The 72,089-nt window shown below is 36.7% G+C and overlaps 1 pseudogene; it reads right to left on the reverse strand.

Moving 5' to 3' along the window:
* Window positions 1–9,671: 9,671 nt before the first annotated feature.
* LOC123462348 lies at window positions 9,672–49,142 on the reverse strand (annotated as a pseudogene).
* Between the last annotated feature and the right edge of the window lie 22,947 nt (window positions 49,143–72,089).

A 72,089-nucleotide genomic window follows, 5' to 3' on the forward strand; every position in this document is an offset into this window, starting at 1 on the left:
CTGTAGAAAATTGTGAACAGGAACCCTAAGGCTCATTATGGCATGTTGTTTCTGAGTTCAGAACATTAAAAATGTTGAGCTATTTAATCCAGAATAAAGACAATTTGACCTCCAACTTTTATTGCCATCTTTGTTACAGCTGCTCAAAATATCCACAGCAGTCTCACAAAAAAAATGTCCCTCTGTTTGTGGCAAAGCTGGAATGGAACACATCCCTTCTCAGCCAGCACAGTTCATGTTTTGTGAATCATCTCCAAATGCATTCAGATCCAGTGCCTCAAATCAAGGAGTTGGAACAGGAATTGGATAGAGAATAGAAATGGCATCGTCTCCCTCTTAGTTCTCTGAAATGACACAGTTCAATTTAATGTGATAAAAAAAATCTTATTTTGATGAAAACCACAAAACAATGCAGAAACATTTAAATATATCATCTATTGAATTTGAAATTTTTTTCAAAGAAAATGTTAAAAGCAATCCTTATGAATTGGATGATGGTGTTGGGAGCAATTATACAACAGGTTTTATTTACTTAAGAAATATTTCTTCATCTTGAGATGTTTTATATGTCATGGGGTCTTTATTGATCCCTTACTATTATCTGAAAAATATCTAAAACTAGTCAACTTTCTGTTACCCAATTATTTTCTATGTAATATTTCATTAAGTATCTACTGAATACAGAGTTTGCAATAAGAACATGAAAGAAATTTAGAAATGTGGATTATCTAATACACATTCTGGTTTCCTAGTGACTTTCAGTTTCTGTGGATTATTTTTCAAAAGTTTTCAGGTTTAGAATTGGGGACATTTATAGATTTTTTTTTCTGCTCAGAGAATATAAGTAATAAGGAATTAGCATATTCTTTTACTCCACAAAGGAAAAAAAAAAGTAAAATGAAGGTTCTTTCTTTTCTTATAGATCTAAAATTATAGTTTTAAAGTATATTATGCCTCATTTAATTTCTTGGTAAATTTCACTTAGGCAATGCTAGTAAAGTATTATTTTCCTATAAATTATTCTCATGGAATTTTCTAATGTAGTTTTACCTTTTATAAACCATAACTAATTAAAAGTTGAATTGTATTTCTTTTGGAAATTAATTTAAAAATCCTTTTGTAAAAATCAGGAAGATGTTTTTCCTATATTCCCATATAATTTAACATGAAATTTGCCATACTAGTATTATTCACCTCTATAATTATAAATCTTTGTTTTTTTATTTTTACTGAATGCTATTCGAAATCTCAGAAAAGCCTGACAGGTGTTGTTTTTGATTACACATAAAACATACAATGAAGGAACATATGGACTGTAATTTTTCATAGATCAGAGTTTTTTATAAAATCTATCTTAACATATGTGTTGGCACAGAGATAATGAGAAGTTTGAGTTCTACACAGGATTTTTGCAACTGAAGTTGATGCACATTCATGGTAGATATTCTTTCCTCAGTTTGAACTCTCTCTATATATGACCTCACAGATATGTCCTTAGGTAGGGTTGCTAGGTTACTCTCCATCCCACCAACTTGAAAAGCAAGATTAACCCTCTCAGAAACACTGCATATTCTTATGAGTATATATACATTAACTTAAAATTAATATTATCATGATTCCCTTTATTGATTTATTTTACAAATATGATATAATATCATATTCAACCACTGTGGATCACTGTCCTGTGGGCTCAGTAACCATGACCACTACACTGGCAGTGAGCACTTGCTGAGACATTCAAGTATGGGGCTGTTGACTGTGTTGTAAGGAGACAGTGGATCAGGCCATTGATGAGATTTTGACCACTTCCTCTTGCCCCCCATATGGTCTCAGGAGGTTCTATAGTGTATTGTCTGTGGAAGGTTAACTGAAGGGACCACTCTATCTATGCAGCTATGGTGAGGTTGTGATTCTTGCTTGGGTGAGAAATTTCGGTGATCTGAATGCTTCAAGATTGCCTATGCTCCCATAAGTAACCTTTCACACCAACTGTTAGGTCCATGGTATTAGTTGGGGTTCTTGAAAGGAACAGAACTCAATAAATATGTATTACATAAAGGAGATTTATTGAATTAGATTATAAGATACGAGCTGTGCAGTTCAACAGTCTTTCCAATATTCAGTCTGGAAAGCCATAGAACCTGGTAGCTGCTGAGTTCAGCAATGTGGCTTCCTCAATAGTCCCCATCTGGCACAGAAGCGTGGAGGGGTGAGAGACACTAGTTTTTCATCTATGTTTGAAGGCTGATGAATCTGGGTTTCCATGTTCATGAATGATAGCTGAAACAGGGTAGAGGCATGCATGAGCAAGGAACATGGGCAGCCAGGTAAGAAGCTCTGTGCTGTCCGGGAGCTTCATTATCTATAGTATATGACCAGAAGGGCTGTCCACTATCAGGGAAGACTCCCTATCTCCATCAATCCTTCATGAAAACAAGCTTGCTTAAAAGACATGTCTGACCCAATTCCTAATATGATTAAGTTGATAACAGAACTTAACTCTTAGTCACACTCACAAAACACATTGGTTCCCCAATTGGGACACATTGGATTCATTGTTTGGTCTGCTACTGGTGCCCTTTATGGGGGAAGCAAGTGTTTGCTTTTGTTTCTCCAGGAAAGGCTCACACCACAGTGAAGAATGCAAGGACATACATTTATGTATCTCTATCCCTTCTAAGATGTCTGTTAAGTCACACTACATCTTTGTTATCACCATACTAACAAATACTGAGTCTGGTGACACAGATATGAAGGCTAAAAGGTATCTAGCAGACTGCACATAACACACTCTAAAGAAATAGTAGAAGTTCATGTGTACTGTGTTTCCAGAAATGGAACCTTTGTAATGTTTTATCAACTTCAAGTTGAGGAAGGGACAGTGATAATGAGCAAAACAAGCATGACAAGGATCATCACCAGAGCATGGCGATGTTATACAGAAATGCAATCCCTCACATTCTTCATTCATTTGGAGAAAAGCTACCAAGACACACACTTGCCTTTCCCATAGAAAGTAGCCTTCGCTGTTTTATTTCCCAAATTAAATGTAGTATTTCTTGTGAGAGGGATTTATAGGAATGTAAATATTATTGGGCAGGAGTAATAGTCTGGAAGTCAAGAAGTGTGATCACTAAAGGTTCCAGACCGCTCCTGGCAATCCCAGGAGATTCCTAGCTAGCAATGCTTTCTTTTTCTGTTTTCCTTTGTTTTCTTTTCTTTCCTCATCTCTTCTTTTTTGTTCTTTTCTCTTCTTTTCCCCCAAAAGACTCTGTTTGAGAAAGATGCAGTAATAGCCAGTTACAAAATTATATCACACTGATTCACATATTCATACAATAGTGGCAAAGTTCCTGTTTACATGCTGATATGGGTAAAGATATAACAATGGAAGATAGAAATGTTGATTTTCCCCTCATGAGTTTTACAGTACAGAGAACAACAGTACAGGACAATAGAGGTAAGCATGGGCTGATAGGAAGCAGTGTGTTTTGTCCTGTGATCACAGGCCCATCTTCCTTCACAGCTGGGAAGAAAGCACAGCACCAAATTCTAAAGCATGTGACGTCTCAGAAAATGTCAACTCATGGAGGCAAGCACACCTCACTGGCAGAATAGCACTCTGAAGAAATATTTAGAAAATTTCAAGAATTTGCCACGATAAGAGCACATGCTCCAGCATGACACTGATGAAAGATGTGTCTAAGAGTGGCCCAGGGACGAGGCGACGTAAGGCTACAGAGATATGGGTAGACATCTGCAAGTGATCTGGGGAGAAATAGCTGCACAGGGAAAGATTTGCTACACATGAAACAATTGCTCCAATTACTGCAGAATCAAGGAAATATTATAAGTGGGAGTGCTTTATTCTCCAAGTGTGTGTGTGTGTGTGTTTGTGTGTGTGTGTGTGTGCCTCTAACAAGAATATTTAGATATAAAAATACTTTTTTGTCCCAAACCACACAAGTGTATTAGCCGTATACGGTACAGTAAAAAATCAATACATTGATGCTAGTATATCTTTATCAGTGATCTATTTGCCTCATAGAAACTTTAAGATGTGATATTTGATAGCATTGAAATAATTAAAAAATCCTCACAGGGCTAGAGAGATATATTAGCTAAAAAGCTGCCTACCTGTGAAGCCTATGGATCTAGGTTTGATTCCCCAGTACCCATGAAAGCTAAGCACACAAGGTGATACATGCATCTGAAGTTCATTTGCAGTGGCCGGAAACCCTGGCATGCCCATTCTCTCTCTCTCTCTCATATATATTTAAATTTAAATTAAAAGAAAAAAACTCCTCACTTTGCCATGTAAATGTCTTTTATTACAAAAAAAGAGATTTCAAAAAATATAGGTTTAATAAAAAAGTTATCTTGCATTGATTTATAGCTATATGTATATTTGTTTTGTTCTCACTTATTTAAAGTCAAAGCATTTTTTATCTGTGGCCTCTGGTGAAACTTGAAAGACAAGAAATCTAAATAATGGATGCCAAAATGTTTCCTGCAGACCAATACCATCAGCATCAACATCGGCATCAGAGAGCTACTTACCAATGCACATGTTCCCACCCAAACCAAAATCTATTCATCATATAGTCCCATAGACACAGGAAGTTAGCCTTTCATGAAATGCTTGTGGTACACACTGATATCTGGTAGGTTTAGGTCTAAAAACTTTGAATAGTTACAAAGAATTAAAATTACTTAGACTAGGTACCAAAAAATACAGTAGGAAGTTACTCATCAAATTACTAAAAATGAATAAGAATATGTGAACAGGACAAAAAGTTAAACTACAGAATATGAGAAAGTGTCAAATGCCAGGTATATAGAATTGATAATGAAATTTAAAACTCAATGCTGCAGTAAGTCATTTTGAAAATGGGCAAATGACAGAAAAGACTTTTCACCAAGAAATATAATACCATCATGGGAATGTGTTCAACATCACCACCATCAGGTCAATGGAAACACTGCTATGTCTCATCACTATACATCTTCATAATGGCTAAAATGTAAAAAGAAATTGGATTGGAGGCCTGCTCCATGGGAGGGAATACATGCCTGATACTGAAAACCTACAACAGAGGTAGTCATGATCCCTAGGGTTGTAAAGTCTGCTACTGTCTGGCAAAATGTACATACTATGCTCACCAAACTACCCAGTAAGTGTTTCTCTTAATGTTCATACCCATATATTAATGCTACTCTCACTTTTGTTTAGAGAAGCTTCTCTATTCAGATGGCAGTGACCTTAGGAAGACACAGAAAGCACAATGGTGCTGAGAAGAAGTGACAGAGGAGTGCTCAGCACTACAATATCTTGTCACACCTTCCTAGGCTCAGGTTCTATTGCGGAAGAGGTGGTGGCAAGAATGTAAGAGCTGAAGGAAGAGTAGGACTCCTTACAACGTGCTCCTGCAGACATCAAATGGTCTGGATATTCATGACCTCATAGTGCCTGACACCACCCACACAAGACCATCATAATAGTAAGAAAAGATCATAACATCAAACTAAAGAGAGACTGGTCGAGGGTTCAGGGGCTATAATGGAGAGTGGAGTTTCAAAGGGGAAAGGCGGGAGGAGGGAATTACCATGGGATATTGTTTTCAACATGGAAGTTGTCAATAAAACAACAACAACAACAGCAATAATAGTAACTACAGACGTCATTTACAGGTGCAGATAAGGAGAAACCTGTTCACTTATAGCTTCCTGAGAGCAATACAGAATTGTACAGCCACTTTGGAAGGTTAGCAATTCACAATGTTGCACAACAAATCATGAACAAAAACAAATCAAAACATACACACCAAAGAAACCTTTCACCAGGTGTGGTGGCAGACATCTTTAATCTCAGCACTTGAGATGCAGGGATCACTGTGAGTTTGAGGATGTCCTGGGATTGCAGCCTGTGAGAGACTACCTTGAACTCCTCAACACACAAAAACATGTACCTTTGCTCATTGAACTTTTGTATTAAGCAAAAACTGAAAAAAAAAAACCTCATGTGCTTGAACATATAAATTATGAATCAAACTGTATAAAAATCCATATTAAAAAACTCAACAATACATAGGGAGGAAGATGGCTATGTCACTATGTGACATTCTTCAGAGTTCTACTGAGTGAAAAAAGCCATTCTCATGAAGTACGGTGTATGTGACTCTATTTTTTTAAAGTAATATTCTTAAATTAGATATTTTTCAGATGAGGAACATATTAGCTGCTGCCAGAGTGAGGAATAGTGCAGGGGTATGTTGAGAAGAGGTGAAGCTGGTTAGAAAGGAGAAACATGATTGACCTTTGAGGAGATTCCTTTGTACTGTGACTTGGTAATAGGCACAAGGACACACACACACACACACACACACACACACACACATGAATATAAGTAAAACTGCAGAAAGTTGAGAAATGTTGCTCAGTGGACAGGAAGCTGGCCTAGTATTTGAAAGGACCAGAGTTGGGATATCCAGAACCTACTTAAGTGATGGGTAGGTGTGTTGGCCACTCTGGAATTCCAGTGCATGGGAGTCATGGAGACAGAGAACCTCGGGGGCAAACAGGCTAGCTCCACTAGCCGGAGTAGATAAATTCTGGGCACAAACTAGAGATCTGGCCTCAGTAAACAAAGAGGAGAGTAGTGGAGGAAGTTTCCTTATGTCAACTTATATCCTCCACAGGCACACATACATGTATATACACATGCATATATATGCACACATCGTACACTTACAACTGTGAAAAAGTAACATAAAAAATTTAAAAGTAAAAACAAATATTTACATCTTAACTGTAGCAAACATAACTTGAAGCTACCAATGTTAGTTCATCTAATTACTTGTACTTATACAATTATCTTTATAATCAATTGACAGTACCTATTACACTCATATATTCTTCACATATTACAATTCCACAGTCTTATGTTTTCTATAAAAATATGTCAATACCGCAATACCATAAAGAAGCGAACACTTGTCACATCCTGTTATATAAGCCAAATGTTGAGATGCATCATAAATGTTTCCAATAATATAGCCACACAATGAGTAAGGGAAGCTTACCTTGAATCTGGGTGATGGTGAAGGAAGATGACCTAGGAATCTTTGCATTTGACAGACACCGCCAATTAGATAAATGGTGTATGTGGCTTGATCTTACAAGATACAGATACAAATTGAATATTATGGAGAGAAAATAATGATACATTATTAACTTACTTTTTCCTTGGATCCTGTAAACCTTCAGTCTCTTTGGTACTGAATTTTAGAATTATTGCAGCTAAAATGTGAATAATGGTTATGAGATGTAAAAAAAAAAATGTTATTTAAGAAAAAGAAACATCTTGCAACAGCACTAGTAAAAGCAGTCAACAAGTAATCTGTAATACCCTGCGAGTCAAGTTTTATACAGAAGCAATGGGACATAGTTCACTTTAATCAATTCTAATGGATTCCTATTATTTCTGACTAATCTTAACTATAATTTCAATATCATATTTCATTCTTAAAGTATTTTTTTCTAACCAACAGCTATATAAATTTCACAGGTCCCAAACCACGGACACAGAGTGCGACAAAAGGAAGAACAGGGAAGCTATGCTTCCAGCTAAAATCGTGTCTGCTGATTGTCAAAGTGGTCACTCCCTGGGAATTTTTTTTCAAAGAATAATTTTATCACATGTTTTCCTAAACATCACGATTACTTCATCTGTCTTTCACACAGACCATTCCAGAAGTTGTAAGATTAGAGACTAATTGACTACCCAATTAATTGACAAGTTATCCCATGGTTAGTTTACTGACCAGACAGATAACACATGAGTTAACAGACAAACCAGAGGTGTTACAAATGTCAAAACACCTTATCAAAGTTTATATATCAAATTCAGCCTATGATAAAATATTTGTCAGGATCTTTCATCAATATTGTAAAACCAGTCTTTAGGATAGAATCCTCTTAGCAAAGTGATGTATACAAAGAAATGTTTTCAATGATGATCTATGAAGGGAAAATATTCTTGACATCTATACTACCTTCAGTGATCCTTCCTTCAGTATATGGTGAGTGTATTCCCACTGAGAGATAGAGGCTGAGTTCAGTTTATATTTTACTTAAACTTATGACGAATGTGAGTACAATCTATCAATGAAGTTCAATGAAAGAATAAACTAGAAGGAGACATAACATCTAATGTACTCCATGTGATGGCTCCTTACCTTAAAAAAATCCTTTACTTTAATTCTCATATATTTTATATTTTACCATCAAACTTAAGTCTTAATTGAATGTTCAGTATAATCTTTATCATTAAGCAATTGTGGAAAGAAAAAAATTTTCATAGTTCTAGGGTGGATGTTTTATGGCTAAAATATGTGCAAGAAACATTGGATTCCTTTTATTCATGTGGAATCAGAAAGACATGAGTTAACAGATGTAGCTGAAATATGATGATTGTAGAAGAAGTTATGAAGTGGAATTTGTCATATTGAGTATAATGTCTCATACATTCTGAGTTTGTGCCAATGTTCTCCCTCAAGAAAACAATATGTGCATATGTAACTAGTTCTATCCTCAGATTCATGGCATCATTCAAGCACACAAATATGATAATTAAAAAAAAAAAAAAACCTGCCTTCTGGGGCTGGAAAAATGGCTTGCTGGTTAAGATCCTTGCATGCAAAACGAAAGGAGCCAAGTTCAACTCACAAGGGCCCAAATAAACCAGTTGCACATGGTATATTCATGTGGATTCTTTTTTTTTTTTTTTATTTGAAGTGCCTGGAGGCCTTGGCATATTCATTCTCTCTCTCTTTCTCTCTCTTTCATCTGCCTCTTTTTCTCTGTGTCTTTTTTTTCCTTTTTATTTTATTTTATTTTTTAAATTTTTTAAAAATTTTTATTAGCATTTTCCATGATTATAAAAAAAAAATCCCATGGTAACCCCCCCCCCCCACTTTTCCCTTTGAAATTCCATTCTCCATCATATTACCTCACCATCACAATCATTGTACTTACATATATACAATATCAACCTATTAAGTACCCTGCTCCCTTCCTTTCTCTTCCCTTTATGTCTCCTTTTTAACTTATTGGCCTCTGCTACTAAGTATTTTCATTTTCACGCAGAAGCCCAATCATCTGTAGCTAGTATCCACATATGAGAGAGAACATGTGGCGCTTGGCTTTTTGGGCCTGGGTTACCTCACTTAGTATAATCCTTTCCAGGTCCATCCTCTCTCTGTCTTAAAATAATAAATAAAATATTTAAAAATTATTGCCTTCAACCAATCTAACGTTGCACATTTTACTTAGAATTGAATTACCTTCTCTTCCTAACAACTTCATTTCTATCCATTTGACATTGGTCTCATTATAGCATAGGTTTACAGTTGATGGCCGTCGATTGCTTCATGGATGAATCTCAGGGATAAATTCTGCATTTTAGGGCCCAGGGTTACAGCTAATGTGCTGCAATATAACACAAGTAAGAGAAAAATTATAAAGCTTTGCTCTGTTCCAAGACATGATTGAAAGTTTCCTGGGGTTTCTAAATTCCAATGCATGCGAGATGCTATATTATGGGATCACCAATTTTGATCTGCTCACTGTTTTATCATGGTGTCCTTTCTTCAATAAGTTTTCCTCTTTTGCTATCTAGTCATCCTCATCGTCTTCTGCTTCTTGGTATCAACATCATCATCCTCATCATCTTTAGCTGCCTGCTTGCCTGTAGCTGCCTCCGCCTCCTCATCTTCATCTCCATCCTCTTCCTCACCATCACCTTCTTCCTCCTCCCCATCTTCTTCTTCTTCATCTACCTCATTGTCAACCTCCTGTTCCCCATTTTCTTCATTAGCATCCCCATTGGCAGGGGCTTCTCGTCCATTCTCTGCCTCCTCCACAATATTCCTTCAAATCTTTGGTGGTGATCTCGGAGCTGGTGTCCACAGCCGCGTCTGACGTGGTGGGGCCCGTGAGCCGGTGCAGCGGGTGAAAGAGAAAGTGAGAGTTCGAAGACTCCGGGAAAAGGCTGCCGGAGTCTGCGGCGGGAGAGAGGGAGGGAAGGCAGGCCACGGGGGTGTCTGCGGTGAGCAGAGAGACGGGCACTAGGAACAATGCAAAGATGGCTTTTCCAAGCAGCCTGCCCTGCTCACTGTTTTAAAAAGATTTCAGTCCCAGGATTTTGTTAGGATTACTTGAACTAATTAAGGAAACAACACAGGCTTAAATAGAAGATAAGAGAACATCAGGAAAAAAAAAAAAAAAAAAGAAGAAGAAGAAGACAGCCGTTCTATTATGTAAATGTTGAATTTTTTGTTGTTTCTGGGTTTTGCATTATAAAAATAGCCCCTTTTTAGGTAAAAGATTTTGAGTTTGGTTGATGTTACTGTATCTAAAATCATTCAAATATAGAGGTCTGATTGTAGATTTTCAACATTCAGCTGGAATTCCTAATATCAATAGTCACATTCAATTGTGCAACTACAATGTAAAAATTTAAAAATCCAGAATAGGAAAGTCACTTATACAAGGTCATGTGCCACATAATGAAGATTCAGTCAATGATGTAGAATTTAAATAATGATGGTTTCAAGTATTAAATCATGTAATACTATTTTAGCTCTGGAAGTTTGAATAAATGCATGATCTTATATTTGAGCAATTACCTAATAATGAATCTCTTAAGGCTTACCTCCATTGTTGAGTGATGTATGAGTGTAGCAAAGAGAACAAGTAATAGCCAAGGAGTATGCCTCCAAGAGAATCATTCTCCACTGTTACACATCGTTTCATGAAGGATGAATGAATGCTGTGTTTAGTACTATGAAAACACTGTTTTCTGGGTTATTTATCATTGATATCTCAAATACTTAGTATTAACATTAAAATGTTTGTAGTTTGTCATCTGTATTTTTTAAAAATATTTTATTTATTTGACAGAGAAATAGGGAGAGGAAGAGAGAGGGAATATGAATATGGGCACACCAGAGCTCCAGCTACTGCAAACAAACTCCAGATGTGTGTGCTCCCTTGTGCATCTGGCTAATGTGGGTCCTGGGGAATTTATCTTGGGTCCTTTGGCTTTTCAGGCAAACGCCTTAATTGCTAAGCCATCCCTCCAGCCCTATCATCTGTATTTCTTATCATTTCTTTCTGTCCAGAACATTTGGAATGGTCTTTGTTCCACAGTACTTAATTATTCTATAATTTAAAGTAACTATGTAATTTCCATTTGACAATAATACATAGCACATAGTAACATATTTGAAACATCTGAAATATCCAGAAAAATAACAATCCCATTACCTATTTGCTCTGTTTCTGAACACTATCTCTCTTTTTTTTTTTTCCTTATACATAACCTGGGGTCATGATAATAATTCCTGCAGTAATCTTATTTCACATCTCTTTCTTCTAAACTCCAACAGCCATGCCTATATTCTCTATATCCATTCTATGTAATGAGAATTCTTTTTTCCATTGATCTTCCCCCATTTCTTTTTGGATATGATATGATCTAACTTTAAGGTTTTTTTTTCTTATTATTTTTATTTCTTATATATTCAAATTCTTTCTTTATAAATTCCTTCTTTAAATAAAGTATTAAAATTCTACTGAGGGAAAAGGTAAAGAAACAATTTATTCTGTAACATCAGCTCCTCATAATACATCATTTCTGTTCAGCGTCAACTTCTGTAAAGTGTTTTAGTTCTCATTTTCTGTTAATAATTTTTCTCCCTCAAACTTAAGAAAAACAACAACAATAACAGGATCCTTTTAAATTAAATTCTGCTTCATTGTTTCCATTAATTATTCCCCTTGGACTCTCTACCCCTTGTCAGCCTCCTCTTTTCTTATTTATTGACTTCTTTTCCCTTGATAGTAGAACTTTTGTTTTCTATGTTTAATATGTTTTTACTAACTAGAAAATTTGTAAGGACACATCCTGTGCTGGTACCATCATTTCCCTCCCCTTGCACACATTCCACTTAGAGCACTCATCAGTGGGATTGCTTGTATGCACCATGGGGTTGTGGGTTACAGACTGTGAGGGCAGCAGTCAGTCATTGGCAGGGTTGGGGGCAATGTCTCTGGATATTCTCTCCCACTCTGTGATGCTTATCTTTCTGTTCCCTCTTCCACAAAATTCCTTGAGCCATGGTGAGTGTGTTTTAAGTCTACTTTAATATGGTGCTAGCAGCTTTTGGATTTCTGCTTTGGTGAGTTTTGAATGTCTGTGTCCAGCACCCTGCCACAGGTTGTCAAGTGCACCATGGTAACAGGACTCTTGATCATCTTGCCAGTTCCTCTGTGTGTTCACACGGGCCCTAGCTGATGTGATGTGGTTCATGCCCTGCCGGACAGTAAGTATCTTTTCTTGTCTTGGTGATAGATTTTGGTTGTCCTCATATCATGCTGCCTTATAAAAAAGAAAAACAGATTCTGCCACTTTCCTGAAGAAATTTATTACATTTAGAAGTTCTATGGTAGAGTTTTTTCAGATCACTTCTGTATAGGATCATGCCATCTGCAAATAGGGCTAGTTTGACTTCTTCCTTTCCAATTGGTTTCCCATTTATATCTTTCTCCTGCCTTATTGGTTGGGCTAGGACTTCTAGGACTAAACTGAAGACCAATGATGGGGGTTGGCCTACCTGTCTTGTTCCTGATCTTAATGAGACCTACTTGAGTCTTTTCCCTTTAAGCATTGTTTGGGCTTTAGGTACTTTGTATATAGTGTTTACTGTGTTGATATGTAGCCCCTCCATGCTTACTCTCCAGCACTTTGATGACGAAATGATGTTGTATTTTGTCAAAGGCCTTGTCTTCTACATCTACTGAAACGATCATGAGATTCTTATGTTGCTTTAGTGCATTATTCTTAGGTACAATGCATGAAGCTACAGAATTGTTCCTGAATTTGTGGAGGGATATTTTATGTTCTAATATGGGGGCTGTTTTGGAGAAGGTTCAATGGGCTGCTAAGAAAAATGTGTATTATGTGTAACTGGGGTGGAACATTCTGTAGACATCTTATAGGTCTAGTTGATCTGTGGTGTTGTTAAGATCTATTATTTCCCTGTTGATTTTTGCTTAGATGGTCTAATGATGAAAGTGGGGTATTGAAGTCCCCTACTAGCATGATGTTGGGGTCTATTTCTGACTTTTTGTCAAGTAAGTTTTGTTTTACAAAAAGTGGTGCACTTCTGTTTGATGCATGTAGCTTTATGATTGTGATGTCCTTTTGTTGTGCTGTTCCCTTGATGAATAACATGTTGCCTTCTTTGTCCTTTTTGATTAATTTTAGTTTGAAGTCTATTTTGTTGCTTGTTTTGTATTTCCATTTTCATGGAAAATCATTTCCCATCCTTTCACGCTGGAAGAGTGTCATCTATTCTTACTCCTATGGTGTTTTTATTTTATTTATTTATTTATTTTTTTTTGGAGGGGGGTTCAAGGTAATTTCTCACTCTAACCCAGGCTGACCTGGAATCAGTATGTATTCTCAGGTTGAGTGCTAGGATTAAAGGCATGTGCCACCACACCTGACAAGGTGGGTTTCATGATGATAGCAGATAAAAGCATATGGAAGCCTTATCTGATTCACTCTGTTAACTTGGGCCTTTTGACAGGTGAGTTTTGTATTCCAAACGTTAGCTTCTGTTATCCATATGATCATTGTTAGTGAGGGTTTCTAGAGAGGCTTTTAGAAGCTCTATTTTATTTTTGTTTTCTGTTGCATTTTTTATACATATTATAGTCATTTTGGGGGGGGGTTCCAATTTCAGGTTGCTTAATTTTCTTGATGCTTCTTGGAATTCATTCTCACATTTAATTATGTTATCATTAACCTTAATCAGATGGTTATTGAATCCCTCTATTTATTGACTCATCTTCAATTCATTTAACTCTCCTTTGAGGACTCTCTGAATTTCTTCAATCAAATTAAGCCTAGTGATGAAGGCTGTGTGCTGTAAGACATGAATCCATTGCATTTCATTTATGTGATTGTTGTTTTTAGGATGATTTCCTGCAGTTTAGCATTTTGCTTAATTAGGGTCACATAGCTGGTTGCTCTTTCATTTAGGGACTCATGTTGTCTCCTCTGTTTTCATTGGAGACATCCACTGTGGGACTAGACAATCTTAGTAGAGGTCTCTCTCCAGCTAAAAGAAAGTAACTACACTAGTTCTTATTGTTCAATCATGTTATAACATACAATATATTGTGGTTTGGGGCTTTTAAATTAATTTTGTCCATAATGTATAAAAAGTTAAAATGGGAAAAAAAACAACAAGAAAATGGAAATAATAAAGAAATAGAGAGTGGAAAGAACAAAGAAGAAAATGAGTCAAATGGAGGAATGGGATGAAGAAAGAAGAAAAAAAAGACAGAGAGAAACTAGTAATAGGAAAGGAAAGAAGGAAGAAAAAAAGAAGGTATGGAAAAAGGGGAAAGGAGGATAGTGAAGGATGGAAAAGTACAACAGAAAAGGACCAATGGGAGAGTACAAGGAAAAATGAAAAGTATGTATTCATGTAATTACCATTTTCATTTCAACTTCCTTCAAGGTGTTAAATTTAAAATCTTTAAAAGATAAAGATAGAAGAAAAACAAGAAATTTCACTGGCTCTTAGGTATTAACTGACATTATTTTAAAGTAAATGTTGCTGTATTATTTATTATACAAAGGGAGTCTAAATTACCTTAAAGCCTAGACTTTCCCATGGCCTATATTGTTTAACCTTGCACTATATTTAATTGAGTTTGATAGACTACACGGCAAATAAGGATTCCATGCAGTATTAACTCTCATTCTTTTATTCCCTGGAGAGAGATACGGTGAAGAGGCAAACACGAGAGTGTGAGGCATGAAGCCTTACAGCACAGTGCACTGACCTCCAGAGCGTACTCATTCCATGTAAAAGTGTTCATGACAATAAAAAAGGTTAGCATCATTAATTTCACAGCCTTGTTTTGACAGCCAAGATGAATCTGTCTGTTTGCTTAAACATTTTATCCACTTTCCTGAATAGAGATCATTTTCATAATCATGGCAACGGGTCAATTCATACAATTTTTGAAAGGAATTATGTCATGATGGCCATCAGACAAATTGAGATGGTTATTCATTGGATTAATAATAACATCAATCTGTATAATCATTTCACAAATGTCTTTAAAATTTCTTCTGAGTCTTACTTATAAATGTATTGCCTTGGGAAGTCCCTATGAAATGAACTGATAAAGCCATTGCATAATATTCAATAAGGACACTATAGTGGAAGAGCTGTAAAAACATGGTCTTCATAGCCAGGAGTAAGTATGAGAATTTCTCTTCAATTATTCATAACGATAAATTGGGAGGTTTCTTTCTGATTCCCTCTGCCACTCCATCAGATGTTCAGAGCAGATTTGCTTTACATTATTTATGTCATCTATTAATCTCTAAAAAATATGAGCCCCACCATAAGAACCACATGATCATAACAACTGATGAAGAGGAGGACTTTGACAACACTGCTTCATGATTGAAACACTGTAAAGAATAAGCATGGGGAGCTTATATCTCAACACACCTAAAACACTCCTAAAGTCCAAATAATACTTAATGGGGAAAGACTCAAGGAGTTCTCACTGAGATAGGGAACAAGACATGGGTGCCCATCCTCACCACTGCTCTTCACCATGGTACTAGAAGTACTAGCCCACAAAATAAGACAGGAGGAAGAAGCAAAAGTGATTCAAATTGGAAAAGGAAGAAGTCAAGTTAGCCCTATTTACAGATGACATGATCCTATATATGACATGAAAGTCTCCATTCCAAAACTTATAAAAGTGATAAATTCCTTCAGCAAAGTGGCAGAATACAAAAGTAAAGCACACAATATAGTAGACTTTTTTTTTTCTACATGCAAAGGACAAAAATGCAGAGAAAGAAATCAGTGAGGCTGTCCCATTTTCTTTTTTTAATTATTATTTTTTTTTAATTTTTTAAATTAGTTTTCTATTCTGCAAGTACAGGCAGTTTGGTACCACTATTAGGCTCATCCGTGACCTACCCCCCCACATTGGCCCCTCCTTGTTGAGGTATATGGGACGTGCATTATGGAGTTAGCCCACAGTTATTGGTACAATAAATGCCTCTGTATAGCATGACCCAACATGTAGCTCTGACATTCTTTCCACCCTCTCTTTCACAAAATTCCCTGAGCCTTATTGGGTTCATTTTTGGTCTGCTTCAGTGATGAGGTGTTGGAGGCCTCTGGGGCTCTGGCTCTCTGATTTGGTAGGTGTTGATTTTTCTCTGTGTTGGTCTCCTTCCCCCTTGTGCTGGTAGCCGGTTCATCAGGAAAACAGCACCCTTGCTTGTTTCACCAATTTTCCTTAGTTTCAACCGGGACCTTTTTGAGGTATCATGCAGTGGCTCTCTCCTTAGGATCTGCATCTATCTAAAAAAGAGAAGCAGATTCTCCAATGGAGACTAAGTTAGCACCAGGACAAATGAGATTGCCCTTACTTTTTTTATAGAGAGTTTAATAGGTGTAGGCCCACTTGTAGCCCATGATTGATGGTGGTAGCTTGATATTGGAGAGTGGTCTTATGTTTGGATATGGTTAACTTGTTTCCCAGCTCCAGCTATGGGTCTCGTACCACTGAGGGGATCAGTTAGCCTAATCAAGAGCAGTTGCTTCCCCACCATGGTTGTGTGCCATGATTGCACTTGTGTGGGCATCACACCAGTTTATTTGCTGCTAAGTATGTTGGACCATGAATTGCTTGGACAGATATTGGTTGTTTCCCCCAGTTGCCCATGTAGCACCTTCTGTCACTAGACACGCTGACTGTCTGGGGACAGACTCTCTCCTAGCTTCCAGCCATGCCGTTCCATTTTACGTGTCAGCTGCATATGGTGTCTTCAGCAATAGGGTCTTACCACTAGCCTTTGGTGGGTCATCAAGTACTCTGACAGAAATCTGTCATTCTTTCTACACAATGGAGCTCTATACAGCAGTAAGAAAAAATGACACAAAGAAATTTGAGGAAAAAAGCTTGATCCTGGAACAGATCATTCTCAGTGAAGTTACCTAATCACAGAAAAAAAAAAAAAAAATCGCCACATAGTCTCACTCAGCTACAGCACCTAACCTGTATCTACCCAAGATACCTTACACACACAGCAAGCATATCATGGACTAGACACTAGGATGGACGGGGAGGGAGGGGAGAGCATCAAAGGGGTGGGAAACACTAATCTAGACCCAAACGGCAATGTTACTATAAAATTCTACTTCCTAAAAGGCAGACCAAATGGCTGAACCTTTACCAGCCCCTTACAGGAAACACCTGAATCACAAGACACTGGAGAGGGTAGGATCAAGTCTAACCTAAATCCTCTACATCTTCCCTTCCTCCCTCTCCCTCTCCCCATCTCTCTCTCTCTCTCCTCTCTAACTCCTATATATTAGTTAACTTTTTTCCTCATTTTCTTAGGGGGCACTGACCTGTCACTCCCAATACCAGCATGGGGCTATCACCCACAATGAGCTTTTGATCAGAGAAACCTACAAGGTTTTCTAAAAAGCTGTCCCATTTTCAATAGCAACCAAAAAAAAAAAAAAAAAAAAAAAGATAGATACCTTGGAAAAACACTAACCAAGGATGTGGAAGACCTATATAATTAAAACTTAAAAAAAAAAATCAAGAAAGAAATCTAGAAGGACTTTAGAAGATGGAAAGACTTCCAATGCTACTGGATAGGTGGAATTAATATTGTGAAAATGGCAGTTCTACCAAAATCAATATACAGACTTAATGCAATACCAATTACTACCATCATTCTTCACAGAGATTGAAAAAATATTCTCAAAATTCATATTGCTTGGCAGAAGACCTCAGATGTCTAAACATATGCTAATCAAAAAACAAACAAACAACAAATAAAACACCTCTGGCAATATCACTATAGGTCATCTAAAGCTATAATGCAAAGCTATAGTGACAAAAACAGCATGGTACTGGAATAGAAACAGAAACATAGACCAATATAGACCAATGCAACAGAATTTAAGCCCCACACCTTAGGTCCAGCAACTACAGCTGTTTGATCTTTGACCAAGGTGCCAAAAATGCAGACTGGAGAAAAAAAACACACCTTCAACAAATGTTGTTGGACAAACTGGATGATAATATATAGAAAAATGAAATTAGACCCACTCATTTCACCATTCACAAGAATCAAGACCTCAATATAAGATGTGAAACTCTTCAGATACTGGAAGAACAAATAGGTGGCACTCTGCACTATACGGGGACTGAGAAAAGACTTTGTGAACAAAAACTCCAGTAGTCCAATAAATCAAACAAGCACTCAACTAACGGTATCACATGAAGCTAATTTTTTAAAAACTTTTTATCACAGATAAGCATACCATAAACAGAGCCAATAGATTACCCACTGGATAGGAGAAAAATCTTTGGCAGCTATATCACTGACAGAAGACTCTAATATCTAGAGTCTCCAGAGAACTTAAAAAAATCAATCAATAAAAGGCAAACAATCCACTCCAAAAGTAGGGCAAAGAACTGAATAGGGAGTTCTCAGAAGAAGAATTATAAATGGCAAACACACACTAAGAAAATGTCTAATATCCCTAACCATTATGGAAATGCAAATTAAAACAACTATGGGATTCTACCTTGCCCCAGTAAGGATAGCAAACATTAAAAAATCAAATGAAAATAAATGTTGGCAAAGCTGGTGAGAAATAGGAACACTCATTCCCTTTTGGTGGGAATATCAGCTGGTACTACCATTATTGAAATCAATATGGAGACTACTGAAAAGGATAAATATAGAGTTACCAACATATCCTGTGATTCCCTTACTGGGTATTTACCTTAAAAGCTCCACATCTCAGTTCAGAGGCAGTTGCTCAACCATGTTTTAGCTGTTCAATTCATAATAGTAAACCTGGAATCAGCCCAGGTGCCCATCATTGGATGAATTAATAACCAAGATATGGTATATCTACATGCTAGAATTCTATTCAGCAGTAAGAAAGCATGACACAATAGCATTTGTAGAAAAATGGTCGAACTTGGAACAGACTATTCTAAGTGAACTCACACAGTCACAGCAACACAATCTTTGCATGGTCTCACTCATATGTGGTTCCTAGCCTGGATCAGCCCAAGTTGCTGACATACCTCAATGATATCTTGAGGCTTGGACAATAGGGAGGGTAGGGCATGGGGGAAGGGAAAGAGTGGAGGGGGAACACAAAAATTTTCTAAATGATTTCTTAGGTCCACAAAATTAAAGGAATCAGTTCCTAAGGTGCAGTAATAGATAATAAGAAGTGTTGGATTGATAATGAACTCTTCCTTTTAGTTGAGTGTCCATATCTGAGCCAGAAACTAAGGGTTAAAAAAGCAAAAGTACTTACAAAAATGTGTGGATTACAGGTTACCTGATCCATGAATATTGATACATAATACAGGAAGAAAGGTGTAGTGCCTAAACTAAAATGGTATGCATTTTTTAATTTATCATAAGGTCAATTCTTGTGCACAGCATATTTCCAGTCAATGACGTATGCATACATTTTCCTTCCAACCTTTGGTTTAGTGGGAAAAAATTTTGCTTTTCTCCTATGTTTTTGTCACACACTCAAAATTTACTGAATGAATGTTATTTCCAACACCTCTTTACCATGTAAGTAGCAAAGGGGCTTGTTATGGGATATCTCCTGAAGAGGTGTGAACAAATATCTATCCATATATAGTACCACTGGCAGAACAAATATAGGATTACATCTTCTCACAGCATGGTGAACCAGTAACTGCAGTCGGGTTACTTAAAGGAGCTAGGGTGACTCAACAGTAGTTATTTCACATAAAAGTTTACACCACTTGAGTGCCAATTCTCAACAATTACACTCCTGAATCTTCCTGGCTAACTTACAGGCATTCCCACTGGCCAACTCCTACCCCTAGAAATTATTACTATTACCTCTCGAACAACCTTGGAGAGAGGCCTCCTGAGTCTTTTTTTTTTTTTCTTTCTGAGATTCTTGAGGTTTATATATTTCCTTAGATTCCTAAGTCTCCCTCTATTAGGAGGAATTATGTTTTCTATGGAAATAGCTAAACAAAATGGTTGGAAAGCCAGATTCTAGTTACTTTCCAAGGATATTTTTAGTTCTAGTAATCATTTAACACAGTTCCAGCCTCTGAGATGTGATCAGAAATCTACTGATGGAGAGGAAATGATTTATGAAAATGTATCCACAATAAGAAGGGACATGGCTATTTTAGATCTGCACATTCTTTGTTTCTCCAGGATGTGTGATATATCCTTAGGTCACATGCCCATGTCCTTAGATACACAGGCAAATGGGCAGGTAGCAAAAGGCCAGCAAGCTTAGAGTGTTAAGTAAGAAGGTGGATAATGGTGTCCAGTGAACAATATGCTAGTTATGGAGAAAACTTATCAATTTTTGTTACTACTCTTGTAATTTTTTGAAGCTCACTGTGTCTATGTGATTCAAATTAATATTTTCACGTTTTAGAAATTATGAACACATTAGTTTTTATCAGCCTAAAACCTTGGAAATCTGATATTCTTTTTTTGACAAGCTTGTCAAAGTTATCACATAAAAAATGTAGCTGAGGATATCTAAAAACATCTATAAATTTCTCTTGTTATAAAACATTTCATTCATTGGCACTATGTCAAAAACATTAGTGGAGGTTCAGTTTTCATCTTTATTGTCACATATATCACTAGTTTTTATCAATGTTTTACTTTACTGTGTGTCTGTTTGCCCTCCTGTGATTCTTCATAGTGATAACAGAAAAGACATTTTGTTCCATGCATTGTCCTACTTGAAAAGCCATGTAGAATGAGGATCGTGTATTTCTATCTTTTCATGCAATAAATCAGTTTAATACTCATGCATATGCTGGCTCAGCATTTGATAACCATCTATAATTATATAGTGTTAGCACCCATGGCCAACGTAACCAGATAAAGCATGTCCTCATGCAATAAAAACAACCCAAGTGTGTGAAATTGGAATTTCAAAGATGTCCTGTCTATGAACTGTGTGACTCAATCATTTACACTTCTCTCTCCTTAAGTTCGCTCCTTTATACCATTCTGTCATTTTACAATTCAACAGGAATCACAGAAAGAACAGCAGAACTTGGTGCACAGAAGGGGTTCAGGATAACACATTAACTTTCTTTGCTTCTCCAACAAACACATTGTTCTTAATTTTTTTTATGAATTGATTTATATTTATCTCCATTAAGTGGTTACCTAAGATAAAATATGTAAGTCAGTTGGCATTGGCAGATAAAAATGCATATGGGTTTCCTTTTTTATATAATATCAATAAAATGCATATTGTATCATAAATTTTGTGTCATTTCCCTCATTATATAGTGATGACTAACAAGTGAGTGATGGGTGTGTACTTGACATTCTGTTAGGGCTGCCCATCAGTTATAATATTTAAACCTCCCCAATGCAGTCTGAGTTAGCTACCACTTTGGTCTTATTCATTCTCTATGTGAAGAAGTAGAGGTTCAGTTTTAAACACACAACACCTAATAGGTCATCAGATGTGCAGTTTGGTGGGATGGGATTGGAATGAATTCATTTTAATTCTGAAGACCGTTTATAATCCTATAAATCTTGCCCAGAGATGATTTGATAGCACAAAATTTGTCCAATTCACCAAAATATAGAAAACTGTCATTATGCCTAATCATTTTTTTTATTTTTTAATGGAAAGTACCTATTATGATAATCTTTATTTCTCACAAGTTTCTTACAACTTCTTCAAAGTTTGATCATCTATTTATAATCTACACTGTACATGGTCCAATTCTTTTCTTGCAAAAGACAAGTTGCACTATTTTAATAAATAACTTCTCTCTGTGTATTTGTCTCTTTCTCTTTCAAATAAATAAGTATAAATATATTTTTTACATTTGTTTTATTTTATTTTTTACACTTTTTTATTAGTTTTTTATTCACCAAATACAGGCAGTTTGGTACCATTATTAGGCTCATCCAAATATAAATATTTAAAACAGCAAAAACTAAAAACTAAAAACTTTATTAACTGCTGACTTTGAATGACTACTTTTTATATTACACTTGTGTGCTTTTAGGTGAAATCTTAAAAAAAAATGTAAATTTCTGATGGGCCATATAAATCACCTGTTCTATTGTGCTACTGGCTTAACTTGTAGCCGTTACATATAATTGGTTAATGACATATGCATTCTCCCATTACTGGATCAGCTTCAGGGGTAATCACTGATGAGTTTCAAAACTCCAGGAGGATTTCTATGCAGGGGTAAATGAATTAACTCAAAAGATAAAACTAATTACTTTGATTTAAATTCAATTTTGGGGCAATCTTTCTGTCTTGAGGGTCTTAAGCAGTTTACAGAAGTGATACACTTGCTTTACTTTCCTAACTTGCATTTCCCTGGAGCTAAGGAATTAAGTCTTTGGAATAAAAATTGGAAGCCACTCAAACTCAATTTTTATTGTTATCCAATCCCCTACCTTAGTTCTTGATGTTTTCTTCTTTTTGATCATTTTTTATACTTACTTGGCCCATTAAAACCTGGTAATTAGAAAAAGAACTATTTTCAGAGTCAAAGTCAAAGTGTACATTAATTAAAGGTGTTAGAATTTAGAAAAAATAAGCGCCACAGTGGAAAATGATTCTCATACACATTGAAATGGGGTACTTCTAAATACTTTGAGATTGGGGATCATATAGGCACATTCTTTTCACACAAATCCAACTATAGATAAAACTAAGTGGTAAAAATTAAGTGTATTTTTTCCATATACTTGAGGCATCATATTTTGCTGAATATCTGATATGATACCATTAAATCCCAGTTCCTGTGACAAAAGGTTGGGTTTACTATGGAAGTATGTATATCCCTAAAACATATTCATAAATTATTAAAATTAAAGTATATTTCAGAGGATAAATAGAATATGTCTTTGGGTAAGGGAATAGATATAGCCAAAGTGAATTATATGACAATATTGGAGGACGTTGCTTAAAATTAGACTCAGTTACATACAAAGGAGGACCTTAGTGAAACTGACTGAACAAAAACAGGGTTTTTCAATAGAAGAACATTAAATCAAGATATTGCTGAATTTTGATCACTCCACAAGGATTCTGATGTTCTCCTCCACCATATCCACTTTCACTTCACCTCACTGCCCAAGCAATGAACACAAAGATTGGAGTGAGGGTAGAGACAAAGGAAAGGAAGAGATGGTATTGGGGATACTGCCCTTATTTAATTATTTGTCCATAATGCAAGGCAGTAAAAGCCAAGTCACATTTCAAAAGGTTAGCCACAGGTGAGAGGAACATTTCCCTGAGGAGCTGAAGAGCAATTTTCAGGCCCTCCATGAGCAGGGCTTGCTGGAGGACTTTGGAACTCAGCAGAAGCCTCATCAGTTCATTCTTATGTGAGGAAGACTTGGCTATGATTTCCACCTTGTTCACGAGCTACTTGCTCGTTGTGCACATTGAGCTGTACAGCGATTTGACTCTGTGACAGAAACTACAAATAACCTGCAACTGCTTTTCAAATACTTTCCCTGCTAGACACATGCCACTTGCTGAATAATAAAGGTCATTTCTATTTGTCTTCTTTCCTGTCAAAAAAAGTATCAAAGTCAAGGAAATAAAATTCTTAAAATGTGTGCACCACATGACAATATCATATCACCATGCCCTCTTTAAAAAGCCTAAATATGTTGGTCTTTTGGCAAACCCCACAAGGCATGACCCACATTCCCCAGTGAGAAGGGTTCCTCCGGGGGGGGGGGGTGGGTAGGGCAAGGAGGAGGCAAACAATGGTACCACCATGGCTGTATACACACTGTGTACATTATAAAAACACCCAAATATGTGACGTTCGGATGTACCACAAAGATATGAATGCAAGAATGAAACAGCCCTTTGAAATCCAATGTTAATTTTTCTCGTCTCTTTATTATTACAATTTAGAACAATAAAAGAGGAAATTTTGATGAGTTGCCACATCTCAGATATTTTATTTTGTTTTGTTCATGTGTTGACTATGGGCGCTCATAGGCCTTGAGTGTTGTATACCATCCCTGCTGTCACAAAGCTTATATTGGGTAGTGACTAAGAAGTAAGTCACAGTGGCTGTGCCAAAATGGGCAGGAGTGAACAGGCCAAGACCACACCCTACTCAGATATATGATGTTTATCATTTACTGAAATCACCCCTGGCATTCATATCAGAAAAAAAGCATAGATATGGATGGATTTATTAAAATACTATGTCTAATTTTGCCTATAGACCATATATGTATACTTTTTTCCCCTAAATTCATGTGGGAAAAATTGTCTCAACAACATTAGAGAATATATTTTATTCACATAAAAAATCTTTTTAGAAGGATATATACATTTTCATTCAAGTAAGTTTGATTTGACAAACCTTAGATAAAGCTTAAAAGAATATGCTGGAGAGATGGCTTAGTGGTTCAGGTGCTTACCTGTGAAGACTAAGGACGCAGGCTTTATGTAAGTCAGATGCACAAGGTGGTACTTGCATCGGAAGGTTGTTTGCAGTGGGTAGAGGCCTTGGCATGCCCATTCTCTTTCTCTATCTGGGTCTTTCTCTCTCATATATATATATACATAAATACTTTTAAGAAAGATTATGCTTGAAGCTGGGCATGGTAGAACACGCCTTTAATCCTAGCACTCAGGAGGCAAAGGTTAGAGGATAGCTGTGAGTTTGAGGTCACCCTGAGACTACATAGTAAATTCCAGGTCAGACTGAGCTAGGGTGAAACCCTACCTTAAAAAAAAAAAAATAAATTAACATTATGCTTGCAATACCTCAGGTGATTTTGATGTAGATAATTATGGAATACATTGAAAAATAAAGTATAATGTATGGGGAATGAAAGTAAGTGCCTTTATTTGTATATTAGAGTTAATTTTGTTTGCATTTTGATAAATCTTTTTCGCTTTTCATTCATTAGCATAGTTTTAGGCATCATGGTGACATTTTCAGATGTAATTTGTTTTAGTTGATCATCCACCTCCCTGCTTCTTCTTCCTGATCCACTTCTGTCACTGTATCTGCACTCCACTTTGGGTTTCATGTCACATGTGTTCATTAGTCTCTCCTTCCCTCATTTCATCATTGTCTCCCTTTGCTTTCTCTTTGCCAGCATTCTAGGTTTTTATACTTGCTCACCCACTTTTATTTTTTATTTTTTTTTTAAATTTTTTTGGAACAAAAAGGATTTCACCTATGTATATTGCTTCTGTAGTCACAGTTTGTAGGATGAGTAGATAATAAAAATGTGGTGCATATCCAAAATAGCATCTTATTTAGCTTTAAAAATGAATTTATAAAATTTTCAAGAAAATAGTTGGAGGTGGAAAAAATTATATTGATTAAAACCTAGCTTATAATCCAGGCTTTAGCTGCAGTCCTATGGATCACTAGAGTAGAGTTTTGGCCATTCTGGAGTAACGTTTCTTACCAGGAGGAAGACCATTCTCCTTCTCAGATTCCCAAACTCTCCATCAGCTGATATGCACAAGATCCTCCCATTTTACTTGTACCTCCTCCTGTTGTGTGGTCTCCTGGCTATGTGCCTATCCACATCATTATCACATCTAGTATGATTTCCAGTCTAGCCTCTGGTCTACAGTCTCATACTTTCCAGTTGACAAAATATTCTTATGTCTATTAGGAAACAAACAGAAGGAATAAGTATTTTGTCTGACTTGTTAAATACCTTAAGGAAAGTGTTTGGGACAAAGGGATAAAAAACATATAAAATAACAGAATACTGAAATATTCTTCTAGTTTAAGAAGATAAAGTAGCCAAGGAACATTCTGAGAGTCTAAACTCCCCATAATCTGGAATACCTTATCTAATGAACCCAGGTTTTTATCATAGCTCTTCCATGTACAAGCAGGGTCACAGTTACCTCATTTGTAGAAATATAGCCACAATATTTAATTTAATATATTATGATAACTATTAAATTAGGCTACACATGGAAGATAATAATCATTTTTATTTCTACATTTGTAATTTGGCTATATACATATAATATTTCCATTAAACTGGAAACAAGTTGAATAAATTTATTGTCGTATATAAGCATATGTGTGTGTGATGGTAGTAGTGGTTTGATATAGGAGTCCGTGATAAATTTAGGTGTTTCTAATGCTAAATTTCCAGCTGATGGAGGTTTGGGAGTTGACACCTCCTGGAGGGAGTCTATTGGTGGGGGCGGACTTATGGGTGTTACAGTCAGTTTTCCTGTGTTTGGCATAATCTCCTGTTGCACTGCATAGAAATGGACTGGTGTGAACAGAATGATATGGTACAGAAAAAATGAAAATCTTTGGATGAACTGCTTCCTGCACAGCTGCAATTGAGAGATTACAACATTTGAGATTGGGCCAGCTGACCTGCACTGGGGCAATAGGAATAAGGGGTGTCCATGAGTGTCCTATTCTTCAAATCTGATGTATTTCCTCCCTGGATTAACAGATTGTCACCCTACCTGGTATTATGGAGCATAAGAAATGCAGGAAAGAGAGAGCCATTGAATTTTCAGCGTGGTCTTGTGTTTTGGAAATGCACGTAGACAGTGTGAAGCAGGCTTGTTGGATGTCTGTCTGAAGACCCAATGGAGCTGTGAGGATGAATTGTGGATTGCAGTGGAGACCCAGTGGGGATGATGGGATCACGAGACTAAGGAAAGCTTCCAGGACTGTGAGTAGCCTATCTGGAGAGGCAGAATTGGAACTCCAGGGACTTGCTCATTCGAATTATCAGCCTTGGAGACCTTTCACTGACTAGAGTTGCTGGACTTGGAACTAGAGTTTGATGTTTGCCCTATTTTAAATCTTGTATTTGTTGGATATTCCGTTGCTATGCTCAATGCCTTCTTTTGCAGTGTGAATGTTTATTCTGTGCCATTATGGATTTGGAGGGAAATTTTTGGTACTATCGCTCAGTGAAGAGATCTTGGACTATGTGGATATTTAAACATCATTGGAATTGATACAAACTACGGAGTTTTTTCTGCATTAAGTAGCACCTGTCTTTAATGATTTTTTTTTAAATGAAACAAAAATGCATTTTGCTCCAATTTTTAAGAAATTTCTGTCATATATTAAATATTCATCTTTAAAAGTAATACTTTTAGAGTCAGTAGAGAAGTTTAAGCAATAAGAAAATGAAATTAAGAGGCAGAGTTGTGCTTATAAATCACCAGATATATTCCCGTTCAATAAGCAAACAAACAAAGCATTTGCTATGAGAATATTCTAGTTTCTATCAAAATTTGCCATACCTCCACTTCCCTCTCACTGCACACACACACACACACACACACACACACACACACACACACACACACTTGTAAGCACCAGCCCTGAGAAAATCATTTTAGAAGATGTCCACCACTGTTCTACTTACCAGGAAGCTTCCATGATAAATAGCAGCTATGTGCAGATAGATTCCTCAGAGTACCTGATGGATACCCTGAGGACTTTTCTTATGTGCTCCCGAGAATCATTAAGTAGGAAAAACAATTCTGGGAACACGTGTTTTGAAATGTTTATAGTCCATTTAAAATTAGAAGCCATTAGGGTGATTTACAGCTCTTTGAATTCCTTGTGTGTCAAAGGCTTTAAATCAAACATGTTATCACGTGTCTGCCATGTCTATTCACAGGAGCCGAGGTTTATGCCCCACAGAAGCTGAGGTTTATTCCCTAGTTGATTGACTTTCCTTGGCTTACTACAATAGAAAGTATATGGGAGGGTACACAATAAAACAGCTTGTGTCAGAAGAATAAATTATGTCATCAAGACCCAGTCATTATTTTCTATTCACATAATTATATGTGGCCTTGTTATGTGTTAGTCCTAAAACTGGTTAGTGAGCCCAGCAGGGTGGACCAATTTGCAAATTCACAAATCACTAATTTACACTTTTGTTTCAATAGATGTTAATTTGTTGGTTTAAATGAAACCTCTAATTTTAAGTATAGATGTCAGCATCTGAGAGTATTATGGTTACCAGCCATTGACAATAAAACACAGATTCTGAACTAATATCTATTCACATTTTTTGCATGAAAAATATACAGACTTACTTATACATGTAATTCTAAGCAGCTATCATGTATTCCTTCATGTAAACCCTGTTATGTCAATATTTATTGGAATGGTTTATCAGTGTTTACAGTATCAGTTATCTCATGCTTGCATGGCATGCTTATCTGTGATTGATATCATTTTTCATCATGATTACAGATAAAATTTTAAGAAAACTTTTCATGACTGCAATAATAACTTGCATAGGCATGATTTTACTAGGAAAAGGATACAGTGCTTAAAGTATGGGGCTTGAGTTTCTTTACTATGTTGCTATTTTCTTACAGATATTAACTCACAGTAGCTCTGAGATTTACATGAAAAAATATATAAATTACAAAAGCTGGGCATAGTCACCCCCGCCCACACACCACTTTAATCCCAGCACTCAGGAGGCAGAGGTAGGAGAATCACTGTAAATTCAAGGCAGCCTGAGAGTACATAGTGAATTCCAGGTTAGCCTGAGCTAGAGCAACACTCTATTTCAGAAACATATATACAGTCACCAATACATCTGAAAATCAGAAAGATTTTATATACTTAGGTCTCTGTCTAGTTTTAAAATAATTCCAGGTATTTATCTTCTTTAACTTTGTCATTAAAAGTGACATATAGCTAAAACCACGCTAAGACAGGGGATGCACAAGAAGACGGACATGGACAAGTGAATTTGGCAGGGTGTATGCACTCGAAGAAGTGGAAATGATGTTTGCTATGAGCACCTGAGAGCACACAATGAACTTAAAAACCATAAAGTAACTACATTCCCACATAGAGAGATGATGAATGAGTGGAAGGAATGAATGGGTAAATAGAAAAAAAAAATGCACCAGGTCTAGTTTCAAAATTGAAAATCCACTGAAGCAAAGTTGTAAGAGACACACCACCTTCTAAAAGGACCAGAGAGTACATACGGCTTGAGGCCTCATTTCCTGACCTAACTCAGCCAGTTATTGACTATCATTCTGCAGAAGGTATAATCTTGATCCCAGTTAACAGCCATGTAGATTTAGTTATTATTTTTCTCATACTCCCACTGAAGGCAACATGATGAAAGAGCACCATGTGATTATTTCAGAGTGAAAAATCAAAAAAAAAAAAAATCACACATTTTGATTGTGCTAAAGATGGGGTAAGGAACAATGACACCTGACTGCATATGTAAGATACATCGTCTTCCACAGTTGCTATTAAAAATTGAACTAGGTTCTCATTTTGTTGTGGAAACAAAGGCAGTGAATCCAACTGGCTTGCCATTGAGTCAATTTCAAGCCTTTTTAAATAAAACATTTATATTCTCTGCATGTCAATATTTCATGTACCTGAAGAGGTATTTTGTACTTTGAGGAAAGTTAATAGAACTATTTTTAATTAAAAGAGTAAATTGTGAATCAAGAATTGCTTGATAATACATCATTTTTCTTTAATAAAACTTATGTATAATTAAATGGCCATCAAAAGCAAGTCATATACCCACAACTCCATGGAAAATACCACACTGAGGTGGGCCCTCAGCAGAATGGGGGTAGGGAGAAGGAAAGGCTGGTCCTAACACATGATGTGTCCATAAAAACATATTCTACCAAAAAAAAAAAAAAAAAGAAGAAGAAAGAAAGAAAGTCACATAGTTATGGACAACAATGATGGCAAAGAGTTGTGGATTTTTTAATTATTTATTTATTCATCCATTAATTAGCAAGCAGTAATATAAGAGAGACAGAGAGAGAATGACTGCCTCAGGGCTTCCAGCCACTGTAACCGAACTCCACATGTATGCACCACTTTGTACATCGGGCTTCATGCAGACACTGTGGAATCCAACTCGTGTCTTTAGGCTCTTGCAGGAAAATGCCTTAACCACTGAGCAATCACTCCACCTCTAAGCTGTGAACTTTTAAGAGAATTTAGGATTAAGTAATACATGGTAGAATATAATGTTGTAATTGCTATCAACTCCACAAACTCGTAATGAAGGACAAATAGAATAAGCTGTGCATCTTGGCAAGCAAAGTGCTATTTTCTGCTCCTTGAATCTGCATATGATTTTACCTATAGTTCTTTGTGAGTCAAATTATATGTGAAAATGTACTCAGTATAAGGAGAAAAAAAAGGTCTTAATGGTAAACAACCAAACAATGGTTTGAACTTAATCATTTTCAAAATACCTCATTTATCTCATTACTATCTCTCTGGATGCACAAATCTGGTAATAGAAAACAATGGCCTGATGACCAATTACATTAAAAAAGGGAAATGACAGTTTATTCTTTACAATGTGAATGCTATGAAATTCCTCTAATTCTTCTAATTCTTAAGCTCCTCATGATAACAAAAAGAAGTAATTTTTTTGTATTATTGTATGTATATGTGTGAAGGGGGTCCATGGTAGTTTGAAGGAATGTCCCCAATTTGATTCAAGAGTTTATTAAGCCTTGTAATTTAGAAGTCCAGCCACATGGCTTGAGGAAGTGTCACTGTGTGTGGGTCCTAGGTCCAGCCCTAAGATGTGTTTGGAGACAGATCTGAATCCCAGCCTAAAGTACACAGAGCAGTCAGAGCTCTCTCTGCCTGGGTTCCCAGAGTGTGCTTGCTTATGGCGTTGGTGCGGTATTTTTCTCTGTGTGAACCTGTAAAAAGCTGTGAGCTTCTTCCACAATTACAGTACTTTCCTGGATCTGTAAGCTTCAATAAATCCCTTCTTCCTGTAACTTGTTCCTGGATTGGAAGTTCATCCGAGCAACATAAAGATGACAAAATTGGCCTGACTGTGTGGCTTTGGACCTTTTGGAATTGATTTGTGAGAGAGGAATGTGGAAAAATTTGAAATCATGGCCTAAGAGAGGCCTTGAAGTGCTGTAAGTACAGCTTGATGGACTACTCTGGTCAGAGTTGAAAGAATATAGTAAGAATTATGGACTGTGAGGTTTGGCTTATGAGGGTAAGAAAGAGCTTTGTCTGAATTTAGCTAGAAGCAGTTTGTTTCTGAGGTTTGCTGTTAAAACTGTGTCCTGGGAACTTGTAGGGGGTTCCATTGCATAGAATTGGACTGGTGTGAGCAGAGTAATGCCACAGGAAAAAAAAAAAAAAAAATCTTTTGGCCCAAACTGCAGCCCATTCATCTGGAACTGTATGAGAGATTATAACCATTGAGATTGTGCCAGCTGACCTGCATTGGGACAGCAGGAGGAACTCATACTCATTTGAAGGGACCTGAATGCTGAAGGTGTGTCCTATTCTTCAAAGTCCACCCTTCTCCCCACTGAATTAACAAGTTGGTAGTTAACCTGGAATTATGGAGTATAACAAATGCAGCAAAGAGAGGGTCATTCGATTTACAGCATGGATTTGTATTTTGGAAATAGCAGTAATCAGTGTAAAGCAGACTTCTTGGATTATTTGCATGGAGGCCTGATGAAGCCATGAGGATGAACTGTGGGTTGCGAGAGAGACCCAATGGAGAGGCCAAGACTATAGGATGGCTGCCAAGGAGAGCTTCCAGAACTGGATGAAGTTTCCCAAGACTGTGAGTAGCCTAGCCAAAGGGGTAGAATTGGAACTCTAGAGACCCATCACTGGTTAGAATTATCCAGCTTGGAGACTTTTCACTGGTTAGAGTTGTCAGACTTGGAGCAACAGCATTTGATGTTTTCACTGTTTGTTTTGAATCTTGTATTGGGTGATTTTTTTTTTTTTTTTGGTTATGCTCAATTGTATCTTTTGCACTGTGAGTGCTTATTTACTTATTTATTATTTATTCAGTTTTGTATTATGGCTCAGTTAAAAGATCTTGAACTATGGTGATGTTTGAACATCATTGGGATTGATAAAAACTATGGAGACTTTGAAAGTCAACCTGAGTGCATTACATTTTACATCATGGATGGTTATCAGCTTACAGGAACAGGGGCAGAGTGCAGTAGTTTGATTCAGGTGTCTCCCTTCAAGTCATACATTCTGAATGCTCAGGTCCTCAGCTGTTGGCATACTGGGAATTTAAACTTTCTGAAGGCAGTGTATTGTTGGGGGATGGGCGAGCTAAGGAGGTTCTCCCCCTTGCCAGTGTTTGGCACACTCACCTACTGCTGTTCTCCACCTGCTATTGGCCAGGATGTGATGTCTACCTTCAGCTTATGCCACCATTTTCCCCAGCTATTATGGTGCTTCCCTGCTGAGTCTGTGAGCCAAAATAAACCATTTTCTTCCACAAGCTTCTATAGGTTGAGTGTTTTCTGGCAGCAATGGGAAGTTGAATACAACAGTAAAACTGGTACCAAGTGTAGGGTGTTGCTCTGTGATGAATCTGACCATCTGGAGTTTAGTGCTTTGAACCTTTTGTCTTGGAAGAATCAACATGGACGTAGTATTTGCAACAGAAGACACCTTCCAGAGAAGCCAGCCAAATTTTTCTTGACTATTCTGGTGAGAGTTTGAAAATGCTGAACGCAGAGAGAATTGTATTTGTCAGCTTTGCATATGTACTTTCTAAGGGGAAGGAAAGACAACAGAGAACTTTGTTTGAACTGGGCTGCTGATATAAGGGTCGCTGACATTCTGCTGCCAATGCTCAGAAAGTTTGATCAAAGTTAAACTCGTAATGTACTGATGTGCTTAGCTAAAGATGTAGAAGTTAGAGATATATGATTTAAAATGGGGAAAAAAATCAAGCAACTTTAAAATTACTGGCTCTGAGATGGGTTGCTGAAGCTGATGTTTTTAAGGAGATACTACATTGATTAAGGATGGCCCATCGGCTTTACTGTGAAACAATGGAAACGATGCCTGAGGAAAGACATGGTAGAAATGCAAACTCTTTTTAAGGAATTAACTGAAAGGAAGTTGCTCTTCAAGGTCATGACTTATTTTATCCCTGAATTAACAGCATTGTTGTGTCCTGCACACCTGATATTGGTTTCAGAAGCCTGAAAAATGTGTGTAGTGTATCATGAAGTGCACCCAATTCCAGGAGCCACTGCTGAGATGCAACATATAGGCAGGGTGTGATGATCCTCACAGTACAATGGAGCCATTGCATGATGGAGCATGGGTTTCCTGGAGACCTGAAGATGCTTGGGATACCAGGACTATGCAAAGGCTACCTTGGAGCACTATTGGCTTGTGATGGTTGTTCTCCCTTCTATTGAGCCCAGATTGAGGGGCAGAATTTGGAATTCTGGAGACTGTCAAAAGTAGGTTAACATATTGGACCTAAACTTGAGATATTTGATGTTTGCTTGATGGTTTTTGAGTTGGCATTGGTTGAGTCTTTCCTTGTTATGTTTTGTAGCAATTGGAAATGTTTACTGTGTGCTTTATATATTGAAAGTATACAACTTGATTTTATAGAACTCATACCCAAAGACAATCTTAAATCAAAGATGAAACTTGAGACTTTGGAGCTATTTTAAGTTGGCAAAGATATGGAGAACTTTGAAGTTGGACTGAATATAATTTGCAATGTGAGTTGGTTATGAATCCATTGGAAGCCAGGGGCAGAATGTGGTAGTTTTAATGGATATCACCCAATAGATTCAAGAATTTATTAAATCTTGTAATTTATATTTCTAACCACCTGGCTGGAGGAGGTGTCAGTAAAGATGCATTCCAGGGTTCAGCCCTAAGACATGTTTGAGGGGAGATCTTAATCCCATCCTAAGGTATTCAGAGAAGTCTGAAATCTGTCTGGGATTCCTGAGATGTGCTTGCTTATGGTGCTGGTGGTGGCATTTCTCTCAGCATGGTCCTGTGAAAGGGATCCAGCTTCTTCTACTATTTTGGAACTTGCCCTGGATCTGTAAGCTTCATTAAACTCCTTCCTCCATAACTGTGCCTGGTTTGGACATGCATCCCAGCAAGGTGAAAGTGACTATGACTGGACGGTGTGCATATGGAGGTCAGAGGGAAATTCTGAGCTGTTGTTCCTCTCCTTCCACCTTGTTTGAGGCAGGAACTCTAACTGTTCTCTGCTCCATTTGCTAAGTTACCTGGTGGATTATTTAGGCCTCTGTGCCCCATCCCATTTATCTTTCGATACACTGGAATTACAGAAGCCTACCCGAGCTGTGCACCTTTACATTACTTCTGAGATTCTAACTCTAAATATGTGGCTAATATGATATTGACTGAGTCACCTTCCCAGCCCAAGATGTGTTAATTTAACTTAGCCTTTCTCAAGTGGGTTGGTTTTACTTCCCAGGAACATATCTCAGAACATCTGGAAATTGTTTCATTTGTCAAAATTGGAATGGGGTGGGTAATTCTCCCTGGTGTGCAAAGCAGAGAGACATTTCTAAATGCCTACAATACATAGAATAGCTCCTCCTCTCTCCAAAAAAGAATATCCAGTCCATTATGGGCAAAAATCCAAGTTTAAACAACCATCTTTAATTAAATGAAGAATGGATGGTATTTCATCATGAAGGTACTGGATGATCATGATGAAGCCGCAATGTGAAGAAGTAAGGAGCATCGCTTCTTATTCCCTTCAGAAAAGAAGGCAATGAATTAAAGAACAGGGAATGCCCACTTCTTATCACATGCTGTCAGTGAGCCTCCACCCTCTGGAATTTCCTAGGTCTGACTTGTCATCTCAGTGGACTCCTTTTGCAATATTTCACCACTATTTTCCAGTATGTTGTTTTTTGGAGTCATTTTCCTTTTTGTCAAAGGAGACAGAGAAAGAAGGAGCTGAGTTCTGGCATGCATTTGGGATATTTTTGTTTTGACTTTCTGAGGGCTGTATACCAACCTGAGGGAGTCACAGATATCCCTGGTGTGTGATGGTGTAATTTTCTTGCTGTTCTAAAAGAGATTTCAGTCCTAGTCTTCCAGCATGTTCGGTAACTTTCAAATTAGAAGTACAAAGCAATCCCATGGAACAATGACAAAAGGTTCAAGGTTCCCATTTGTCTTTCTATGGACAGATAACTTGCTAGCGTGCAGGGGCTTTTGTCATTATTGAGGACATAGAGTAACCCAATTTTCACCAGGGCTAATTGATTTCCACAGCTATGGTAGGAAACTCTTGAGATATCATGAATCCAGAAAAGTCCCTTTGTCTAGACCCCAGAGCTCATGGGTTCTACAGTTGCTCCAAATTTGAGCTTGAATATCAGATGCTGAATCTTCTTAAATAATCCTGGACACCAGCAGGAATAAAGTGCTTATTTATGTAGGGCACCATTTGAAGGCTCGAAGGCCTACCATATGCCCTCACTACCAATTCATTGTGTTCCCCTTCATGTTCATTATTTTACATGGCATAAACTCAGTTTTCACCTCTAAGCTAATATCTTCTCCCTAAGATGATATAGTAGATGAGGTTGAAACCCACATATTTTTCCCTTTGTTGTGACAGAAGTCTTCTACTTATGAGTAATTAATCAGTATCACAGGTTTCCTGTGAAAGGTTAAAAAAAAGATAAGACTGTCTGAAGTCAGACTGGTACATGAATGTAAAACATTGAAGTAGTCATTAGAACTAGATAGAATGGGAAGGGTTTATTTTCATGGAATAACAGTTTCTCTTAATGGGATGAGCAAACTTCTGTAGGGTTTCACTGTGCTGTAGAAACTTTTCATCTGATAATTCTATCTTCCAGTCAAATTCTTCCGCAAAAAAAAGAGAAAAATTAAAAAAGAGCCTTAGCTGAGTTCCTGACACCTCACCATATTGTTATAAGAATTAGACGAAGGGCTGGAGAGATGGCTTAGCAGTTAAGCGCTTGCCTGTGAAGCCTAAGGACCCCGGTTCGAGGCTCGGTTCCCCAGGTCCCACGTTAGCCAGATGCACAAGGGGGCGCACGCGTCTGGAGTTCGTTTGCAGAGGCTGGAAGCCCTGGCGCGCCCATTCTCTCTCTCCCTCTATCTGTCTTTCTCTCTGTGTCTGTCGCTCTCAAATAAATAGATAAATAAAAAATTAAAAAAAAAAAGAATTAGACGGTCTGCATGATGGTGTATGCCTTTCATTCTGGCACTCGGAAGTAGAGGTAGGAGGATCACTGTGAGTTCAAGGCCAGGCTGAGACTATATAGAAAATTCTAGATCAACCTGGTATAGAGCAAGATTTAACCTTAAAAATGCCAAGATAAATATATATATATATATATGGGATAAGAGTGGGGGATAATTATAAAAAAGCTCTTTCTTAGCATCTACATGTTACCAAATATGTAGATCAGGATATAATTGATATGAGTGATAACTCAATAAAACTATGAGATTTGGTCTTGTCTGTGATCACAGTGTAATCAAAATGTCTAACAAGAAAACTGAAGGAGTTAAAGAATTAAAGATTGTAAGTAAAAAAGTCAAGAGTTCAGAATATATGCATATGCATATCTATATATGTATATATAATAATCAAATACATGCATTTCTAATCAATTGCTGAAGGTGTCCTTAGTAAAAGCATCAACACTTAAAACTTGTAGATATTTTTCATAGTCTGAAATGTAGAGCATTACACAGCATCTTGATTTGATGGCACAGTATTACTAGTAATTGTCATTGTGTGTGTTATGCAAGCTAGCATCCTAAAAACCATTACCATCAGTACAGTTTTTAGCTGTCTGTCTACCTCGTTATGTTATTTTCCATTGAAATGTCTTATTGTTTCAGAAAAAATGACTTTAAAGTTGATTACATAGGGTGTTGTTACCACTTTCTGAACTTACTTGTCCAATAAAAAGGTTTTAAAATAGTATAAAATGCAAAGAACATGTGAAAATTGTATCTTCATATGGCTATCATGTTCTCTCATGTGATTGGTATATTTTCCTTACCTGCTTTTGATTTCTTCAGGTGCAGTTAAAAGTCATGTTTTAAGCATCATTGGAAGGATGTTAATGGATGTGCGTATAAATGAACTGATTAAATAATACATTTAAATCATAAATTTGTCATTTCCAACTAACATAAGTAATGCTGTTCAGAATGCCTTCCTTTATACCATATCCAAGTTCATAAGTAATACTAAAAATTGAATGCAGCAGAAACTCTTTACCCCAAGGAAGCAAATCATTCTTGTACATATCAGTCAGAACATTCATATGACAAGCACATAACAGTTTTTAAGTGTTCTATAATAAAAATATTTTTTTCATTTATCATACATTCTTCCAACAGGCTACAAGTAATAGGAATTACCAAGGTCATGATTAGGCAGACAATGATACTAAGAAAAGGGAGGAGGGAACATGAACCATCCAACTGCCTTGTTTTGTTCCAAACAAATAGATCAAAACTACATTTCCTTTCACTCTTATTCATATCATCTTAGCTGGGTGATACTTTATACTACTATTCTCATCTTCATTTGAAACTTTGAAGGTGGTATATCCCTTTATACCATTATAATATATCTCCTTAATACACTAATGTATCATATAACAAAGTATCAGAGAGGAATGAACAATGTGTATGATGGTATTCCCATGGAGTTATATCACTTAGAAAACTCATAGTATTTTTAGTCTCTGTAAGTCACTCTATAAAGATTTCACGTTGACACAATTAACAAATGATATATTTATAAGAACCTATGATTGCTATTAGATTATACATGACTGTATATTACTAGAAATGTTGAAAGAAGTACAAGTTGTACCTATTGGAAAAGGGTTTAGCATAAGAAGCTTGGAGTTTCACATGACCATATCCCATCACTATGATAGCAACCCAGTTGAGAAAAAAGCACTGGAATATCTCATTCTTTATTTATTTATTTATTTTTTAATTTTTATTCATTTATTTGAGAGCAACAGACAGAGAACGAGGCAGAGAGAGAAAGAGAGAGAGAGAATGGGCGCGCCAGGGCTACCAGCCACTGCAAACGAACTCCAGACGCGTGCGCCCCCTTGTGCATCTGGCTAACGTGGGACCTGGGGAACCGAGCCTCGAACCGGGGTCCTTAGGCTTCACAGGCAAGCGCTTAACTGCTAAGCCATCTCTCCAGCCCATCATTCTTTATTTTTAAAATTAATTAGTTTATTGTTTGTTTGTTTACTTCTTAAGTAGGATCTTTCTCTAGCCCAGGGTGATCTGGAATTCACTATGTAGTCTCAGGCTAGCCTCAAAATTACAGTGATTCCCCTAACTCAACCTCTTTCATGCTGAGATTTAAAGCATGGACCACCATGTCTGGCTTCTCCCATTCCTTCACGACATTTTATTTCCTATTAAATGAGCTCCTCTGTGGAAAGCTGAGCAGCTAAACAATTCTTTCAAAGGAAAGCACAATATCTCAAAAATGTTCTTTCCTACTGTGACAAAGTGATATGCCAACAATCATGAAAAATAAGCACTGAGAAAAAAAAAAAAAACTTTAGGTTTGAGATTCTGGCATTTTCTAGTCACATTGCTTATTGAAACTCACTACTTAATCAGTTGTATAGATGCTCATTAGATGAGAGATATAGTGTACATATCCTTATCTACTGATCCCTCAAACTAATTAAAAATCAGATAATATTTCTGAAAATAAGTTATGAATACATATGGAAAGGAGTATAATTTTTAATAAGAGAATTGGATGCTAGGTTGCATTAATTACACCTTTAAAGGAAACCTATTTGAGAAAATGAAACAGCATGTAATCAGCCCATTTCTGAAAGCCCCCTCTGCACACTGGGTTCAGTTTCTTCAGAGACTCGCATTCAAGTAAATGAGAGTAGATTAGCAAAATAGCATTTAATGAATTCCAGAACCTCGATACATTGCATATCACATTTGATAGAATAACTTGACTCAGTGACATATACAATATCTTGAGTTATATGACCAGTGTTTTTATGTAAATAACTTCTATTACAGATGAACTATGCCCCTTTATAATTCTGAAACATCATATCACTCTCAATGTGTTGAATACTAATGGATCCCAAGGTAAATCTAATTAAGATTGTGTGAATATAGCCTTCTAAGAAGTGTCTTTAATTTGACAAAACCAATCATCTTCTCCACCCCTCACCTTTTGAGGCACCTAATTGTGGCAAGATGGCATGTCTTGAAACAGTTATTTTGAGGTTGACTAAATTTTATGCACTCTTTCATTCCGCCTTCCTTCCATCCTGGAAATTTCTGAACTAATGTTTAATGCTGTTTTAATATTTATATTACAACTCAGGAAACGGATCCAGAAATGATTCATACCACTGTACCAAAATATAAGTAAGGTTACAAAATTCCAACCTCCAAATCCCACACAAGGGACCTTCTATTCTAAGTATACTTAACTGGGCATTCTGTGTTATTGAAAACTTTCTGTCTTGGATGAAGATAGGAATGTTTCCACCTGGATCATATTATGAAGGTTAACATAAAAAGCCCTCAGAGACAGAATGAGTCCTTCTGCTTCCCTTCTTTTTCTGCTTTCCCTGGTCAAACAACAGAAAATGTTGATTTTCTGAAGGAAAAAAAAAAAAAAAAACTGATCAAGACCTATTCAGTAAAATTGATAAAATGCCCCATTACCTCAAGATCAAAGAGAAGTCAAGAAAAAAAAAAATTACACCTAAGGGGATAAGGAGTGCCCATTGAAGCCCATCACTAGACAAGCGAATGACAGACCAGGAAGCAATTGGAGAGCCATCAAGCTAACTGCCTGTAAAATCTACCCAAGACCCACACTCTGCCACCCGGAGAATATTATCTCCAGACAAAAGCACCTGGGACCTGTCAGTCATCCAAGCCCAGAAAATTAAGAGTTATGTTATAATTGTCTCCAATTCATAGCCTCAGTTTTCAATGAACTGGAAAACTACCAGGCTCAAAAACAATTTGATTTTTAAAGGACTGAAGAAAATAAAAATGGTATGATTTCTTATGGTTCATAGAAATGCAGAAAAAATATGTTTAAATATTCCAAGAATAATATGTTGTGTTTTTAGTACTAATTTCAAAAATACCATTCAAATTACAACTTTTCATATAACTAGGTAATTGTATGTTAGGAAAATTTTCTACACTAACAATTAATTTTGATAAATTTTTCTCTCATTTAACAGGCATGTTTGGTTTAAACCATAAAATGGCAATTCAATAACTTTTGAGCAAATAAAAATTAGAAGCTACTTGACATTAAAATAAGTTCAAATCCATTCAAGTATGATATAGTTCCTGTTTTAATTGGTGCTATATCTCTTCACTGTTTGATTTTTTTTTTATTATTTGTGTGTGTGAGAGAGAGATAGATAAAGAGAGAATTGATACACCATGGCCTCTAGCCACTGCAATAGGACTCCAGATGTGTGTGTCACCTTGTGTACATGTGCAACCTTGTGCTCTTATGTCAACATGAGTGGCTGGCTCATGTGGGTCCTGGAGAGTCTAACATGGGTCCTTAGGCTTCATAGGTAAGTGCTTAACTGCTAAGCCATCTCTCCAGCCCTAAGTTTTAATTTTTAATTGTGTCCTTTTTTAAGAGATTTTATTCTAGTAGTGTTATAAGACTAATTTCATTGGCTGACCTTGAAAACAAAAAAATAATGTGGCTGGAAATGGTCATTATAATATTTAGCACTCTATATTACTTAGTTTTGACTGTAATAGAATACAGTCAATCTGTATCAAGGATTTTGTGATAGTTTAGATATATGTCACCTAATATACTTGGGTATTATTAAAATTAATGTTGCAGTTTCTGCCCCTAGAAGACAGACTTTTACTATAGAGAAGGCATCTCATTTGGGGGTAGATCTGAATTCTAGCCTAAGGTATACAGAATGTTTGAGCTCTGCCTAGGGTTCCCAAAGTATAATTGCTTTTGGAGGTGCTGGTGGTGGTTTCTTTTCTCTGTGTGGGGACCTGTGAAAGGGGCCAGTTGCTTCTGCCATTATCGAACTTCTCCTGGAACTGCAAACCTGAAATAAATCCCTTCCTCCCATAAACTGTCATGTTCGGAGATCCATCCCAACAGTGTGGAGCTGACTTGAACAGCTTTGATGCTGTTCTTCATAGCTGAAAGGGCCATAGGGATTCCAGTAGAAGGGAACGTTGACAAGTGATAAATAATGCCTTATAATTCTATAGTATAGAGAATGTTTCCATATATGCTATCCTGTTAAGTGCTCACCATAAGTCTGTGTGGAGTGGGATCTTAAATTCATGGTGCTCATACAGCAGATTCTTTATATGCAAACTCTAGTTTTCGAGAACCAGAGGCAATAAGGTTCAGCACAATCACAGTCAGGTCAGTAATTATCCTGGGGATTTGTTTAGGGTCCTGCTGTCCCACATCATTTGTGGGTTTCTATTATTTTTCAGTAGTATCTCTAAGTATAGCAGACTACTTGTTGTGGTCAAGTAGACAACTGTCTATTTGCCTGTTGTGTTCATACAGCTCATTCTCAGCTAAAGCCACTTTTGCTTTAAGCTTATATTTCTTTATTGCTGTTATTCACAAACTTTCCTTAGCCATGCAAAATATGATAAACTGTACTTCTGTCAGCTTAAATGCTATACAGAGCTGAAGCACACAAAGAGCAGTCCTTGGAGGTCAGCACAGTGACCTGTTTGACAGTTCTGAAAGAAAACTATCAAAAGCTCACTATTTTTGTCTTAAGATTTCTCATTCTAAACAAAGGTTTTGCCCAAGTTCATCTACCAGAATGAGTCCACGGAGAAAAGGCATTGCTCCCAGAAAGCAACATTACTCACAGGTAAGCAAAAAGAATTAACATAAGGATACACAGATCCATGGAAAAGCAGTTCCCCAAGGCTCAGAGAAGCTGTGTAGGGTGGAAGGGGCCTCAGCTGTACATTTCTTCCTACAGTAGAATGACTCCCAAATCACCGCATTGCTTGGTTTTATAATCTAGACCACTGGACTGAATCCCAGCACAGCATTTTATTATAGGAAATCTGGGGAAAGTCTGGATTGTTGCAGACATTTCTTCCAAGTATCAGGATGTTGGCATCTTTAGTACATTCTGCATGAGAATGCCAAGTAAAAGTATGTGGGAGATGGAAATATGGCTCTAATTATGAAGGGTTGTGGAGCTGTAGAAATGTAATTAAAAAGCATCAGATACCAAAAATGTTTCTGTAATCCAGCTCTATGATAAAAGTAAGAGACAGATTTCCAGAGAATAATGGTATGGTGGCCACCTTCCATCAGGGAGTATAAAGCTTAAATGTTGAAGACAGCTTTAGAGTACAATTTCCTGGAGAGGAGGCCAAATATCCTGTTTACTGGCCCTGACCTGCCATTTATTTGCCTTTCCCCCTGATGTTACCTTAGACACTGGTCCTTATCCTCTGTCATTTCAGTTCTCTAAAGATGTACTGCTATTTGAAGACACTATATAAACTAGAATCAAGGTTTGTGTTTTCTTTGAGAACTCTTCCCTTCTTGGGTATGTCTGATTTGTATATAAATGAACATGTTAGTGCACTAGGATTTGCTTTTCTCTGTTTAATCTATCATTTATTGCAATAGCCCACCCCAACTAGAAACATATTATTGAGAAGAGTTATCAGTTTTTCTCTAGCAGGGGGAAGAGGTGTCCACATGCTTTCTTTGACATGTCTTCCTGACACTTTCAGAACCAAAGGTTAAACAAATCTCAATTTCACAAGAATTTCATATGCATTATACTATCAATGAGGGTCTTTGCATACTTACAATGATTAAAACAAGCAAAACCTCTTCTACTCTATTGTAATTGTTCCAAGGATCATCCTCTGATAAATTCTTCTGAGACTCAGTCTTCTGGAAAGTCCTCACTCAAATAAAAGCCAGATCATGCTTAACTGTCTTGTGTTTTGCTTTTTCAATTCTGGTTGACTTACATTCTTATCCATTTTCCATAACTGTCCTCTTGCGTCAATTTGTGTATATCTTGCATTCTGATTTATAGTATGAAAGAAATTGAAAGTATTCTATTGGCAACAGCAAGAGTAAACAGAAAAAAAAATTCTGCCTGCACTATTAATCAGTTTTCCATTATTGTAATAAAATATGAAAGGCTGGGTAACTTTGCAAATATAAGTGTTTTTTTTTTTTTTTTTTTTTTTTTTTTTTTTTTTTTTTTTTTTTACTTGTCAGTTGTGGAGGTAAAGGGAAGGCATCAGCTTAGCTACCAAGAGGATGTCACGTAACATGGCACTATCATGGCATAGAGGGCATGAGGGAGAAAGGTTAGATCTCGTGGAAAGAAGCCAGAGAATAACTCAGAGTTCTGGATCTCAAAATATCTTGTCTGGCAAGAACTTAGGATCCCATGCTGACCACCTCAATCTTTCCCAGCGCAAAATTCCCACACAGGTTTTCCAGTAGGCTCCACCTCTTAAAGGTCCACACCATATTCCCACATGGCCACACTAGGAGGGAAATACATGGAAAATGAACCCTCAGAAGACACACACAAAACACAACAGCTGCTAAAATGTGTCTGCCTTGACTCAAACTATTCTTGCTTTTACACATTTGTGTACGGTATTTTTTAGGAGTGGGAAATGATAGAAGAACCCAAGTTCAAAACAGTATTTAAAAGGAAAAAGGAATTTAGGGAGAAGTAATACAGATCTTCCTAGAAGGTATCATAAAAATGCCAGGAACTTCTTTTGCGTGGAATGGACTTTTATTACTCTTTAAATTAGAAGTGATATCTCTGCTTTATCAGGCTGCTCATAAACATGCCTTCACATAGATCATCCTTGATTGAAGTAGCAGTAGTGCCCAGTCACTTAATTTGGGGCAAACTATCTTTATCAACAGAATAGTAACAGAGCTTCTGAAAAGCAGTTTTCTTCTTTCTACATTTGGCATTGATAGCAATATCCACATAAATTAAAAATAGTCATTGAGCCTTGAGAGCTATGAAAATTAGACATACATAATTCTGATTAGTTGGAGGAAGATGGGAAGAAAAGTGAATGAGGATTTTGAAATTCTACCACTATAAATAATAAACGAAGTACTTCCTCTTTTCTATGCCTTTATCTCACGCCCCATTTCCTTGCTGCTAATAAACTGTAATGAGATAGTGATGGCTGTCCTTTCTAACTATGACTCCTCTAGTGACTAATTTCTCTCTCAGTGCACTTGCTCTCCTTACGCTCCTCCTAGCACTGTTCTTTTGATAATATATTAGAACTGTTCTTGTGAGATATCAACTGTGCCCCTCCCCTTCATGAAGAAATAAGGAACACAAAACACATTCTCCACTAGAAAAGACTGACACCATAGGGGTAAAAGTATTAAATAAGAAAAACAGGAATCCACAGTGATTACAAGTGTCCCCACTGAAGAGTGCTTTTGGCGGAATGGGGCTGGGGGAGAAGGGACATAAACCTATAGCAATATGTGTATATGGTCAATTTGTAACATGTTCATATATTGAAGTTCTCAATAAAAATTAAAAAAAAATAAGAGGATGGGATAGAAGTACTGATTCAGCATGTTAATAGCATTACAAAGCATGGCACCTACTGACATTAGCATATTACTAATGGGTCATTTTTCTAACTCTTTCACTTGTTCTCTGGCATGAAATTAATCAGTTACTTCTTTTAAAGCTAATGATGTCTTCTTTGTATTACACTCTTTAACATCTACACTCTTATTCCACATAATATACCTCTGTCTTCTGGTGACATTGGGTATCCCTTGAAATTATAATAATAATAGTAATAATTTAAAAATAATAATGGAAGAGCTGAGATTTCCTTAGTACCAATTCAGAATATTCCCTGCCTCTTTTCTGAAATGTGTAGTAAAGGACAATAATATCCTGATCAAATTAATATCAGCACATAATTTGTAGCAACATTTGTTCTACTTTGCAGTTCAAAATATCAGGTATTACATTGTTTTCTCATTGGTTAATCTTGTGAGACTTTTCTTGGAAATTTAACTCACCTGTTTATGATAGATCTATACTCATCAAGATGTCACTTACATGCCATCAAAAACATCTTAATATATATATTTTTTTAATTTAGGAAATTAAAGGCTGCCAAAATTCTAGCTTTCTACACTACACCATTTCATAGAGCTGGAACTTTGGAAAGTGTAAAATTTCTCCACTTAGGTCTGCCTCCTTCCTTTTGTGTTTGATGGCCTTGTGCATGTGGATCAGAAAGCATTCCACTCTCTTTCAATAACTATGACCCAAAAGGAGTGAAATGCTGTTTCATCACTCTCAAAATTTGAGACTGGAATTAGGTCTGGCCTTTCTTAGTGAGCAGAATGTATTCTGTTCCATCTTCAAAGAAATCATTTGTCAGGAACTAATGTACAGAAAAGACAAAAAAGGCAGACATTAAATACTACAAGATGTGAACTGAGCAGTTTGAGGGTAATTTGCAGATCTTGCTGACAGGAGACACACACGTTAGTGAGAAACAGCAGAGAGCCTGAGATTGTAAAATGAAGGTGGTGTTCTGAGAGGATAAGGGAAGAGGCTTTGGCATTTTCTATTGTTCTTTTCAAAAAGAAGTGATCAGATAGTGTTCCTTTCATAGTAGTTTAGGGTTTCTCATGATTTAGGGGATTAAAGATCTCAGGTCATCCCATTTTTTCTAATACAAAACTACCTGGCCATAATGAAACTGATGGAAATAATTGCTTTGAATGATATCCAAGAAAGGAATTGTTAAACATATAGAATTATTATCATTATAAGTTACAAAATCCAGAAAGAAAACTAGTTTGTATGTTAACTTTGGATGCTTCCATAGACTGATTTAAGGACCATCTATTATTTCATAATTTAGTTTCTCTTCTAAGATCCAAACTAATGCTGTAGCAGTATTTTTCTTTCTAACCAGAGATAGTTGTCCTAAGAGAGAAAGAGCTAGTTAATCCCGAGTCATCCCAAATCTAGTGGAGACAAACCTCCTGTCCCCAGGTATCTCTTCTGAAAGTTGTCGTGATATTCGCAGAGCAACAAGAACTTAATTTACTCTAAACAACTATCTTCACTGATAGGAATCATTTCATAACCAACTAAAATGGAAGATGATCTGCCTTTAGTCCTTGTTCTCATAAAATCATCTCCTCAGTCATAATCAGGATGACATATTCCTTCTGATACATACTTTATCAAGGTATATTCAAGTATTATGAAAGCCTCTCTTATGTTTCTATTTCAGTATCTTCTGATTCATACTAGAGTTATCTAACAGGCACCATTATGATGCTCAGGAGCATCGTCATCACTCCTGAGAAACTGCGCACCTTCATTAGCCCTTCTCATTCTCTCCTCAACCAGCCCTGCAAACAACTGTGTTCAGTCTCCGTGTACTTCCCAACTTTGGATTTTTCCCATAAGTGGAATCATGCAATATTGTGGTATCTTGGTTTCATCTTGGGTTTTAGTTTTCTTTATGAGATTTAGAGTAGAGAATAAAATAAATGATTAAACATACATAAATATGAGGGTATAATTGTTTTTGGTAGATTCTTTAAAGTTTCCCATTAGGGAAAAGGGTCATCTCAACTTCATACCTAGATCCCCGAGTGCACTTTTGAACAGAGGTACAGCAAACGGATATCTTTTCCTTCTTGCTCAGCTCAGGAAGAAAGCGGTGAAAGCTGTGAGGTTTTGACAGGCAGACTTAGGCAGAATAAAAATTATCCTCTCTACTTTACTTTGTTTAGTATCTATTATAGGTTGATTTTATTAATATGTTTTCTCTTTTTTTAATTATTTAGACAAACTAAGGGTTTATATCTTTTTGGCATCCCTTCCAAGAACATTATATTATATAAAATCCTCTTTCAGCATTTTTTAAATTTACTTTTATAAGGCAAGGTCTTGCTGTGAGTCTAATTTGGGGTTGAACTTACTATACCTCCTGGTATGCTCTCAATCCATGCAAATCATTTTGCCTCAGTTTCCTTGGTGCTGGGTAGTTCAAGCATGTGACACCATACTTGGCTTTTGAACTGAATTTTCGTGGTGTGTGTAATCCAAAGACTCATTGATAACAGGCAAGTTCACTTCAAGTTGTGTTCTTTCCACAACCCATCTTTATTACTTCTCTTTTTAAAAAAATGTATTTATTTATTTGACAGAGAAAGAGGACGAGAGAAAGAAAGAGAGAGAGAGAAAGAGAGAATGGGAGTACCTGGGCCTCCAGCCACTACAAACAAACTCCAGTTGTGTGTGCCCCCTTGTGCATCTGGCTAAGGTGGGTTCTTGGGAATTGAACCTGGGTCGTTTGGCTTTGCCAAAAAATTCCTTAACTGCTAAGCCATCCTTCCGGGACCTTTTTTACTTTTCTATTTACTATTTCATTTTTTTCAACTAAAATATTTGTTATTTTCTATTTTATTAAATTTTACTTGCATTTAGTAAGTATTTTCTGCTTGGGAATTATGCCTAGAAAACAAATGGATTTTGTTAGGGAAATTTCAACAACTAATTGCATGAGTGAATAAATATAAAAACTATTTGTACATTGCATTATTGCTTACACCAATTACTTTTACAACATATCAGGAAGTAGGAAAATTTAATTATACTACATACAAAAATTGAAATTGAAAGACATCAAGTTGAAATTGCTTGGTAGGTAGAATGCTAGGGAATGTTTTAAAGCACAAATATTTATGGATTCTTTTAAGAATAAGTACTTGTGGTGGTTTCAATGTAACATATATCTCCAATATCCTCAAGAATTAGTGATTAAATCTCCTACTTAGACCCAGCTGGTGGAGCCTTGCCAGAGGAGGCATGTTGGTTGAGGAAGACCTGAGGGTTCATTTGTTCCATTCACTAGGTGTTCAGAGCAAGCTTCTCTTGTTTCTCTATCTCTCTTTCTTGCTTTCTTCATCTGTGTGTGTGTGTGTGTGTGTGTGTGTGTGTGTGTGTGTGTTGTATAAATACATAAGCAGGTTGCCTTGCTTTCTCCACTATGATGAGTATACCTTTTTCCCGTAAGCTGCTTCTAATAGGGTGTTTTGTCCCAGAAACACGAAGGCACTTGTTACAATAAAGATTCAGAAAGATTTCAATTTTGAGTTAATCATCCTATTCCTGCTTCTTCAAAATCATCACTCCACCTTTCTCAATTCCATATATTGGCCTAATCTTAAATGATGGCTTTCCTTTCTTAAAGGTAATGTGTACTTGAATAGAGGAAATTTTGATGCTTTATTAGTGTTTGGAGAAATACTTATAATTATTTAATTAGCATATACTTTTATGTACAATCATCAATTTCATTATTATGGGATTTTCATAGATGCTAATAATAAATTTCAATTATATTTGCATCTGTTACATTCCCTTTTCCCACTGCCACTTCGCCACTCCTGCTAGTTCTGTTTCGCTTCTATACTTGCCCACCTTTTACTTTCATGTATTATTTTTTATGCTTAATGTTCTTATATTTTGAGATGACTTTTATAAAGTCAAGGAAGAATTGGTAATCTAAGTCTTTGATCTCATAATTCCATAACATTTTAAAGGAAACAAATCATTGGAATTACATTGAATCTGTATAATGCTTTTGGTAGCCTTGCAATTTCCACAATATTAATTCTGCCAATCTTTGAGTGTGGGAGATCTTTGCATCTTCTTGTGTCTTCCTCAATGTCTTCCTATAGTGTTTTTATGTTTTCCTTGTATAGGTCTTTTACTTACTTGGTTAGTGATATTCCAAGGTATTTAATTTATCTGTGGATATATATGTAGAAGAACAGATTATGGGGGTGTAAAGGCCTAAGTGAGGTCAGGGACAGACATTGAGTAAAGGAAAGGCCGAGGGAGGGCTGATCAAAATCTAAGAGGATATAAGTCACCTGGAAACCTACTCTTTTGGACAATGGAACACTCAGAAGCCATAGATTGTTAGTAGAAAATTTTCAGTGTCAGGGAAGGGATACCGTCCAGTGAGTGGTTGGACAGGGTTGGAGGTCTCTGATACCTCCAAATCATTACGGCTATTGTCTAGGCTATTTGTTTCCCACCAGGAATATATGGTAAGACACTATTATTGAAGACTCCACATACTCGGGCTGCAAGATCACTGAGAAACCCTGCTGGAGCTAAGCTGAAAACTCCTCCATGTAGACCATCTGGCAGAAAAGTGGAAAAAGCCTCTTTGCATGCAGTTGAGTGGGAGAAAGAGAAACCACCAGTGAAGATCCTCAACACTGGACACAACAAACCTTACATTTTGGCCAGCTAAGCCAAATGTGCCAACAGGTGCAATAGTGGTATGTCTGTTATAGGGAAAACAAACCACCCTCTCATTGGACTGGTGGCCTGCTCCATGGGAGGGCATATATCCCTGATACTGAAAACCTACAACAGGTTAGTCATGTGTCCTAGGGGTGCAATGTCTGCTGGTATCTGGCTAAATGTATATACTATACTCACCAGACTGCCCAGTAAGCACCTGTCTTAATGTTCACACCCATATATTTGCTACTCTCACTTTTGGTTAGAGAAACTTCTCTTATCAGATGGCAGTGACCTTGAGATTGCTCAGATGTTATGCACCATGGTCCTGAAAAGAAGTCACAGAGGAGTGGTCAGCACTGAAATATCTTTTATCACACCACCAAGGCTCAGGGTCCATTACGGAAGAGGTGACGGAAAGAATGTAAGAGCCAAAGGAAGAGTAGAACTCCTTACAATGTGCTCCTTCAGACACAAAATAGCCTGGATATCCATGACCTCACAGTGCCTGACACAACCTACATAAGACTCTCATAATAGGAGAAAAATAACATGACATCAAAATAAAAGAGAGACTGGTTGAGGGCGGGGGGGGTATGATGGAGAGTGGAGTTTAAATGAGAAAAGTTGAGGGAGGGAGGGAATTACTAGGGAATATTGTTTACAATAATGGAAGTTGTCAATAAAAAGTTAAAATTATATATATATATATATATATATATATATATATGTATATATATATATATATATATATATATATCAGTTTGGTTAGTGGTTTATCAAAAGCTGTTTACTATAATGAAGAGCTAGTTCTTTGTTTCATCAATTTTTACCTTTTTTTTTTTGCCAATTCATTGTTTCTATTTTGTGCATGATAATTTCCTTCCATCTGGTATTTTTGGGCTTAGACTGTTCTTGTCTGTACAGATCCTTCAAGTGGATATTTAAGTTATATATATTTGTGTGTGTGTGTGTGTGTGTGTGTGTGTATGTGTATAAATATAATCTGTTAAGTCCTTTTGATGTATCATAATGTCTAGCTTCATTGTATTTCTGTTTATTTTCTGCTTTGAAGATCTGTCTATTGATGATAGTGAGTTATTAAAGTCTGCTACTATTATTGTTTTGGGATTTATGTTTGTTCTATTTTCTGCTATATTTTGCTTTATAAAATTAGTTGTCTCTGTATGTGGTACATATAAGTTTATGATTATAATACCCTCTTGTATTACTGTTTGTTTAATGGGTATATGAGTATAAATTGGCCTTCTTTATCTCTTTTGATTACTTTTGGTTTAAAGTCTATTTTGTCCTAAACCAGCAAAGCCCCTCCTCCTGCTTCTTTCTTGTTTCTGTTTACCTAGAATATGTTTGTTTGTTTGTTTTACATAATTTCAGCCTTACATGAGGTTTATCTATAATTGTAAGGTGGGTTTCTTTTATACAGAAGATGGATGGACCCAGCTTTCTGATCCAGCCTGTGTCTTTTGATTAGAGAGTTAAGCCCACTGTCTACCATGCAGAGTATTAGAACTGTGTTTGTGTGTTAATCCCTGTCGTGTTGAAGGGGTTTTGTATTTTTTTTTTTTGTCTTTGCATGCTTTTATGTCCATTTTAGTTTCTAATAGTTCTTTTTCTTTCCTCCTGAGAATGTGAGTTTATAGCTCATCAGTGTGGCGTGTTCCCTGCAGTGTTTTCTGTAGGGTTGCCTTGGTGCTCCTGTAATCACACAGCTGGTTTATGTCATGAAAAGTCTTTCTTTCCCCTTCTATTATGAGGGATAATTTTGCTGGGTACAGTAGTTTGGGTTGGCAGACATGGGAGTTTAACTTTTCAAATACTCTTTTTGGCTTTAAGAGATTCCATTGAAAAAATCTGAGGTAATTCTGTCGAGTTTACCTCTGTATGTAATGAGGTGTTTTTCCTTAACAGCTTTCAGTATTCTCTCCTTGTTTTCTGTCTTTGGTGTTTTGATTACTATGAGACATAATGTGTCTCTTCTCTTGTCTTATTTGGTGCTCTGTGCACCACCTGACTTGGCCTGGTCTCCCTTTATAAAGTTTGGGTAAATTTTCTTCAATACTTTTGTTGAAGATATTCTATATACCATTGGCCTTTATGTCTTTGGCTTCATGGATATCCATAATCTGAGTATTTGGTTTATTTAATGTTTCCTAAAGTTCCCTCATAAGGACCTTCCACATAGAACAGATGGAGAGACATCCACAGAAGGTCAGACCCTATGGATCTCCCATCAGGAAGTGCATCCCCATAGGGATGGAGCACAGGGTGGGTTGAGAATCTGTGACCCCACACGTGACACCCTGAAACCAGTCAACATGGTGAGACAGGCTGAAAGGAGGGCCAGGGACACAGTGGGGAACTGAGAGGAACCACACTGCCCCTGTACTGCCCCTGTGGCCTGCGCAAGGATGGTAAGACTGAATGACAGGGGCAGATGGATGTACAGAAGATGGAACTCAAACCACCAGCTCCTCCACTGACTGCTTTCAACATCAAAGTGGCACAAGGTAGCAGGTTAGGCCAGGGAAGGTTGTAACTACACAGAAAGGGCCAGCCATAATGGGAGGCAGCTGGCCATGGGTGCGAAGATCGAGAAGCATACTAGACTGCGTGGGCACCCAGCAACTTACCCTGCCCCCAAACCAAGCAAGCCTGCCCCCATGTGCCAGTGCCACCAGGCAATGGCTTTAAGTTCCACAAGGAACTGATGTCCAAACAGGGGAGGGCGAGGGGAGAAGGGGAGGAGAAGGTCATCAACGCAAATCAGAAACCAAATTTGCATCCTTTACTTCATCAGTTAGGCAGTTGTCATGAATCATAAAACTCACTAAACAGGCCAGAGAATCTAAGAACCAAATAGTTTCTCAATCCACAAGTCTGGGTGCCTGGGTAGCGCCAGTGTGCCACTGAAGGTCGAGAGGATTCCTCGAGCACATTGGAAGAGAAGAAGCTGAACTCCGGTGCCCAGGAAACAGCGCAGCAACAGAGAACGTGCACCAGCAAGTAGGACAGGGCGCCCATCAAAAGCACTGGCTTCTCCCGGAGCTTCTTGGTGTATGAGTTTCCTCCAAAAAGAAGGCTGCACACTCTGGGGGCGGGACTTCCTCCCTCCGACTTTCTTTGAAATGACTTCACCCACCTGCTCAAGAGGTGAGCCTCCTTCTTGATTCCTGATCTGATTAAGCGGAATAGTAGACATTAACGATCACAGCAGCTCTTTGCTTATATAGTCTCACAACCCTGTCATTAAATGCACAGACGCTAAGTCCTCATAAGTGATGTGTGACTAAGAGTTTCACCATAAACTTACTCTTTGCAGCTTTATTTAAATTATCTGGAGGCATCTGATGCCACATGAGGCACATAGGGACTGAATATGGATTTGTGGCCAGCCACAGAGATTAATGGACATTTCCAGTAGGAATCAGAAAAATCAGTGTTCTGTGACAAAGTACTTCTAAGAATTTAGAAGAAAACTCTCATTGTAAACACCATGGCATCACTATTTTCCAATAAGCTAAGCAAAACTGTCTCTTGGTTGCTATAAAATTAAGTTTTCACTTGGTTAGGTGCAATTGATAACCATCAAATGCAGTACATTTTTTTTTTTCTTTGAAAGAGTGTCATTCATAAAATTCTTCATTGTATGAAGCAAGACCGGAAACAGATTGACAGAGGGCCCAAAGCAGAAAGTTTAAGCCAGATTTTCCTCAAGAGAGGATAAAAGCGATGCATTGTAACTATTCATGTTATGCATAATTTCTAAGGGCTATTTGAAGGCAGTTACCAAATGTGAATCTACAATACAGTAAACACTTCTGAGGGCCAAGCCAAGAGATGGACAGTTTGAGAAAAGAACTTAATTGACACTCTGGAGTATGTATCACACAGGGGCAAACAATCTCAAATGTCAGCAGATTTATTCTTAAATATGAGTGTAAAATGCAAAATTTAAGCTGCCTGATTGAATCAACATATTTTGGGTTATGTTTTTAATTAGAAGGGCTTTTTAAGAACCAAGAAGATAAATATGAATTTAGAGTCTTCCATATTACTGTGGGTGAATTAAATAAAAATAAAACTTTTCTGGTGCTCTGATTCCAGATCTTAACAATGAAATAGATTACAAATCTGTGGAGATTGCAGTCCAGAATAATACACAAATTGAATCAGGATAATAAAATATAATTTTTCTGATAGCAATTGGCTCACAGAGAATCTCTTAACAAGATATATTCTCATCCAGATAGCTTAGTTTTGTATTATCTTTGTTGGGCCATTTGGGGAAAATTGATGCTTTTACCTCTTATGTGGCTGTCAAATATTTGCCTTCCTAGGCATGGAGGTTCTGTCCCCTTTTTATAATTTCAGAGGACTTCATAGCATCTTTATCACAATATTTGTTCTCTTGCAAATATAAAGAAGATCAAACATAAGCTGATCAGAAAGATAAGGAAAATGATTCTCATGACTGAAAATCAAATGTTATATCAGACTTCATGTAAGTGTGAACCTGAAGGTTATGTGATCTTTTATGGTTTGGCTTGAAATTTCTCATTTCCTTCCTGGAATGTAAGCTGTATCCATAGGTCATTTTCTTGTGAAATCAAATATATATATATATATATATATATATATATATATATATATATATATATATATATATATATGTTGCTATTAGCAAAGAGTAATTTTTCTTCAGGGTGTGTTTAAATACTTCATTCCCATTTTTGAAGTTTTTGTTAAGTGGAATCTTTCTGAAGGTCTGTATTAGTGGGGGCAGACCTTGGGTTATTACATACTCCAGCCATGCTTGCGGTACTCAGCAATCTCTTGAAACTTCCTTCCTCTATTTGTGAAGATGTGATGACTGGCTGTCTGTTCCTGCCATTCCTTCCCTGACATGAGAAAACTCCTCCTTGTAACAGTTATCCAGAATCAGGTCATTCCTACCATAGCTTACTTCTGATTGGATATGTTGTCTAGTAGAAAGAGAATAACTGATACACAGACTTTCCTGTAAGAATTACAAGAAAAACAAACAACAAAACCTCTTGCTGGACCAGTATAGATTCATATGTCTCCTAAAATAATTGCCTAAGTTAAAGAGTTGGATATTCCAGTTGATTCAGCATAAGCCACACTCCCTACTCCTACCCAAGGATCAGTTAAGAATTCTTGTATCTTGAAGGATACTGTAATAGACATTGAACATAATTTTCCATTTAAGTGACAAAAGGGAACTAAATATGAATGAAAAGACACAAGCAGGCTGGAGAGATGGTTGAGTGGTTAAGGTGCTTGCCTGCAAAGTCAAAGGACCCAGGCTCTATTCTTCAGGACCCAAATAAGCCACATGCACATGGTGGAGTCTGCTTGCATTGCCTAGAGGTCCTGGTGTGACCATTATTGCTCTTTCTGTATTTTTTTTCTCTCTCTCCCTCTCTCTGTCTCTGAAAAATATAGAAATAAAAATAAATATTTTAAAGTCACAAGAATTATTTCTTAAACAAGTTCTAAAAGCACTAGAGAACCACAATATAGTAAATAATTATCATATTCAAACTGACATAATTAGAGAAGGTAATGTTTTAAAATAGTACTGTAGTTTCTCAAGAAATGGCTTAGTGGTTGAGGCACCTCCCAAGTTTGCTTCCCCAGTACAAACACAAGCCAGATGCACAAGGTGGCATGTGTGTCTAGAGTTCATTTGTAGTGGCTGAAGGCACAGTCATGACAATTCTTTCTCTCTCTTTTGTCCCCCCCCCCCTCTCTTTTTATTTTTATTTTTATTTTTTGAGGTAGGGTTTTGCTTTAGCCTAGGCTGGCCTGGAATTCACTGTGTAGTCTCAGGGTGGCCTCAAACTCATGGTGATCCTCCTACCTCTGCCTCCTGAGAGCTGGGATTAAAGGTGTGTGCCACCACACCCGGCCACTCTCTTCTTTTCTATCTGCCTCTCCCTCTCTCCTTTTACCCCTCTCTCAAATAAATAAATAAATAAACAAGCTTTTTAATTAAAAATAGCACTGTAACAGAGATGACATGACCCAATGACAATTGAGTAACTGAATAGAAATTCCAGCATTCTTTCAGGATTATATAAAAAAGATGTTGTAAATATTGAAGTTTTTCCTCATATATGCTTAGTCTAGTTCCAATGTGTTTCTGAGGACCTGTACTATTGTCCACTGTTTAATCCATGCCAACGTTTAATAAGATATATTTCTCTTTTTTGGTCAAACTTCTTGGAAATCTGTACTTTCTTATGAGCTTCACAAACAATCTGGACTCAATTTCCTTGATTATCTTCATCATAGCCAACTTTCATCATTTTAAAATTTCTACTGTGAAATCTTCATAGTGATATCAAAAGCAAAACAATAAAAAAACAATTTCTGCCTGACTAGATGGCTTAGCAGCTAAGGTGCTTACCACTCACCTACAAAGCCTAAGAATTCACATTAAAATCTCCACATCCCATGTAGCCGGATACACAGTGACACAGGCACACAACGTCTCTCATGTGCCACAAGGGGACACATGCATCTTGAGTTCATTCACAGCAGGATGAATGTCCTGGCACACTCACTTTCTCTCTGTCTTTACCTCAAAAGTAAATAAATAAATAAATAAATAAATAAATAAATAAATAAATAAATAAATAAATAAATTTAATTTTAAAAACCCTCATTTAACTGCAATGCTAATATAAGTGGGCATTATCTCCTCCAACTCTCATGAACATCACAGAAGAATGAACAGAAAGACCCAGTGAATGAGGGATTGCTGTGGAAATTTGCTGCCCAGACACGGCAGCACTGCTAACTCATGAGCTCACAGTAGCTGCGGTTGTCTGTCAAAGAGCTGTGCATGGTTGGTGTGGCCATCATCCAGTTTTGGATAGGGAGGGGCTGACGAGGCCCCTCCTCTCTCTGAGGATCTATTAGAAGCTAATGGTTCCCCGTAGAAAGGGTGCCATCTCCACCGTGTAGTAGCAACCGGCAAGTAGTAGAGGAAGACAGGGATCAGCAGAACTAGGAAGGGGAAAAGGCGGGGTAATTTGAAGTGTATATCTATATCTATATACAAAATTGTGTATATATGTGTGTGTGTGAATTATAAAATAATAAATCAAGATATAAATTCTTAAAAAGAAACACACTGGCACAATCTAAATAGTCTACTTTATTTCCTTCTCACAGTAACCATTTTAATTTAAACTCTGCAACATTTGTGGTACTCCAAAGTTGTCATCAGAACATGCTTCCTGTATCTCTTTCAACAATTTACATTTATATTGACTTTATTCCAAGAATGGTTCACCAAGCACCTGCAACATCATCTCCTGAATCTCCAGTGATAGGTCTTCATATCTTCACTCACAGGAGACATTTCTAGTATCCATAGTGATAAGTGCAAAAAGGCTATGTTTCCAGATAGATGATAGCCATGCCATCACAATATCATCAATAATTCATACACGGACCAGAGTTTTGGGATCCACACTGCAGCTCATCCTTTCCTATGTGGTCAGGGTCTTGTTCCAAGCCTTACAGAATAAAAACAAATGTGTGTGTGTGTGTGGTGGGGGGGGGGGGGGGGCGCACACACACACATGGGTCCATGCCTGCATATTCAGAGATATAAACTCCCAAAGAAAAAAGGTTAGAGGTTATTTTATTTTCTTATTTCTCTGCTACATGCTCAAGGAGAGAGCATGAGGTGTGAGATGAGATGACCTGAGTTTCCTTCCTTCCTGAGACCTTGAAGTGCATAGAGTGTGAGTCAATACTTACAATCTCTCAAATGGAATTAAATATCACTAAATAGAAATTACCTTACTGGATTCCTACTATGTGATGAGAACTTTAAAGTGTTAACACACTGAATAGAACTTGCTTTTTAGATGGGTTTATCGTGATGAAGTGGGACTTTTGTTAACTATATTACACTACAATGCATTCATAAAATATTCAACGTAATCTCATCATGATTGTTTCTCTGAATGACAACTTCAAAGATTCAAAAAATTCATGCATTATTCACTAGCAGATAACATAACCTCTGGAAATATTAGCTAAATTTGAACGAAGTGTCCATTATTTAATAAATATTTTTAAATGATGTCATACTATTGTATAATATTGTACACTATTATAAAGAGCTAAGTAAGTAGAAGTTTTAAAGATTGTAATAGACTGACACAATAGAAAAAACTGACATATCATATTATAATTTTTGTTAGTCTATACTTTTGTCAAGTCTACAAATTGTATTTAGACTTTTTAATTATTTTTTATTCATGTCAGTTTTCCAGTACTATTAAATATAGTAATAAATAGAATATCTCTTTTTAACAAAAAAAGAATATATTTAAAACATAAGAGACTCTCAAATGAGCTTAACTAGATAAAAAGAAAATAATGGCAAATTAAAATATGTTGACAATGGGTTAGTGTTGAGTTATGAGCAAATTAATTTTACTTTTCAAATACAAGTATAATTCCACATGAATGTAACTTTATAATCAAAAGTCTGACCTATTGTCAGTAGAATATATATATATATATATATATATATATATATATTTGTAAATTCTAAAACTTTGGTGTTGGCTCTTCACAAAAAGCAGAGATTTGGATGATAAATATGAGACAATGTGTGAAAAATTAATATGATCTACTAAGGAAAAAGTGCAGCTTGATGAAGGAGATGAAATTAGAAAATCATGTCAAATATCTCTGCTATTTCTTATAAATTATGTTCTTATTTTGTGGATAAATGAGTGTAAAGTAGAAAAACCTCTGTCATCTTTTAAATTCTCTCTAAATTAATATTGTTTATCCCAACTATTTATTGCTGACTTCACTCTCCTTTTGAGATTCTACTTCTGTTTTTCAGATGGGAGCAGGACCTGCGGAGATAAATGACCCAGTTTCACCCAAGCCTGAGCTTCAACTAAAGAAGAATTAGTGAAATGAGCAAGAGTTCTGCTTTGTCAGTGAACCCAACATTCGCACAAAGGTAAGGGAAATAGACACTGAGGACACTCAACACCTACCAAAGCAGAAATCCACAGGCTCCTAAAGTTGGGTCCTAAAGTCTTTAACTAGACTTAAGATGCATTCAACATAAGAGGGGGTAGAAAGATTGTTAGAACCACACCCTGTGACATTTTTCACAGATATATTGCCTCTCCATAACTGACTGCTGCCCCCACAATGCATGACCCATAATCCCCATGGGGTTAACCTGCATTCCCAAAGAGGAGGCCCTCTTCTGAAACGGGGCTGGGATAAGAGAAAGGATGGTACCAGCATGTGTTGTTTACATACTAAGTATGTCCATGTCTAATAAAAATTAATCTAAATAATAAAATAAAACAAAATAAAAAGAACCATAATCCCAGGATCTTTTCTGACTTCTTTTCATTTTAATTTTTTGAATTTTCTCATAATATTTATACATATGTACAGGATATAGAATGATCATATAACACATGAAAACAAAGTTTAATAATCAAATAAGAGAAATTAGCATGGCCATCCTCTGCAATATTTACCAGTATTTTGTATTGGAATTTTTTCTTCCAGTTTGTTTGAAATATATAGCAAAGTTTTGTAGGTTATGTTTTTATTAGTGTCCTACAGAAGGATGAGAACTAGTTTATCTTATTTTATCTTCTTTCAAATATATGTGCTACTGATAATATACTTTCTTTCTGTCCCCCTTCTCTATCCCCCTATCACTTAGTGACCACTATTCTATACCTGTACTTCTGTTAAATTAACACTTTAGCTTTAGAAAATGAGTGAGAACACTCTTCATTTGTTGGTCTATTCCTGGATAATGTCAGGAAACAGTTGAGATATAAAGTCATAGTTAATAACATAGTGAGCTAGAAAAGTTTGAAACATTTGCTTCAAGTATTGAGATAAAACAAAATATAATGTTACAACTTGTACTTCATGTTTAAGCATGAGTAATTTAACATGAAAAAGGACCAAATGGAAACCACATTCGAAAATAGGAAATCAATCCATCCCCATTTGTACATGGCATGATTTTATATAATTTACAAACCCTAAAACCTCTACTTAAAAGTGTTAGAATTCAGAAACATGTTCAGTAAACCTGTAAGAAAAATATAAACAAGAAGTGAAAGATGTCTGCCAGGAAAATTGTGAAAGAACATTAGTAATTGAAGAAGACACATACAAAGCAATTAAAATATAACCAGTGTTCATGGAATTTAAGACTCAATATTGCAAAAATGTCTATGTTATCTGCAGCTATCTACAAATAGACTATATATCAAAATATGTGTAATATTATTTCAAGAAATACAATAACAATCATAGAATTTATATGAGATGTAATCAAAGATTACCTTGCAAATAAAAAACAATTATTATAAAAAAGAGTAAAATATATGGATTCTATGCCAACCTCAAAATTTATAGCCAGTGATTATAACAAAAAAACAAACAAACAAGGAAGTGGTATAAAAACATTACTGAGATTGACAGAATAGACTAGAGAACAAAGAAATTAAACAGTACATTTTTAACTGATTTTGGAAAAAACATCAAGAATTATATAATATATATTAGAGTGGTTGAGATGATGGCTCAGAGGTTAAAGGTACATGCTTGAAAATCAACTTGCCTCAGTTTGATGCCCCAGCATCATTGTAAACGCAGAAGCAAAGTGATGCCCACATCTGTAATCTCAATAAATTTAAGGCAATGAGAGGGGAATCTGGTAGCTCATTGGCCCGATAACAAGAGCATCAAGGTAGAATGGTCTCAAGCAAGGTGGAAGGGAAAGGACAAACACCCTGAAGTTGTCCCCAGACCATGATGCATGTGCCCATACACACACACACACACACACACACACACACACACACACACACACACCACACACACCATGCTTATCCATACATACTTATACAGACACAAGAGAACTTAAAAAAAAAATACACATTAGAGACTGGGTAGATCTGATTAAATTGGTGCTACAAAATGGATATTCATACATAAAAGATTAAAATTTGATCCCTATCCCTTACTATAAACAAAAAATCAACTCAGTTTATATCAATGTGTAAATGTATGACAAAATCATATGATACTTCTTTTTTTTAATTTTATTTATTTATTTATTTGAGAGTGACAGACACAGAGAGAACGACAGATAGAGGGAGAGAGAGAGAGAGAATGGGCGCGCCAGGGCCTCCAGCCTCTGCAAACGAACTCCAGATGCGTGTGCCCCCTTGTGCATCTGGCTAACGTGGGACCTGGGGAACCGAGCCTCGAACCGGGGTCCTTAGGCTTCACAGGCAAGCGTTTAACCGCTAAGCCATCTCTCCAGCCCATATGATACTTCTTAAAGAATGGATAGGAGAACCACTGCAATGCTGGAGCAGGTTAAGAATTTTTGAGTAATTTCCCAAAACACTTATTGTAAAAAAGCAAAAATATAGGCAAATGTACAATAAAAAATAAGTGAAGAGAAGGCCATGTGAAAAGTGCTTTAAAATACTTATAAATTGTCTGCCTGCCACAGAAATTATAGACAGAATGCACAGGAATTTGTGAATTCATTATTTGGTTGCTAACTTTGCTAGAAACTTAAGTTAATCACATAATGATACTGAATCACAATTGCTTTACTCATGAGATGAAACTTGAAACTTCATCAATGCTATAGATGTGAACCATGCCTTTAAAACATTTCAAGACATTGAGACCATTCCTTGTCACCTTACTTGCCTCTTTGCTCAGGAATTTATAGATTTGAGATCTCCAACTGGGAGTTATACTATAAGAATGGACAAAAATATATGTACAATAAAAGAAGCAATAATGAGGGTATATAACTTCCAAAGAACAGCTAGAATTGTGTCTAATTTAAAACATCCTTTATCCTTCTTTTACTCAATTGAATGTCTCACCTTTAAGTCTGCCTCAGAACTTGAAACCATGTGTGTGAAAATTGAATGGCTTTAGTGTCTTAAAGATACCTCTATGAGAACTAATTTTATAATATGTGACAGAAATAAATCTCAGATTATAATCCTTTTCTTTTTTTAAATTTTTATTAGCATTTTCCATGATTATAAAAAAAAATCCCATGGTAATCCCCCCCCCTACATTTTCCCCTTTGAAATTCCATTCTCCATCATATAATCCTTTTCTTGATATCTCATTTATTAGGTGTGGTTGCTGTCTTTCTTAAGAAGCCATTTATTACAAATGTATCCAAAGAAACATTAAGCTTCAATCCCTCAACATGTTTTAGTCAATTTTTATTAACAACATGCTATAAGTAGAAATCTAAACAGAAGATAACTAGCCATAATTATGGGTTTGTAAAGCTAATTAAAGAAGAAATTAGCAATGGACCCAATAATGACAGCCAAATGTCTGATTGTTCCCAGTAGAGAAGCCAGTTTCAATGTGAAATTTGTAGGTTCTTTAAGGTAAAGATTTTGAATTTATAAGAGTAATATCCATGTACAGGATAGGGCCAGCCAACCAGGGAAGGCCAATGCTGATAGAAGTATAACAGCATAATAAATTCACATGTCATCTGCAGCAACTGTAGATCAATAAGGCTTTTAGAATCTTCAAATGAGAGAATTTGAGTCATTTATTCTTGTGTTGGAGTAAATGTATAGGTTTAAAATCATTATTGAGGGCAGTGAGAACAAAGGAGTGATTTCAAGCTTTTTTCCATTACCCAAGTTTATATTAACTTTAATATTATAAAAGGTGGACAGAGGGAGATTCTGAAGAAATCCATCCCCCACTTTCCACAGTTGAAACATGTGATAAGCACCCAAAAGTGTCTGGATTTGTTCTTTTGGTAAATCTACAATTACATAAATTGTTTATACACTACCTCACCAAGTGTAGGAGAAGAAATAAGACTTTTCTGCAGCCAGCATCTGTGGCTCTGACTAAAGACGTCATTATAAGCCTCACTTCTCTAAAGAAGTGTAACAGATGGTCCAGATAACCAGATGATCATTCCCTGAGTCACACATGCTCAAGTCTCCCTCATGTTCCTGTGTCCCATGTTAGCAAGGCTCTTCCTTAGCAGTGCAAGATGACTCTTCCCTTCCCTTGAAGCTATAACACCACAACCATCAAATTTCTAGGACATCAGGAGCCTATCCCTTTGCCTCACACCATGATATCTCTCATCTGTTACTAAAAACAAAACAAAACAACAACAACAACAAAAAAAAAACTTGTCCTCATGAAAATGTTTGTCTGCAAGCCTTCTCTATGGAAACTGAACCATACAGCTATTTCACATAAAAAGTACTGGATCTTATTATGGATACTTTTGAGGTTTCTTTGCTTGTTAAATCAGAACATCGTCATTAGAGAAAGGGAAACACAACTGATAAAACCTAAGGTCATGTGGCACCTTGGCTCAGGTAAGGTTAGAATCACATTAAGACTGTATCCATTCCAGTGTAAACAGTGGAATATTTTCCTTAGTTATTTGAATAGGCACTCCTATTTCCAAGCTAGTGAGAGAGTCTGTCTTGAAATAGGAGGATGGCACTTGAAGAATAACATCTACGGTTCTTCTCTGCCTTTCACATACACTGACCTGTACACAATTGTACACATGCTCACACAATACATGTACATGCTTACACAAAGATAGTAAAAAGGAACCTCAGGAATTTCTGAGAAATAACAAATTACACATCCAATCATAAAATACTAGTAGAGTGTAACAAGTACAGATAAAAAATCATAAGAAATCACTAAGCTGAGTCCATTATAAGAACAGTTGATCAAAGAGATTTTAACTTATACTTCCAAACAAGTGAGTGAAAAATGAATATTTCATTACTTGATCATCAATTATTTGTCATACACAATCAGAATACAAAAATAAATTTCCTCTGGGTGTGCTGTCACATGCCTTCACTTCCAGCACTTGGGAGGCTGAGGTAGGAGGAGCACTGAATCTACATAGTGAATTCCAGACCACTGTGGGCTAGCGCCAGACACTACCTCAGGAAAACCTAAATAAATAAAAATTTTTCAAGCATCCAATTAATTTTCTTATCTTCATAAATTTAGAAACGTCTGGCAATAGCAATGCCATGTTATGAGCTGAATGTATCACTGAGATCATTACAGTCCCCCCAAATGGCTACAATATAATGTTGAAATATTTTCATAAGACTTAAATAAAATTTTACTGTAACTTGATGTAAGCTTAACTAAACTAGAAAAAGTTAGAGCATATGAAAAAATAATAAATAATTGTTTTATTGTCTGTTTTCAAGTAGATTATTATTTACCACAAATAAGATACAAATTACAAATCTATAATGCAAGCCAGGCATGGCGGCAAATGCCTTTAATCCCAGTACTTGGGAGGCAGAGGTAGGAGGATCACCATGAGTTCAAGGCCACCCTGAGACTACATAGTGAATTCCAGGTCAGCCTGGGCTAGAGTAAGACCCTACCTCGAAAAAAAAAATAGTAATAATTTAAAAAATATACGAATATTCTTCTGCAGAGTTATAATGTAGTAGAGAGATAAAAGAGTGATAAGAGGGGCAGACAGGAAAGCAGGGACAAAAATGCCATTGCTGTTTGAGAATCTGAACCTACCATCATGATTTATGTTGTCATTTTTCCTTGATGAAACAAAATAGTCGAAACAAATAAACCTAAAGTAAGAGAGGTTTACTTTAGCTCACAGTTTCAAAATGTATAGTGTTTGGACATCGTCATTTAACAACATTGTTCTGGGGCTGCCCCTAGTAAGGCTGCTGATCATGCAGAGGTATATATGGAAGACTGGAGCTGTTTGCCACAGGGTCATTGAGGAAGTATGAATCAAGACACAGCCCTCAATAGCACATCAGATGATCTGTGGAGAAACCATAGCCATTAAGCCTGATTGCTTGCAAAGCCTGTTGGCAAAGATTCAATTTCCCTATACCCACATAAAGCCAGACAAAAAGAAGTGGTTCATAACTTGAGCTTATTTGCGCCTGCAAGAGGCCCTTGCACACAGACACCAAGAGAGAGAGAGACGAAGAGAGAGAGAGAATTTAAGTAGTGACCTACTTCCTTTACTTAAGCCCTACCTCTTCAGACACCATTCAGTTACATACATATCCATGTATTTTCATCGTACAATCAACTTGCAGTACCACCACTAGCTGAGGACCAAGCCTTCGACACACATCTTTTCTGAGTACACTATAGCCAAATCATAACAGGGCTACAAAGGCATATAAAGGAACTGAACTTAAATTTCTGCAAATAACTATGATAAAAATCAGTATTATATCAGTTGAAAAGAGATTAAACAAATACAGTTTCCCATTCTCTTAAACAATCAGATCTTTACAAATTAAGTAACTCTTGAAGTGTATTTAAAAAAAAAAACATCCATAAAGCATCAGTTCAGAGGGGAAAGTAGTGGCAGAGGAACCAGATAGCTCACTTTCCTGTCTTGCTGAATGCAAATAGAGGCCAGGAGTCTTGAGGCAAAAGTGAAGGATTAGGAACCACCTAGCGTTGGGTTATGCTGAGATACAAGGTAAAGACAGGTTGACAAGGTGCTGAGTGAAGTGAGAGAGCAAGACAGGCAAAAGAGCTCTTAATTTGAAAGCTTCCCTGTTGGTCAACTACATTTTAAGCAAAGTCATGAAATGAAGTGATTTGAATTTCTGAAAAAAAAAAGAGGTACATAGCAGTACTTTTCACATTAGTACATGTGCATGCATGTGAATACAAGTGGCTGTATTTGTCTATGTGTGTACAAGCATGAGAACACCAGAGACGTGGATATTATTCCTGAGAAAATGCTCTAACTTATTTTTGACTGGGTTGGGTTTTATTACCTAGATGTTCTCAATTATGCTAGACTATTCTAGCTGACCAACGAATCCCAGTAATTCCCTGTCTCTGCCTCCCAAGTGCTAGGATTAGAAGCACAGACCACAGAGTTTGGCATTTTTACATGAAGACCAGAAATTATGATGCTTCCAAGACAAGAACTCTATGATTGAGCTTTCTCCACAGCAATGCCATATTTTGTACACCATTGAATCATGGGTGATGTTATTAATACTTTGTTTATAGAAATTTTTGAAGATCTTCTTTGAAGATAATATTTATGGTTATAACTATATTACACCTTCATTTGTGATTCTTCATAAAGAATAATACTAAGATGGCCCCAAAATAATTTGATGAAGACTCATTCTTCTACAAAATTTGGGAACAATCGTTTAGATAATGGCATTGTTGATTCTGCAATGAGAAGCCTCCAGTGAGCAGGGAGGCAGGACCAACAGGAACATTTGGAACTCCATGGAAATGTTGATGGAGATTGTAAAGGACAATGACAGCGTGAATGCTTGGGTTGAAGTTCACCTAGAAGAGAGAGCAGACAACAGTTAGTTTTGGAATTGATTAGTTAGAAAGATTATGGAGTAAAATTCTCAAATTCGAACTGCGATGGTTGGCCCACTGTCACTAAATGATAGGAGTGTGCTGTCTCAAGGTCTTTGGAATGGGAACCCAAGCCAGATTTAACTGAACTCACCATTTCCAAGTCTCTTGCAAGACTACATTGGAGTATTTGGATGGAGGAGTTATATATAAAGTATTCCTAGGGAAAAGGCCTACTTTACAAGCTGATTTCCATGTTCATCTCAGAGCTCACCTTCTTTTGGTTTGTTAGAAGGAGGGCCTGCATTTCTCTGCAGTGTTACACAAAGACTACTTTCTGTTTTTGCAACATTAGCTGCTCAGCATGCCAACAAGGTTCATCAGACTGAAAGAGCAGAGATAGCAAGCAGAACAACTGCTAACCTGGTGAAGCAGAGGTTCTTTATTGCCTAATATTGGAAGTGATTGTCCATCACATTTGCTATGCTTAGCTTGTTGGAAGAAAGTTACTAGTTGCAGCTCACAGTGAAGTAGAAGAAAAAGAAAAAAAATAACACAGAAGGAATGAATTCAAAATGCTGTTGTGAACCATTGGTACTATTATTAATAAAAAAAAAACAAAATGCTGTGTGCTTGAAAACTATTGAATGTAGATTTTGATTTCTGCACAAAACTGACATAGGGCATTATATATGCATTCAATATCATTATTTAGTCATGTGTTGTATTTATACAATTATCAAACAATCATACCATGCATCACAAATATATATTTGATTAGTAAATCTAAAATAATAAAATTTTAAAGATAAGTAACTAAAAGATTAAAGGAGAAATTTATCAAGGCTTAAATAACAGAAGATATTATGAGTCATAAACACCTTTAGAAGTAAGTCTGCCTCATTACCCAAGGGTAGAAAAGAAACTGCATTTATACCGAGGATTTTCCCCTAGACAGGGAAAATCATTGATGAAAACCTAAACAACAAGCATAGGATGAGTGCTTCTCTATACTTTCAGTGAATTGCATTTTTTTTTCTTTGAAAGTAACTAAAGAATATCGGGAGCTGAAGATAAAGCTCAGCATTTAAGACACTTGCTTACAAAGCCTATATTTGAATAAAGTGACACATGCACCTGGAGTTCATTTGCAGTGGATGGAAGCCCTGGCACAGCCTCCCCACTCTATTCCTTGGAAATAAATAAATAAAATATTGAAACAAATAATACTGGGCAGTTGCTATATGAAACTCCAGGAAGCACCAAAGCAGTTTGGTAAGTTATGGAGTACCTGAGCTTAACCAGTAAGAGATCTGCGCACTCGAAAGTGAATGTTTTACAATGTGCTTAATATACCCAATATAAACATGTCCAGAAATAGACACTGTTATTAATTAGAAAGATGATTCCAAAAACTACTTTCCGTTTTACTGAGTGTTCTTAAAGCAAAACACAGATGATTAATTATTTTGTCTTATAACACAATATCCAGTGTCACTTCCCCCTCCTTGCCCTTGTTTCTTCTCTAATGCATCACATGTGGTTTGGGAAACCATGTGTTCTATGTTATACACTTACTGTTTGTGAAATTACTTTGGCCTTTTAAATTCTTCACATCCCCTTATCTTCTCACCCCCACAAATCAATATAATAAATAGACATAAACTTGTATTTCCCCCAGTGGATGATTCATTCCCCAAGTAGATCACACACATAGCAGCTTAAAAGTATGAAAACATCAGTGTGGACAATTTGGTCTTCATTTCAACTTTATATTTCTTGCCCTGGTTAGATTAGTTACTGGTATTTGGGCATCATACTTACTGAGTATACCCTGAACACAAGTTGAGTGATTTATTTTTATTTATAAATAAATAAGAGTCTAATGGCCCTAGTCACTATACTTATCTGAAGTAGATTAACATATATACTAGAAAATGAAATAAAAGACAAAGTGTATGTGATAAGAGAGCTTGGAAGGTGGAAAGAGAAAGAGAATTAATCTCTGATAATTTCCTTGAACTAGAATGCAGAGTAGTTACAAGAATAAATTTATAGATTATTTAGAATGTCTGATATATGATGAAATTTTAAATGGTAAGGGCAAAGGTGACGGAACAATGTAGAAATAAATCATAATATAGTTTTCCCAATCATCCAATGTGCCTCTTTGAACACTAAATTATGAGGCATAAAAAGAAATCCTAGTTCTTTGGATTAAGTAGCTAGGAGTCTGTTAAAGTCATTTTCTGTGACAGACAAAATGATTAGGGGTCTGGTTTCAGGTAGGTTATGGTAATGTTAACTTTTAGAAGAGAGAGATGTCAAAGGTGACTAAGATCTATGAAAGGAGATCCTCATTGATGATACCAGGGAAAACATTGAAGGATTATTGAAAGATAGATCAAGTGAGTTAATATTTGTAAAGGACAGGAGTATAACTGACACACTGCAAACACTTTATAATTAAGGTGAAAATCTTCATTTTTATTATTGATTTTATTATATAAATTATGGGAAGACAAGATGACTGAAGAACAATTACAATTATGTAACATTACAAATCTAATGCAATTTTGTTATATTACCAGAGTAGAAGCAGTTTCAAGAAATTGTAAAATGGCAACACTTTACTTAAGAATAAAATTACCATTTTTCATGTCAATATGTGCAAGAGAAAATGTGATTTAAACAGAGTAAATAATATGTCAAATGCCACGAAGAGAAAATAGAAGATGAGAATCAAGAAATAGATTTTGGATGTGAAAACATGAATGGAAGTACTTTCAAGAGAATTTCAAAATTAGAAAATTGGTTGGATAAAAGAAATAGAAACATAAGGGGAAAACTTTAGAGAAACATTCATCAACAACATATAGAAAAGTTTCACTATAAAAAGGATGAAAGAAATAATGTAGTTGGAGAAAAATGACATAGAATTTTGTCAGTGTTATGACTTTTTAAAATGGTAAATCTTTTAGGATGTGACTGAATGAACCAATTATAATGGATAAAAAATCATGACTTAGAAGAAAAGCTAAATAAGTCATAAGACCCACAGAATTCAAAAATGATTGGAATCAGGAATTCCAGTGAAATGTTTGGTGATTTATCTGCTTCAAGATTCCCTGGAGGAACATTAGAATGCATGGTAACAAGACGTTTTGTGATGTCCAATGTCCATTTGTGGTTTAGGGACCTCATTTTAAGTTGTGATTGGTAGACCTCGTTTTACAGTATCTAGTCATGTAGAATTACTTATTGCTTGTGTGCAAATGCACACTAGGTACTTAATTTTAACTTGACTGTGTTTTCATTTATAATTTATTTTTGGTTATTTCACTGAGAAAGACTGACAGACAAGGAGAAACAGAGTCACAGAGAGACAGGGACAGTGTGGATGAGCCAGGCCTCCTGCCACTGCAAATGAACACCAGACACATGGCCCCTTTGCACATCTGGTTCTTATGTGGTGCTGGGGAATCAAACCTAAGCTGTCAGGTTTTGCATGCAAGTGCTTTAAAACAGTCACTCAACCAATGGGATCACATGAAGCTGAAGAGTTTCTTTACAGACAAGCATACAATCAGCAAAGCCAATAGATTACCTACAGAATGGGAGAAAATATTTGGGGGTTATCCCACTGATAGAGGCCTAATCTCTAGAATCTACAGAGAACTCAAAAATCTAAACAGTAAGCAGTCAAACACCCCACTCATAAAATGGGGCAAAGAGCTGAACGGGCAGTTCACAGAGGAAGCAATACAAATGGCAAACACATCTTTTCAACTTTTGATTACGTTTTTAGGCAAACACAACAGAGGGAAAAGGGAAGATTTAGGGATATGTGGATGTGTGAGATCACTCAAGGTAGTGCAGTAACAGTGTTGACATAACATTGAGACCATTGATCATGAGCTAAGCCATGAAATACTCAACAAGTGACAAGACACATCCAGGACCTGGTTGATAAATGATCAGAACAATGGAATTAAAAGTGATGCTGGGGCTGGAGAGATGGCTTAGCGGTTAAGCGCTTGCCTGTGAAGCCTAAGGACCCCGGTTCGAGGCCGGGTTCCCCAGGTCCCACGTTAGCCAGATGCACAAGGGGGCGCACGCATCTGGAGTTCGTTTGTAGTGGCTGGAAGCCCTGGCGCGCCCATTCTCTCTCTCCCTCTATCTGTCTTTCTCTCTGTGTCTGTCACTCTCAAATAAATAAATAAATAAAATTAAAAAAAAATAATAAATAAAATAAAAAAAAAAGTGATGCTGTTTTGCAGTATTTTGGAACCTTTAGGAGGTACAGCCTTGCCAAAGGAAAGGAATTACTGAGGATAAGCCTGGAGATTGGATCGTCTTTCCTCATTTCCTGTCTACTTTTTGTTTCCTGAATCCTGAAAAAAAAAAAAAATGTGACCAGCTACCTCACTATCTTGCTATTATAACTTTCTGGTCATAATGAACAGTTTTTTTTTTTTTTTAACTGTGAAGCAAAAAATTCCTTCTTTCCTTCCTTAGGTATCTTTTATTGTTATTTTTTTTCACAAAATAACAATGAAATATACAATTTGAAGGAGCTAGAGGATTGGTAGAGGGATAAGACATATATTATTGAAATTAAAAGAGATATAAGGACATCTATACCATCTTAAGTTTCTTTTTCATGAAAAACATAAAAAAGAAACCTACAAATGTTTCCAGTATGTAGGTTTCACTAATGGTTGTCACAGTATTTTAATTTGAATTTTCTAGTTTTGAAAAACAAATTGGGGAATTTTGATGATTATGTTGTATATCAGGATCACCTGTGATAATGTAGGCTTTTTTTAATTTAATTTATTAGTTTTCTTTTCAGCAAATACAGGCAGTTTGGTACCATTGTTTAGGCTCATCCATGACCTACCCCTTCCCAATGCCCCCTCCTTGTTGATGTAAATGGGTCATGCATTGTGGAGTTAGCCCACAGTTATTGGTACGATAAATGTCTCTGCATATCATGACCTCACATGTGACTCTGACATTCTTTCCGCCCCCTCTTCCACAAAATTTCCTTGAGCTATGTTGGGTTCATATTTGGTCTCCTTCAGTGATGAGGTGTTGGGAGCCTCTATGTCTCTGGATATATGATTTGGTAGAGTTGATTGATCTCTGTGTTGATCTCCTTCACCCTTGTGCTAGTATCCTATTACGCTTTGATTAGCCTCCCTCCTTTACTCAATTTCTTTTCCTTTACTCAATCTCTTACCTGACCTCACTTAAGCCTCTTCATTCCCATTAACTTTTCTTTTACTTACATACATACAATACTATACTATTTTTTTTATTAGTTTTCTATTCAGCAAATACAGGCAGTTTGGTACCATTATTAGAGTCATCCGTGACCTACCCCCTCCCCATTGGCCCCTGCTTGTTGAGCTACATAGGTTGTGCATTGTGGAGTTACCCCACAGTTACTGGTATGATAAATGTCTCTGTATATCATGACCCAATATGTGGTTCTGACATTCTTTCCACCCCTCTTCCGCAAAATTTCCCTGAGCTATATTGGGTTCATTTTTGGTCTGCTTCAGTCATGGTGTGTTGGGGGCCTCTGAGGCTCTGGCTTTCTGATTTGGTAGGAGTTGATTTTTCTCTGTGTTGGTCTCCTTCCCCCTTGTGCTGGTATCCGGTTCATCAGGAAAACAGCACCCTTGCTTGTTTCACCAATTTTCCTTATTTTCAGCCAGGGCCCTTTTGAGGTATGATGGGGTAGCCTCCTTCCTTAGGATCTGCATCTATCTGAAAAAGAGAAGCAGATTCTCCAGCGGAGAGTAAATTAGCACCAGGACAAATGAGATAACCCTTACATTTTTAATAGAGAGTTTAATAGGTGTATGCCCTCTTGATATTGGAAAGTGGGCTTAATGTTTGGATATGGTTGTGACTTATTTCCCAGCTCCAGCTATGGGTCTTGTACCACTGAGGGGATCAGTTAGCCAAATCAAGAGCAGTTGGTTCCCCACCATGGCTGTGTGCCACGATTGCATTTGGGTGGGCATCAAAACAGGCTATTTGTTGCTAAGTAGGTTTGACCATGAGTTACTTGGACAGATATTGGTCATTTCCCCCAGTCGCCCATGTAGCACCTTCTGGCACTAGACACGCTGACTGTCTGGGGACTGACTCTCTCCTGGTTTCCAGCCATGCTGTTCCATTTTGTGTGTCAGCTGCATATGGTGTCTTCAG

Source organism: Jaculus jaculus, chromosome 7 (assembly GCF_020740685.1).
Source record: "Jaculus jaculus isolate mJacJac1 chromosome 7, mJacJac1.mat.Y.cur, whole genome shotgun sequence".
NCBI classification, from domain to species: Eukaryota; Metazoa; Chordata; class Mammalia; order Rodentia; family Dipodidae; genus Jaculus; species Jaculus jaculus.